Raw genomic sequence first — 72089 nt, 5'->3', positions numbered from 1 at the left:
GGGACATCAGAGTTCCTTTTGGGGGATGGCAACTTCAGAGTCTGAGCCAATTAGCTGACAATAAAAGTCCAGGCACCAGGAAAGGGCTAACATTTATCATGTGCTCACAGGTTCTAGGAGACACTGAATCACTTTCTGTACAAACTTCCTGTGGGGAAGAGATTCCCATTTCACAGCTAAAGAGTGGAGGAAGCCCCAGGTGGCTAAGTGACTTGCCCAGAGTGTCAAAGCCTGTGACAGTCTTTGCATTACAGTCTTGATTTGAGGTGGTTGAGCTTTTTGACTTCACAATTGTGTGAAAGTATACTCATACAACCAATGTGGGGTTTTTGTTGTTGTTTCAGTAAAGGATTTGATAAATTGCAGACGATATTCAATATTTTATCAGGAAACGTGCTTTGTATTGTTGATATTGACTAGCAATACTATAATGTAAATGTTCCATTTTATTAACACATATTAAATGCACAGTACGAATTGATGGGTCTCACTGTGATATTTTCATATGACATGGATGGATGGTGTCCTCCCTGCCTCTACCTCATTCTTCCCTTCCTCTCCTATTTTCTGATAATCTCTCTTCTACTTTGCGGTCATCATTGGATTTGTTGCTTTGTTTTGTTTTTCACAAGAGAGAAAAGATGTGGTCCTTGTATTCCAGTGTCTTATTTCTCATGACAAGATGACCTCTGGTTCTAGCCATTTTCCTGTATATAATTGGGTTTCATTCTTTGTGGTGTATTAACCCTCTATATGTGAAAATGCATGTGGCTCATATTTTCTTTATCCACTTACCTATTGGCTGACATCTGGGGGTTCTGTGTACCTTGTCATGAAGCATGTTGTACTAAGCATGGACATGCAGGTGTTTCTTCTTCTTCTTCTTCTTCTTCTTCTTCTTCTTCTTCTTCTTCTTCTTCTTCTTCTTCTTTAAATTTGTACTGAAATGTGATTTTATTTGTATGTTAATAAATAAAGTTGCTTGGGGGTCAGAGCTAATAGCAAACCATAGCAGAAGCTGGGCTGTGGTGGTGCACTCATTGGAGTTTTAATCTAAGAAATTATTATTTGTGCCAATATCTTCAATTGTGTCTGCCATGTTTTCTTCTAACACTTTTGAAAACCCTTTGGTCCATTGGGTTGATTTTACACAGGTTGAAGAATGGAGTCTAAAGCAAGAAATCCACAGGAGTCTGCTTAAGGAGTATTAGGGAATGTATTAGGACATAAATTGAGGAAGTACACTCACAAATACAGAACTGAGTAAACAGCTAAAGTCATCTTCTGTTATGACCAGGAGTGAATCCACCTGGCAGTCCAATCACACCAGGAAGCAGGAAGCAGGGGCCTTGTGACTTGTCTGCCTTTCCTTTTAAGAGGTCATATATGACAGCAGGAAGCACCACCTCCTTCAGGCCATATTCAAAAGTCATAGACAGAAAAAATGCCACTACATTTCCCTATTTTGTCTAAACAACAATGTTCTAAATCTACTGCAAACTATGCACAATTAGAATGATTATCAAGTATTATCCAGGAGAAGGGTAAGGTAATAACATACAAAAATGGAACTATAACCAACAAGAACAACATCAAATAAGAAACACATGCTGAATGTCCAGAGATGTCTAAATCATAGGTAAATGGCAAATTACTGATATTACTCCAATAGTTGTTCTATCCTGAAAAATCTAACTCTATTACCTAATATGTTCTTAGCTAAGATACGAGAAGATTGTAACTATCTAGTCTTCAACCCCATCAAAGACCTGAGAAGGGAAATGATGTTATCTGAGTAAACAGAAAGAACAAGCAAGCAACTTCTGAAAACTGCAAGAATTGACAGAGACAGCTGGCAGCCTGGACAATCAACTAATGTTTCGCAACACTGTCGGGGTATCCATATTTTGGCTACAGGCCTAGAATACATGACAGACCATTTTCAGAAGCAGGAATTTTGAAGGACTGTCTTACCCTGTTTTGGCAAGTTCCAGTATTCACTTTTCCTTGTGTCCTGCTGGTCCAGAAAGGACAGCATGCATACTGTGAGCAGTTGAGACAAGGGAAGTTCTTTGCCTAGCAGGCCATTTATTGCCAAGAAAAAGACAAACTTCCATATGGAATGTCTTTGAAGCCTAACACTCTCTTGGGAATAGATCGGTGCTGCCAGGAACAATTGTATCTCACATCAACAGAATTCTAAGTTATCAAAACATTTAAATGCCATATTCTTTAGGTCTATGAAGTGTCTGAAGATTACCTATCCATCTGACATATGTTTCTGTAAATCTGGAAAACTTAACTAACATAACTACAGATGTGATAAGCATGGGTGATTATTAATCTGTAAGTCTTAGTTACATAAATAACCTAAGGACAAAGGCTTTACATAAACAAAGTAACCAATCTGTAAACAGGTGCACAGTATAAGGACAATGACCTAAAAAATGTTACAAAATATCTTAAATATACAAAATATCTTAAATGGAGGTAGAAATATATAGTGCAATATGACAACAATATCTTTAATATGTACTAATATACAAAATATCCTAAACAGAGGTAGAATATACAGCTAATAAGACAAATATAATTTTACATTTGTATCAATATACAAATTATCTTAAATGAGAATAGAAAAATAGTTTTCATTTGTATCAATATATAAGAATCCATATCAGTGCAAATTATCTAATGCTGATAGTTTGCTAAATTAGTTTACTAGTAGATAAAATAATCTATCTTAATATCCTATTAAGGATATTAAGATATCCCATTCTTTTTTCTTTTCTGAAAGAAAATTCTGAGTTTAAATATTTTTGTTTCAACCCTCCCAACCCTATTTCAACTTATCCATAACACTGAGAAAACATAACCTTTTGGGAAAGGAGGCATCATTTTCTTAAAATTGCTTCCTGCTGTCTATGGGGTGATGGCACTTCTGTGGGATCCTTAAGAAAGCTAAATGGTTAAGTCTCAAAAGAGCTAGCTATAAATTGCTGTGGGATGTTCAAGTATGTCAAATTTGTTGCTCTGATTGGTTAAAATTAAACACTGATTGGCCAGTAGCCAGGCAGGAAATATAGGTGGGACAAACAGAAAAGAGAAGTCTGGAAAGTAGAAGGCAGAGGCAGAGAGACCTGCCAGCCTCCACCATGACAAGTGAGATGTAAGGCACTTGTAAGCCATGAGTCGTGTGGCAACTTATAGACTAACAGAAATGGGTTAATTTAAGATATAAGAACTAGATAACAAGAAGCCTGCCACAGCCATACAATTTTGTAAGCAATATAAGTTCCTGTGTGTTTACTTGGTTGGGTCTGAGCGACTGTGGCCTGGTGGGTGAGAGAGATTTGTCCTGACTGTGGGCCAGGCAGGAAAACTGTAACTACAATAAAGTTTGTAGCAGTATAATGGGTAAGGTTACCTGAAGTTCTGGCTAGCAGTGGAATATGATGGACCATTTCATCTTGGAACTGTCCTGAAGAGTTTGCAGTCCAAAGTTGATCATTGAGTGGTGATTTTTGGTTCAATGGCATCATTATGGACTGGGTAGAGTCATTTTTGTGGGGCTCCATTTTCCTTCTGGAGACCTCAGGAATGCTATTTGAAAGATTTATTTTTCACTGTGAAAAACTTGAATATTATTAATATCAAAACACAAAGTCAGGGTTGGGGATTTAGCTCAGAGGTAGAGTACTTGCCTAGCAAGTGCAAGGCCCTGAGTTCAGTCCTCAGCTCCAGAAAGGAAAAAAAAATCTCCACAAAGTTTGAAGTTGATAGAGCATGAGACTCTTGATATCAGGATCCTGGATTCATGCCCCTCATTGGGTGCCAGAGAAAGTGAGAAATTCACGGGAGTTTGATTAGGAGTATTAGGGAATTTATTAGGATATAAAATGAGGAAATAGACTCATGAATACAGAATCAAGTAAACAGCTAAAGTTGTCCTCTGTTCTGACTGGGAACGAATCCACCTGGCAGTCTGATCTTGCCAGGAAACAGGAAGCAGGGACCTCATGACCCCTCTTCCTTTCCTTTTAAGAGTTAATGTATGATAGCAAGAAGCACTGCCCTTTTTCAGGGCTGTATAGCCCAAGGTCATGGGTGGATCAAATAGCACTACAGGGGTCTATTTCAGTCAGTCTTCTACATGGATATCCACTTTCCCAAGCCCATTTCCCAAAGATGTAGTCTTTCTTTGAGTGTATGCTTTTGGCATCTTAGCTGACAATGAGTTGGCTGAAGGTGTGTGAATTTATTTATGGGTTTTTCTCTTCTCTTTCATTGGTCAGTGTATCTATATTTCCACCAATACAATGCTGCTGCTGCTGCTACAGTGCTGTGGTGGATTTTGAAATCAGGTTATTATGCTGCTTCTGGCACTGTTCTTTTGCTTAGGGTTGCTTTGACAGTTTAGGGTATTTTGTACCCTTTAAGGTATTGAAGGATTTCATTTCAGTTCTTTGAAGAATGTCATTGATATTATGGTAGAGACTGCACTAAATTATTCCTTTGCATGCTATCACCATTTTAAGAATGTTGATTCTACCAATCCATAAGCTCTAGGGGCCTTTCTACATTTCAGTTTCATCTATTTCTTTTTCTGGTGTTTAGTAATTCTCATTGTAGAGGACATTCTCATTGCAGGGCAGGGGAAGGAGGCTTAGTTCTACATTTTTTTATAGCTTTTATAACTCAAATTTTCTTTGTAATTTTTCTTTAGTTCATTATTGGTATTTAGAAAAGGTGCTATATTTATTTTTAAAAACTATATACTATTTTGTTAACTTTTTTATCAGCTTTAAAAGTCATTTGTTGGAATCCTTAGAGTTTCAAAAATACAAAATCATTTTGTTGCCATTCAGGGATGATTTGACTTCCCCTTGCCAATGCTTATACTTTATGTTTATTTTTCTGGCTGAAGTAGAGTTTCTAAAAACAACTTGTTTCATTTCCAACTTTAGAGGAATTTTCTCAGTTTTTTTTTTTTTAATTTAGTTTGATAGTGTCGATGAGTTTGTTCTCAACTCAATCACCACAAAAACACAGGTCTAGTGTCAACGAGAATAATGAATAATTTATTTCAGAACCAAATATGAGTAACCATAACCCAGGAATACAGTTTTAAGTTACCGCTAATGTGCACTAATATAGTACCAGAGTCATGATTTATAACAGCAATACAACAACAACAAAAGCAATAAATGGAAACACTTTTCAAATATTCAAATATATTGTATTTCAGATATATATATATATATATATATATATATATATATATATATATATATATATTAGATAGATAGATAGATATAGATATAGATATAGATATAGATATAGATATAGATATAGATATGTTAGGCAGGTGGGTTACAGAAAATTCAGGAAATCTCTTCAACAGGCCCTAAAATGCTGCCTGATGATGACAGTCTTAAGTTTTAACTTAATAGAAATAGGATACATTCATAGACTCTAAAAGAGTTTATGCAGTAGTCAACAGGATGTTGTGTCACACACAGAAGTAGGCAATTAATTGCTATTTAAGGGCTAAGATATCTCAAGATAATTAGGTTTTGAATCTACAACATTCTCACTCTCCAAAATCATTGACATCCTATTCAGTCAGTCAGCCTGGTAGAGTTTTTAATGTAGTTGTGGTTTCTGTGGGTGAACTTCATTTAACCATGCCTTTATTATGTGGAATTATGATCTTTCTATACCTATGTTGAATTTTATCAAAGACATTACCAAGAACATCCTTAGGAAAGAATAAACTAAGCTACAATTTTCTGTAGGCCAGCTGAATTAAACTCATTTCAACTTACAATATTTTTACTAGTAAAGTGTGTTTGTGGTCTATTGTTGTCCCCACTAAGTTGCTTTTTAAGTCAGCAAGTTCCTTGGGTGCTTTATATTTTGCAAAATAATAATGTGGGGAGGATGATGGGTCCATAGACAATTTCAAACACGCATGAAAAAATACTCTGTGCCTTGGCATTTTTCATGACACGTCAGTTAACTTAGGAATAAGTTCCAGTTGGCATATGCTGGGCATCTGGCCTAGATAGTGCTAGGAGCCAGGAAAGATTAGCACCAAAATGGAGAGAGGAAACAAGTGCTTCCTGTCTTGGGCACTGTGGGGAAGAAGTCCCACTATGTCAGATACATAATGTAGCCAGCATCCAGCTTTACACCCACCAACCATGATTGGTGGTTTTATGAAAGTTATGTCTTTATCTAGCACTGTTTATCACTCTATATTTCTAAGGCATATTAGTAAACAAGGAGGTATAAATTTAAAATAGCATATGAAAATAACTGCATATGATACAGTTATTACAGGAGGATATTCTGAAAAAAAAATATTGAAGTGAAGATCTGCCAAAGCTGGAATGCTCGGGTTCATGGAGAAAAAGTTAGATGGTGAAATTTACTCCCTAAGATTCTACAGTTGACATCCTGGCACAAACATCCTGTCAGATTAAAAAAAAAAAAATGAAGACAGTAGTTGACTTGCAGAATTCCCATCATTCATGAGTTCTAAGTAAACAAGGTGTCTGCATAGTGCAGATGAGGATTATATCAGGTTCTGCCAACTGCCATGACACTGTCATTTCAAACTGTCCATCATAATTCAGAAGGAATACCTCTAGCATCCAGGCTGCCCTTACACTTTCACTGAAGCCCTTGGAGGGCAACCTGACACTGGCTCTTCAGCCTTTCAGCTTCTTGGCCATTTGTTGCTCCTTGGCTTGTAGACATCTCATTAGTATCAACCTTTGTTTTCACATGGTCTTCTCAGTGTCCAGATTTCCCCTTTACACTGGAACTGCTTATATTGGCTAAGGAGCCCACCATTTAGTGTGGCTTCATTATAAAGCATTACATCAACAATGTCCCTATTTCCAGTTAAAGTGATATATTGAGCCACTCAAGGTCAGAGTATCGTCATGCTTCCTTGGGTAGGGAAGGATAAAGAGTCAACGGGCATCAAGGATTAGGAAGGATGAAATTTTGAAAATCAGAATAAGATGCTCCAGAATGGGACTGTGTTGTCTGAATCTTGACTCTATTGCTTGCTCTGCTTTGTAACCTTGAACAGCTTAACTAACCTCTCTGTGTCTGTTTCTTCATTATATAGTAGAGAGTCATTCATGAGAGTTTAGAAAAAAAATTAAAATTATGTTATGTTTAAAGCAATCTGAAAGATGTTTGGCATAAGAAATATACCTTGCTTTTATCACACGAGTCTATGAAGACCAGGCAGTTTCTAAGTATGCATTACTATTAATTGGTGAAGCTTAATTTTCAGCTTTGCCTTTCTACATGTAAGAAAATTTCACTTACACAACTGATTTATATGTATTAAAGTAAAATGTTGCAAAGGATGATAGTGAACAATAAGGAATAGAGGAAGAAAAATACAGAAGGGAAGAAAAGACAGACAGATGAGGAGAAGATAGTGTCTTAGAAATGAAAAATGAATTGAAGAAAACAGCTAAAAGTCCAGTATCAATGATACGTGAACTATGGCTCCCACATTATTCATTATCAAATTCCAGGCATAAGACATAAACTCTGCTCTTTAGAAGGGCTGTGTTCATCTGTTTTCTTCATTAATGAAACTGTGGTGTTCAGTACAATGTTTTATGCTTTAATCTAGCCATTTTGCCATTAGTAATTTCCTTCAAGGCAATAATTAAACCTTTGCAAAAATTTAGTTAGACTAATTTTTTCTGGAGAATGAATTAAATGGATTATGAAGCACATATGTTAACAGTCATCCCAGTGCATTGTAATGGGAGACTGGCTGTAGACGTGACTGTCTTACAGTAGAAGACACTTCCAGCTGCAGTTGGAAAAACAGTGCTCAACCTGTAACTCTGCAGATGTGGTTACAGTTGAAGTCCTTGAAATGGAGTAATTGTTTTAGAATATCTATGTGGGCACAATTTAATCTCATAAGCCTCTAAAAGAGAAATTTTCCACCAGAAATCAGAGAAGGATTGTTAGTGTAAGAGGCTCACATACTACTTTACTGGCTTTGACAAGGAGGGAAGGGCACTAGTCTAAGAAATGAAAATAACCTTTGAAATTGGAGAAGGCCTGTTAACACATTGACTTAGCTCTGTAAAACCAGACTTCAGCTATTCTGTGTTGTCATTTATTACTGTAATAACAGGGGAGGCAACATTCAAATACTTCTTGTGACACAGGGTAGAACAGAACTGTCACTCTTGGATGCCCCTGGTATTCAGGCAGTTGATCAGGAGACCACCTTGGTCTAAGCTAATCAATAAAGGGCTCCTTTCTTGATACTGAGTCTACCATTTCCTTCCAGTTATTTAGCCTGTTTCATAATGGGTGGGGCCAGGGAGGGGCTGAGCCACCAGTAGTGTGAATAAAAAATATTTTAAAGAAAAATAGCTGTCCTTGAGGTAGAAAAAGAGTACACTGTATTCCTTTTTTATTTTGTAATTTTAATTACATAGGGAAAGATTGAGAAAATTATGATCTGTTAAGAGTAAGCATCTGAAAGATTAGATACTATATTTTTATGTCTTTTAATGTACTTTGCTTCTTTGCATATTATTATTTTCTTTCAATGGCATTCTACTGTTTTGAAAATAAACTGTAAGTTGAGAGAGAAGGGGGAGATGAACTGTCCATAAATGGCAGAGCAGGAAATGGAATCAACTCATGTGACCTCTGAAACACAACTTGAGCTACATTCCAGGCTGTCACCAGTTTTTCCCCTTCTGTCCTGTGCACTGGTGACAATTGCTTTTGATGCAATTCAGCCAGCTGAGCCTTATTCATTCTTCTGTGGGGCCAGTTCATTTGAAAGTGTGCTGATCCTACAGAAAAGGCCCAGCTCTAGGGCTGCCTCCTGGGGACGCCTCCATTCTGCAGCTACAGAAGGGATCTGCACAGAGCTCATAAATCGCCTGCCTCCTTAAATCATCCATGCTGCAAGGCAGTGCACACAACACATATTAGTGGGTCATGGCACCCATCTCAGGGGGCTGAATGTGATAGAACTGCAAACTCAACCTACAAGGAACCCCCTTGGTGGCTGTTCACTCCTAGCTTAGTGCTCCTTCTCCTTCACAGCCTCCCGACAAAGGCTTTTTTTAGGGATTAAGATGTTCAACCTGAAGAGGGAGGTTAGCCTAATGGGAGGGCAATGTGGAGTTTAGAGGCAGATAGCCTGTAGATGGAAACCTTGAACTTGACCTCATCATCTCTTGCATCTGTACAACAGGAGTTTGGTGTTTACCTCAACACTTATTGTCAGCAGTGCCTTTTAGAGGTTATCTATTTTGGAAAATTCCTAGGAAATGTCACCTACTAATACATTTGCCTTTCAAGATGGCTCTTTTCCTTTGGAAAAAAATAATTTCTTTAGTATTTAACTCAGTTCTGTATCGTTCTGTATCAGAATGATATTGAAGTAGGTTATAGAACTACATAGAGAATTTTTTAAATGTTCTTAATGATGACATTGGGATAAAGGAAATATTAGGATGGGAAAACAGCCCCAGATACTGGTTCATTCTCAGAGTGGTTAGATCTACGGAGCTAAGAGGATGACTGCTACTCTTCTGGTTTTGTGTACTCACTACTAATTCAGTTCTGAATACATCAGTGAACAGAGAAAGGGGAGTAGTTAAACAAATCCTAGAGATATCACTGATAACAGTGAATAGGAGGATGACAGGAGTCATGGATTTGTTTTTACTTGTAGTGGGGCCTCATGTGCTAAGAATCTCAACTGGAGCAAAGTATCTCTTAGCAATCCAACAGGAAGCAATATAACCATCATTTTTACTTGTGACATTTTTGGTGATATTAAAAAGATCTATCGAAAAGCAATTTTTAGAAAGTTGTGATACTCGTATCTAGAAAGTCAGCTGTCCATGTGACCAAGTCACTGAACATTTTTTACTTTCTTCCTCCTCATCTTCAAATGGGAGGCTTGGACACTATATGGCACCTCTGTAAGGTATGGAGAATAAATGGAGTTTTCTCAGTAAAGTACAATGTATGCAACAGTTGCTCAAAGATAACAGATAGTGCCTCAACACTTCTTTGCCCTCTCATTAAAAATGAAGCACTATGGTAACTGTATACACAAGACCTGCACAAGATCATGCCAGACAAAATTCCAGCATGGATGGAGGAAGACTCAAGGAATCCCACCCTAGATGAGACAACATTGTCAAATGGTGGCTTTGGGGGAGAGAGAGAGAGTCAGTTTATTACTGGGATGCAATGCCTGAGAGGCTCCTCATGCTCTATTAGGTAATCCTCTAACCATGTCCAAGCAAGAGCACTGAGCAGGTGACAGGTCTTTGGTTAAAATAACATAGTTTGATAATGTTACTTGTTGACAAAATGTTTCCTCCGACTTTTCACAAAGTATTTATTCATATAATAAACATTTGCACAGTTCCTGAAACTTTAAAAATACGTGCATGAAGTTGAGAGTGAAAGGCAGCAGGAGGGAGAGGAAATGGGAATGGATTTGATCAATACACATTATACACACATATGAAATTCTCAAACATGTAAAACAAAACAGCAACAGCAAACCCAAATGACTAAAGTGAGCAAAAAACTCATCCCTGATCTCAGAACTTGAGACAGATAAGGCCTAAACACTGGGCCATGCCTTAAGCTAACAAAGATCTCTGACATGTGCTGACCCAGAGGACCCTGAAACTGGACACTCAAGATGACCTCTGTTGACATATGACCCACAGCCAACCAAGAAACACCACATCAGCTGGAAGCAGAGCTCACCAAAAAGTATACACATAAATACCTCAGTCCTTTGTGTAATAAATGAGATTGTTTACAGCCTCCCGGAGTCTGTGTCATTTGGCTCTGTTCATCCCCTGCCGCCGGGATCAGAGACACTGGGACCCAGCTGCAGAGCAAGAAACAAGAGCTATTTTTTGTCAACTGACACAAGCTAAAGTCATATTAGAAGAGGCACCCTCGATTGAGAAAATTCCCCTACCAGACTGGCTTGTGAGGAAGCATATTGTGTGTTTTCTTGATTGATGATTGATGTGGGAGGGTTCATATCCAGCTCATTGTGGCTGGTGCCACTCCTGGGCTGTTGGTTGTTGGTGTCTTAAGAAATTAGGCTGAGAAATCCATGAGGAGCAAGCCAGTAAGCAACACTCCTTTATTCCCTCTGCTCCTGTTTCTGCCTCCAGGTTCCTGCCCTAGATTCCTCAGCGATGGATGTGTAAGTTATAAGGTGAAGTGAACCCTTTCCTGCCCAAGTTACTTTTGGTTATTCTGTTTTATCACAGCAATATAAACCCTAACTAAGACACACACTAAAGAAATCATGAAAGTCAAAATGCTGCAACTTTGGGAAACAGCAAAAGCAAACCTTGTGGCATTTTAGTCTCACAGTATGAGCTATTCCTCTGAACCCCATTCATGCCCCTGCCCTTCCCCATCTGCCCCTTGCATCCCCCTATCATTCCTCTTCTGCCCCATGCATTCTCTGTCCTTCCCCATCTGTCCCATGCATGCCCCTCCTTCCCCATCTGCATAACAGATATAATAATAGCAACCGTATTCTAGTCTTGTCACAAGAGTGAATCAGATCACTACTCTTCAGTGTTTGGATGCTGCTGCACATAAGGACAGCCTCCTCCACAGGAGAGCACTCAGCTTTAGGGAGTGCAAAATTAGGCATATTTCTGACAAGCAAGCCATGATAGAATTGTGATGGCATCGTACCAGAAGATAACATACAATTGAAAATAACAGGATGTCAAAAATGCATGTCATCAGCAAAATGTATGAAGAAATTATACAGTTTTGAGGCATCATGTTATTGTGCAAATTGCAATGATATTTCTTGATTTTGGTTGGTTTTGTGTGTAGGTGAGAGGGAAATCTTAGCATTTTATATCACAGTATGTTGCAGGGTGCAGGGTGACTTCTTATTTTGACTTGAGAAGCTAAGTAGGTCACTGGAATTTTGTGGAAGAACCATTCCAGCTCAATGATGAGGTCCCTTAGACTGTCTCTATCCTCGACACGGACAGAACACTTCTTACAGTCAGAATTTTTCATGAGTGAAAACTGCTGAACACGCTCTTTGGCATCGTCAGCAAGTCTTTATTGAATACTAGTTATGGACCAGACTCTGACACAAGCCTGAAAGCTGCAGACATAAATAAAGTTACTGTTTGTCTTTTAGGGCCATGGCTTCCAAGCTGTGTGGTTTGAAAGCAGATCCTTTGAGCCCACCCTATCACCATAACTCCCTGGTTTGTTTGGGACTCAACGGTATCCAAGTGGCTACAGGTGGTTCATCCATTTTGGTTTTGCAATGACATCCCAATAGAATGTAAATTGTATGAGAGAAGGTATTTTGTGTACTTCCATTGCCACCCTCCTTAAAAGTATCTCCCCATATCTGTCATGTGAACTGGCGAGCCAGCTACAACATGGAGGCAGACTGTTCTGCACAGGTGAATTTCATCAGAGACACTTGCTGTGGAATGGAAAGCAATGTCTGGCTTTAAGACTTCCCAAGACCTTCTTCGAATTTGGGCCTAGCACTGAACAAAGCCTGTTTCCTGTTTATCCCATTGTCTGCCTCTTCCTTCCAGTCTCTGGCATCCTCATTTCTAAAAGTCCAAGTCTGGAGTTGGGCATGTACCTTGAACTCCTTTGTTCTTGTTCCAAGCCAGCCAGCAGATCCTGCTGATTCTGTGACTGTGTATACCTCTCTCTATATATCTCTGTGTTCTCAGCTCTATGGCACAAACTTCTGTTGCTCTTCATCAGCTTGTACTGGCTGCCTCTGTGCTGCTGTAATCTAAATACCAAGTAAAAACAGGACAGGAGGGTTTATTTTTTCTCAAGGTTTCAGAGGGAGTTTTGTCCACCACAATGGGGAAGACATGGCTACTTCATGGCTGCAGGAGCTTGTGATGGGAGCTCTTTACCATGGTGGAAGAGGAAGCAGAGAAAATAGGATGGAAGGCAAGGCAGGCACAGCCATCAACCCCCACCCCCACTCTCAGTGAGGCCTTCTCCAAGCTAGGCACGACCCCCTGAAAACTTCACTACCTTCAGATAGTGCGACAAGCCGTTGACTTTGGGAGCCTGTAGGAAAGTTTCAACTCAAACTCTAATAATGACCTTAATAGCTTCTGGCTGTTCTCTCTTTCCGGCTATTGTTTAGAATTTATCTTTTTATTGATACATAGGCAGACTGACACAGAAAAAGACATACATACATACATACACACACACATACATATACACACACGAGAGAGAGAGAGAGAGAGAGAGAGAGAGAGAGAGAGAGAGAGAAAGACAGACAGACAGACAGACAGACAGAGACAGAGAGAATATGCATACCTCCTTATGCTCTCATAACTTCTCCTCCCACCAAACCCTTCTTAATTCCAGAGCCCCCTCCTACTTTCATGACTTTCTTTTGTGGTGACCTGTGACCCCTTGTGTGTATGAGTGTGGGTAGATGATTATTTGTTTGAGCTGGAACAGTACATCAGTAGCTACACTGCTGGGGAACATAATTCTCCTCTCAGCCCATTCCACAAGCCTCTATTTTAAAATCATAGGAAACTCTTGCCACCTCTTGCTTGATTCCTCCTGTGGTGCTTTCTAATATAATATACAAAGAGTTTTATGCAGAAATTAAAACTCTCTGTGATACAACCCTGCTGCCTTCCACTCATTCAGGCTTTATTCCTGCCCAGAGGAGTGTTCTAGTTTAGCATCCCCTGGCCCTGCCTCTAGTTCTTAACCAAGTCACAAGGGCTGGCATTGCCAAGATTTTGTTCTACTTGAAATGTATTTCTCCACCTTTCCACCAAGGTGTTTTTGCTCAGTCTTACAGATCCAGGGCCAGTCTCTCTGAGTTCCCTGCTTCCACCCACAATAGACCTATGATCTTGTTCTCCTGTAAGCAGGAAATGGTAAGAGGGATCTACTCCATAAGGTCCTAAAGAAGACTGCTGGAGTTACTACGCACAAAATGGTCACTCTTAGTGATTCCTGCATACTCAGAGTGCAGAACTGCCTCCAAGAATAGCATCATGTGTGAGAAGGTTAATGATAAGAGTCTTCAGGTCCTGCCTAGACCTACTAAATCAGGCACTATGGGCATGGGTCTCCAGGAGCTGGTTAAGACTGCATTTAAGGATTGAAGATTGCTGCACTATGCACACTTCAGCTTTCCTTCATCAATGTTGGCCTCAGTATATCTGTATCACTGTACACATGTCAGTGTCTCATGGTGTAGATATTCACCGGGGTAATACTACTTTCTCCACAACTTAAAACTGAGACCTATCCAGTTATTACAAAGGTGTCTGTAGACAACGACATCCATAGGCAATGTGGAAGACTTCTTGCTCAACCAAATTCCCATCAACACTTGATATGACAGACTTAACTGTGAACTTGATCAATATGACATGCTGCACTTTGTATGTATTTCCTGGATTACAACATCTTTTGAAATGTTAATTTACAATTGCAATCTCCTCATCTGAGAACTTTATTTTCATAGCTGCTATATGTATGTTTTTCTCTGGGGTATTTTTTTTCATACCTATGGACACATCAGATTCATATTCAGAAACTTATGTGCTATGATGTTTAAAGGAGTATCAAATTGTTTAGATACTGAATACCATAGCACATTGATATTCTAGATTTATAAATCAGTCACATTTATTAGGATCCATATCATAGGCTAATATAGTAAATGTTTTATTTGCATCTGTGGATATAGCCACAATTTATCTTTTAATATATTAGTATTACAAACTGTGATAATAACTTAAATAATATCGAATTAGCCTTAAATTTCAGGAATATCTAATTTGGTCATAATATAGTTTTATAAAATTCCATATGCACTTTGTTAATATTTAGTTAGAAATGTGTAAAACCATTGGGTGCTGGTACTTTCTGTGATAAAATTGTTATTTATTTATTTGTTTGTTTTTACAAATAACCATGTTTATAAAGAAAGAAATGAGTGAGGTTTTCATAGGGGTGTGTGTGTGTGTGTGTGTGTGTGTGTGTGTGTGTGTATGCACATACATTTTGAGATATTTGGATATGTCTTCCATATAATGTTTGTGCATATATTCACATGTATATATTAATATATATGCATGTACCTACACACATTGATAAAATATTTGCCTATTTTATCCAAATCTTAAAATTTCATTAGGATATTTTTCCTAATATTCCTTAGCATTTATACATTCTGTTATGATTTTAGTCATTTCTACACTGGTAGATTATTTTGCAATTCTAATTTTTCATTACAAATATTTTAAATTGCTCTGTCTCACTCTGGCTAATCTTATAAGAAACTTATCTTAATCACTGCCAAGGATTCTTCAGAGGACCAGAATTAGTCTTGGTGGGTTTCTAGGTTTTATGTTGTACTGTTCTTATTAAATAGTTTTTGTTTCCTTCAATCAACTTTTTAGTTACATCATCACTTCTAATTTTGAAAGTGTATTTCACTAATTATACATATATGTACATATTAATGGAACTTTCAAGGCTTTCTATTTCTTCCTGAGAGCTGATTTAGAAATATTATGCAAGAATATTTTGTCTATAAAGTCTAGGTATTTTCATTTCATCATCTTTTTTAACATGAATACTGAAGTATATATGTGTGAGACTGTGTATATATGTGTCTGAGTGTGTATGTGTGTATATGTGTGTGAGTGTGTGTATGAATGTGTGTATGAGTGTGTGAATGTGTGTGTATGTGTATATGTGTGTGTTAATGTGTGTGTGAGTGTGTATATGTGTGTAAGTGTGAATATATGAATGTGGTGTGAAAGTATGAATATGTGTGTATGTGAGTGTTTATATGTTTATACGTGTATATGTGTGTATGAGTGTGTGAATTATGTGTGAGTGTATATATGTGTGAGTGTGTGTAAATGTATGTGTATATGTGTGTATGAATGTGTGTGTGTGTGTGTTTGTGTATGAGTGTATATGTCTTGTCAATGACAGTGAGTAGCAATTGCTCTATGGTCAGAAGCAGACTTCCTGCATTTGAATTCTTGTGTTTGCTGTTCCTCTGTCACATTGCCCTGGGCTGACTTCCTCAGTTCCTCAGCTTGGGCATCTGTGTCATTATCCACAGAGCAGAGTTGATTTCAGCCTCACTAAGTGGATATACCACTGTTCTAGCTTGATCTGTTAGTATAATAAACACCATGGCCAAGAATGGGACAAAAGTGTTGAGTTGGGAGATTTTCAAAATGAGAATTGTTGAAAGAAAGGCACTATAATTCATATCACAGGGGTGGGGGAACAGGCCAGGATCCTTACAGTTTTCCAATATCAAATGCAGTAGGTAGTGCTATGTTCTCTCTAAATCCTAGCCCCAGCAACAAGGGTACTCTAAGGTGGTACCTTTGGGTATCTGTTGTGATGATGGTTCTTCTCTTCAGAACAGGATTAGTAGTAAGTACTTCATTAAAAAAAAAAAAAAAGCCTACAGGGTTAGGTATTGTGACATATGCCTTTAATTCAGTACTTAGGCAGCAGAGGCAGACAAATCTCTATGAATTCAAGGCCAGACTAGTCTATACAGAGAGTTCTAAGATAGCATGGATTCTATAATGAGACCTTGTTTTTTAAAAAACAAAACAACAACAATACAAAAGAGAAACAAACAAAAGCCAATAAGTGACCCTGGATGGTCAAATTGCTCCTCCACTGTATGAAGATTCAGGGAGAAGGTATTACCTTTGAACTAGATTTCAAATATGGTCAAATTCCAACAATAGACTTCTGATCCTCAATGCTGTGAAAAATAAATGTGTTTAGGTATAATAACCCAGTACATTGAGTGGATCAAGATAGAAAATCTTTAAAAAGGATACCTGAGAACCCCACTCTTGATACTAATTCTCATATGTTCCCTCCTGCTGCAGGTGAGGGATATAGTAATCTGTATATAATTAATATGATGTAGTAGACACAATTTCAGTGACCAGGTTAAAAACACTGACTTTTGTCTCAGTAGTCTTAGTGTATTTTTTATATTCCTTTCTTATTTTCTTATTATTTATTCATGAAGTGAGTTTTCTTGTTATTGGATGTTCTTTTCAGCAAATGGGGTGGCAAATTTGAGGAAGACATCTGGTCAATGGGTGATATAGGGTTACATAGCAAACACATGAGTGAACTTAGAAGGGGCTCCTTCTACACTTTCACAGTTAGGTGTGACCATACTCTTCTGTACTTTGTGTGTACAGCTTCTTTTTTCTAATTTTGTTTGTTTTATGTAACATCATAAATAAAGTTAAAAAAATAAGTACTTACTGTCAAACACATTAACAAAGACCACACAATAAAAGGAGAAAATATCATAGTTGAGCACAAGCATCTTAGAAACATGGAAAAAAGAAGCACCTCAGTAATTGGTGTTTTTCAGGGCCACATGAGATATGAGTCATCCAAATTTCTTGATACACATATGCTGGGCAATAAGAATTAACTAGATGTATACCCAAACAAAAATAATTGGGAGATTTCTTAAGTTTGGAAAAAAAATCTTCTAAGATGAAATTCAGTTCATTGTACCTTGGAAAAGACAAAAGCAAGCTGTCTTCTGATGTGTCTTCTATCATTGCCCAGCAGCAAGTAAAAAGACAGAGACAGAAAGCCCATGCAGTGGCACATACTTCCTGTCAGAATTCCTTCATTTTTGTCCTGAATTTAGTTCAAAGATCCTTAAGTTCTTGGTCTGCATGCTGCTTGAAATAAGGCCGCACCTTTACTCCAACCTCATAGACAGAAACCTGTCTCACACCAGTAGCACAGACACTGAGAGAAAAAAATCAATAAATGGGACCTGTTGAAACTGAGAAGTTTTTGTAGAGCAAAGGACACAGTCAACAAGACAAAGCGACAGCCTACAGAATGGAAAAGGTCTTCACCAACCCCACATCTGACAGAGGGCTGATAGCCAGAATATATAAAGAACTCAAGAAATTAGACATCAAAATGCCCAACAGTCTAATTAAGAAATGGGCTATAGAACTAAACAGAAAATTCTCATCAGAGGAAGTTCAAATGGCTGAAAGACATTTAAGAAATTGCTCAACATCCCTAATTATTCAGGAAATGCAAATCAAAACGACTCTGAGATACCACCTTACACCTGTCAGAATGGCTAAGATAAAAAACACAGAAGACAACTTATACTGGAGAGGATGTGGAGCAAGGGGAACTCTCCTCCACTGCTGGTGGGAATGCAAGCTTGTACAGCCACTTTGGAAATCAATATGGTGCTTCCTTAAAAAATTGGGAATCCATCTCCCCCAAGACCCAGCTATAGCACTCTTGGGAATATACCCAAGGAATGCTCAATCATACCACAAGGGCATTTGCTCATCTGTGTTCATACCAGCATTGTTTGTAATAACCAGAACCTGGAAACAACCTAGATGCCCTTCAACTGAAGAATGGATAAAGAAAATATGGTACATATACACAATGGAGTACTACTCAGCATAGAAAAACAATGACATTATGAGGTTTGCAGGCAAATGGATGGATCTAGAAAAAATCATCCTGAGTGAGGTAACCCAGACTCAGAAGGACAAACATGGTATTTACACACTCATAGGAGGATACTAGACATAAAATAAAGATGACTAGACTGCTACACAACTCCAGGGAGGCTACCTAGAAAATGGGACCCTAGGAAAGACACAGGGATCGTCCAATGACAGAGAAATGGATGAGATCTACATGAACAATCTGGACAACAGTGGGAGTAATGGAGGGCAAGGTTTGAGGGAAAGAAAGCTTAGGGGAGCAGGAGATCCCAGCTGGATCAAGAACAGAAAGGGAGAACAAGGAATAATAGACCATGATAAATGATGACCACATGAGAACAGGAATAGGCAGAATTCTGGAGAGGTCCCCAGAAATCCACAATGATACATCCTCTGTAGACTACTGGCAATGGTTGAGAGAAAGCCTGATCTGACCTAGTCTCGTGATCAGATGGCCAAAAACCCTAACGGTCGTGCTGGAACTCTCATCCAATAACTGATGGATGTGGATGTAGAGATCCTCAGCCAGGCCCCAGGTGGAGCTCCAGGAGTCCAATTGTCAAGAAAGAGGAGGGACTGTAAGAGCGTGAATTGTTGAGACCAAGATTGGGGAGGCACAGGGACAAATAGCCAAATGAATGGAAGCACATGAATTATGAACCAAAGGCTGTGGAGCCCCCAGCTGGATCAGGCCCTCTAGATAGGTGAGACCATTGTATTGGTGAAATTATTTAGGCCACTCCACATAGTTAAAAGGGAGGTTTATTTTGTAGGGTAACTTACAATGAAGGGGTAGGTTGCAGGGTCTGGCAAAGGTATAGTGCAGTCTGGCGGTGTTCTCTGGAGCACTCTGCTCCGTCTACCTCCAGCATCCAGGATCCCCGGAACCAAGTGCGTGACCTCCTCTCGATCCTCCCTCTTCCTTTCCTTCTCTGCCCTGCCTTGTGGGCGTGACCATTACCGAAGCCTCAATGGGTGTTGGAACTTCCAGGCCAAAGCTGGGATGGCTACCCACTACACCATTGAATAGCTTGAACTGTTTGGGAGGCATCCAGGCTGTGGGACCAGGACCGGGAACTAGACCTGCCTATACTGAATCCACCAGGTTTAAATGAATCCCCAGGGGAGTCTTGGCCCTGGAGGAGATGGGAATGGAGGGGAGGGGATGGGGGGAACGTGAGTGTGGGGGCAGGAGGGGGGAGGACAGGGGAATCCATGTCTGATGTGTAAAATTAAAACACAAATATAATAAAAAAATAAAAATAAAAAGCCATATTGAGTAGGTTATTAATTTTTCTTGAATCCTTTATTTGCAGATTCTTAATAGAGCCTGGAACAGAAGACCTAGCAAAGTCCTCAAAAAATACCTGTTGTGAGCTGATAAACTTGTATTTTTTGACGTCACTGAAGATAGTAATTAGATAAAGAGTGGCAAGGATGTATGAGAATGGAGGTCTTTCTAAGTCCTCCCCACCGTAGTTATTTAACACACTATGAGGAAGCATAGAGCAATGAAATAATAGATTTTTTTATTGCATTGGATCTAAAGAAATTGAATTTCCAAAGTTGACAGCCATAGCACCACTACTGGATAAGCATCTCATACTTGCCAAGGCTGCTGTGTAAGAGCCTTGCATTCCTTTTCTCTGCTCTACTCAGGTAAAGTCCATGGCTATGTAGTACCAGCTCTTGTCCATGTTTTGTCCTGGTTGTATCCCAGGGTACATTATAGCTCATGCTTCTTTGAGTTACTAAACCAGCTTGGCTCCATGTTTTATCTGGTATGCAACATCTTAGTAACACGAATTCACTTTTAACCACATTAATTTGGCACCTGGATTAATAGAAGTTGCCACATCTGTGAAAGCTTATATTATGTCAAGCAAGAGCTACTGTTTAAGATCCTCCCACTAATTCAGGGTAGAATTCAATGCCTTGACTAGCATCCCAAGACTTACCTGCCTAATGCAGTAGAGACAGCATCTTCCCAAGACCTCTAGAGGAGCACAATTTGACCCTCAGTGTCCCATAGTTATGCTTTTAAGTTCCACTCACTATTTTTACAGTCCATGGAGGCATTTATGTGCTGAGAATAGGGATACTTAAACATGTTAAAGACACACTCTCCATTTTCCTCCTGGGCCATTAGCTCATATATCTGTTTTAGCTGCCCTATTTCTTAACCCAATTTATAACCACATGTTAGTGCCAAGTTGCATCGAGTCTTCCTGACAGATCATTTAAAATAAATAGAACAGATGTTAAATAATATATATTACTCATCATCATTATAACTAATAGAGACTATTTACTAAATTTGTATTACTTAGTGTAATACTGCTGAGTTTTTCAAAGCATGTCTCACGATTGTCTCTTTTTTACTAAGGAGGAGACTGAGACCCAGAATGATTTTCAATGACAGTAGGGCATGTGGCTAATTTGATATAAAGCAAAGGCTCCAGTTGGAAGTTTAGTCCTGTGCTCCTGTGTCTTAGAGACAGCAAAAAGGAACAAGTGATACTTTCCTGAATAATTAATAACATTCCACCAACTTACTTTTAATTAAGTTATATTTTGGAGGAATTTTTTCTAGATTTTACTAAAAATATTGTCCTGATAAACAATTTGCTTCTTTTTTTTTTTTAATATCTCCTAAATGGTACCTGTTGGCTACAAAAATATACCATTCAGCTACAGACCTAGTACTTCTTTATGTTCAGGTTGCATGGGCAAGTTCCAAAGATAGTCTTTGGTGAGTCAGATCCTCGCTGAGACAGTGGAAACTTAGAAGAACAAATCTACTATTAAAATAGTTACTACTGTTAATTGAGTCACTCACTCACTGGCTCACTTAAGGCTACAAGGAAGAATGTTGTAAATGTGTTCTATATCGAAAGCAGACATTCTTAAGTGGACATCTGAGAGAAAGGAAAAGCCAAGTTCTTGTTTATTTTCCCCCTTGAATTTGGGCATTTTCATAACACCCTGCATATACCTACATCTTCATCATCTTCCAGGCTCTTGACTTTTCTGGCTTCTGCCCACATCATTTGCACTATTTGAACTTCTCTAAGCTGTCAGTAGTTCCGAGCTTGTGGTCTTTTGCTCAAAGTCACATAAGCCGGTTTGGGGGTCAGATTCTGAGCTATTTATATCATGCCTGGTACCCTAATCATTTGTTATTACCATGGAAGCCAGATGAGAGTCAGGCTAATAGGTCAAGAGGATGGTCAACATTCTAAAAGATCAAAATCATTCTTTGTGTGTTATAAAACATCTCATCTCATCTTGCTACTACAATTTGTTTAGGAAAAGTCAGAGGTTGGAGAGAGCTCAGATATTCTGTCTTCAAGGCCATTGCCTTTTTTCAAAGTAAAGCCTGCCATGTTATGGCTGCACTGAGGAAAAGAAAATAAGAGATAAATGAGAAGACTCAATATTCATATACTATCCCACTGAGACTCTTGAACTCTGTAGCTTAAAACAAAACTCATGCTAGTCATGTGAAATCCCTGAAATATCCCTTAATGTAAGTGAGAGTTGGGACTCCAAGATGTTAGGGGATTCAGTGAAGGTCAAACAGAAAGTATCAAAGTCAAACTTGCACATAAATTTTGGCTTAAAAAATCGATATTTTTATCCTACAATTGCATGCTTTTTCCAAAATGCAGCTTAAAATTGGCCTTTCATTCCTTGTGCAATTGAGTAAAAAAGATCTACCGTAACCAAAAATAAACAGCAAAAATAAACCCTGTGTGAGTTATTTGACTCACATTACAGCATGACTCACCCCACAATAAAAAGACAAAGCAGAAAGAAACTGGCCTGAACCTTTGATTCACTTCTGAACTGAGGGCCCTGGTGGAAGTCCCCTTTGGAGTCCAGCCTTTTGCAAGTTGTCCCATGACATGGAGGACACCTATCTCTGAAGTGTTTCATTCTGGTTTGTTCTTAAGCTCCTGTCCCATGCTTCAGTTATTTCAAGTTTACTGATGGCTTTGGGACCAAAATAGGCTATTCAGAAAGACACAGTGAGAACAGCAGCTAAGTGGGACTAGAGCGGACATTGAGATCTGACGTGCCATGGGATCTGAATGTCACCTTCAGAACTCTTAAGCAGACTTTGAAGCACAGGTGCTTTTCTTTTTCTGAGCCCTGTATAAAGTCCCTTTATTAAGAATAAAACATACAGTAAATTATAACCCGCTAATTTAATGTTGGAGAAATAGTTCTTCTGACATATAGAAAGTACATGATCTGGCACAGGTAATTCAGAATCTCTGTGTCTCAATGCCTCACCTGTGAGTTAGCATGATAAGAAGCCAAAAATTGTTCTGGGCACAAGAAGTCAGTATCCCACACAGTACAACCTTTAGCTTCACATGGTCCCTTGCATCTTATATTATCCTATGGATACATCCTAGTGGTACATTTAAATAATCCTATAAAGCACTCTATACTATTGAGTTTTATAAAAACAAAACAAAACAAAACAAAACAAAAACAAAAACAAAAAAACAAACAAACAAAAAAAAAAACCCACAGAAATGGCCAGTGTCACCCCTCCATTTACCTGTTTGGATGAACTTGTCAGATATTTATCAACTAAAGTCAATGGAAATGAAACATTTACTCTTAATTGGGTCCTGATGTTTGAAGCCAAGGAAAGTCAAAGCTCTGCTCTGTCTTTGCTCTAGATGTGAGGTTTGGTAGATGTAATAACAATAGAGCTAATCACATTCTTGCTAGTGATTATGATAATAGGTAATAAAAACGGTGTAGAAAATAAACACTATTATCAATGACTTTGAGAAATAATCTTGAGGGTTAGGTATTTCGGGTATAAGAGATGGCACCTTTAAGTTCTTCTCATGGTATCTTGGGCAGGAGAAACTAACTCTAGCAAAAATAGCTGTGAATAGGCCCTCTTCAGTTTCTTAGGAAGCCTGCTGTCACCTGCACTCATGAAGTAATAATGACAGTAACCATGACAATAGCAACAACACTGAAACTAGCCATTGTCAGTAGTATGCACAGGGCACTGAGCTTACTGCCTTATATAACTTGTAATATTTCAAATTCACAGATTAGCATCACATGGTGTACTCTATGGTCCTCTGGGAAGAGGCTATGGCTGTAAAATATTCTTAGTATAGATAGCAATGAATTGCATCATCTATAGGATGACCTCCTTGCTGGTGGTGTGCTTTGAACATGAAATGTCTTCCTGAGGCTTATGTGTCTGAAGATATGGGACAAACCTAGTTTGAAAGGTGATAGGAACCCAAGGAAGTGAACTGTCACCAGAGGAAGCTGTTCACTGGAAGCAAGACATGGAGATTTTTAGCCCAGCTTCACTTCCTGTCCACTCTCTGATCATGACTTCAGCTGAGACCCATCTTCTGTTCCTGCAGCTGAACCTTTCCCACCATGATGGACTGTGAACTGCAAACCAAAATATACCATTTTTCCCTCGGCTTGTATCTTATCAAGTCTTTGGTTTCAGCAGCAAGAAAAGTCACTAATAAATTGGGTCAGGGTTCTGTGTTTGAATGGTCCCTATGGTCACCAGTCAAAAGCATGGCTCCTTAAGCCCCAAGTGCACCTTTCTGTTATTGTTCAGGAGCAAGCTCATTTTCTTGTGAAGATCTGGGTCAATTATGGAAACAAATCGGGTTGCCTATTGCCCATGTGAGTGAAGATTCCAAAGTGCATAGGGGACAGTCATAGCTGTAGCTCTAGTGGAATTCTACTTGTGATTCCTGGCTGGGGCAGGAAGGAATATCTGAATGCAGGTCAATGAGAGTCTGGTGAAAAAGAACATTCCTAGTCTCACTTTTGTATTTCCAGAACTGTGAGTTTTACTTGTTTGGGGCAGAGTTACCATTCTTGAGTCTTAATTCCAAGCATCTACCACACTCAGGAAGAATGCACCTCAGTATGTGAGGCATCACCTTCCAGTAGTGTTTATCCTTAGTCTTTATAGATCTCCTCCAGATCATATAGGGTGCCTTGTCTTCACATTTTTAATTACTTAACATGCTGGTAAATGCTCAACAAGAAGGACTTCAGAAAAGAAGCAGGCACTTCACTGTAGTATCTTGCCAGGCTCCATGGTGGAAATCCTGCTGTAACAGTAAATTTCAAGCTATATGTAAAGTCAGGAGCTGACAATGCTCATAGTCATCTCTTGTGGACTGAAATGGGTCAGCTCCAATGTATCCACTGCATTTGACTTGGAATAATTTTTCCAGATTCTACTTCCTATATCGTCCACACCAAATTTATTTAAGTTATCTTTAGGAATCATTCCTGGAGAAAATAATATAATTTTACATGTGAACTCAAAGTTGTAGGAAAGGTAAATTAAACATATCACAGTCGTTTTGATCAAAATATTTAGTGAAATGTGTGAATTCATTTTGAATTGAGTCAACTGAAAATACTTCTGAATGGATACATCATCACAAGAACTGTACTATGATCAAATTTCCATTTTTAAACAGAAAAAAAATGAAATATGTTTGCACTTCAGAAATTCTATTGCCAGCTTGCTGGAAGTTTGTAGACACAGTACTTCAACTGACAACATACACCAGTGTGGTGGGCAAGATACCAGAAGGGAGGACCGCAAATAAGAGATGTTAGACACAGGAAAAGAAGATACGTGCAAGTAGAACCCAGAGCTTAACTCAGACGGCTTCAGAAGGCTCGTCTCACACTCCAGCAAATGTGTAGAGCCATACAGAGATTGTTTAGGGGAACTGAAGTGAGTTTTTTACAACTTTGGAACACATGCTCTCATTCTATCTAAACCCCCTACTGGGGCCTGCACAGTGGCATGATCCTTGTGTTCCATGATGACAGAATTAGACTGATGATGAATTCTGTGTTGTTTGGGAGGGGTAGAGAAGAAGCTTTCTTGGAACCCATAGTTGGAGGAGGGAAGGTTTGGATGAAAATATATGCTGACTAGCTTAAGCCAGCCTTGGTAATTTCATGCCTGTTACTATCTATTGGTTTAGGAATGGTTACTATAACTGGCCAAGTTGACACAAGGAGCATCTATTGAGAAGCATGTGACCTGGTAGATTGTCCATGCCCCAGCGGGAGACCCCCAAGTCCATGTGCATAAAGGCAGTGCTATTGGACTCAGTGAGTCCAAAATGAATTATAGAAATTTTATTTTTTATATTAACTAATTAAAAATTATGTAAGTAGGACAGGGAGTTTGGAGGGAGGTGTGAAAGAAAGTCCCGAGAGAAGTCAAAGGATGCAGTGAAACTAGTTTGTCCTTTCTCTAAGTCACTCTGCTTACACGCACGCGCGCGCGCACACACACACACACACACACAGAGTTCCTACTTTTAAATAATCCTTACAATTGGCATGGCCTGTCATCTAACAAATATTAGAGGGATTCCTGGCACCAGACCACTGTTCTAGGTTTGGAATATGATAGGGATGAGGAGATGGGAGTTACCCTTTCAGAGAACTTATGTTTCACTGGCTAGCAAGACATTTTTAAATTGAATTTATTAATTTTACATTGCAACCACAGTTTCCCTCCCTCCTCTCCCCCATCCCCTCCTCCACCTCCCCTCCTCTATCCCCCCAATCCACTCCTCCTCTGTTTCTGTTCATAAAGGGGCAGGCCTCCCATGGGTATCAACAAAGTGTGGCATATCCAGTAGCAGTAGGGCCAAGCTCCCCACCCCCTTAAATTAAGGCTGGGCAAGGCAACCCAGGATGAGGAACAGGTCCCCCAAAGCCAGCGAAAGTGTTAGAAATAGCCCCTGCTCCCATTGTTAGGAGTCTCACAATTAGAGCAAGCTAAACTTGGTCTGTAACATATATGTAGAGGGCCTAGGTCAGTCCTGTGAAGGCTCACTGGTTGTTAGTTCAGACTCTGGAGGTCTTATGTGCCCAGGTTAGTTGATTCTGTGGTTTTCTTGTGATGTTCTTGACCTCGCTGACTCCTTTTTCCTCTATTTAGCAAGATTCTCCAAACCTGGCCTAATATTTGGCTGTGAGGCTCTGCATATGTTTCCATCAGTTGCTGGATGAAGCTTCTCTGAAGACAGTTGGGCTAGGCATCAATCTATGAGTACAGCAGAATATACTTAGAAATCATTATGTTGACTTTCCCCCCTCCAATTGTATTTGGATCTATTCCAGGTCTCTGGACCATCCATCCTCTGGGTCCTGGCACTCAAGGCAGTGTCAGGCATAGGCTCACTCTCATGACATTGGCCTGAGGCTGGGCCAGTCATTGTTTGGTCACTTGCACAATATCTGTGATCACCTTACACTCTTTGCATCCCATACATAGGACAGACTGTAGATCAAAGGTTATGTGGCTGGGTTGGTGTCCCAATTATGCCACTGGAAGTCTAACCTGGGCACAGGAGATTTGCCAGGTCAAGCTGCATATCCACGATTGCTAGGAGTCCTAGCTGGTGTCATCCTTGTAGATTCCTAGAAGTTTTCCTTGCACCAGGTTTCTACCTGACTTCCAAATGTCCCCATTTCTAGTCAGCCCCTTCAGTACTCTCCCCTTCTAGCCAATGCCTAACCTAATCCCTTATGTTCCCATCTCTACCTGACACCAGGCCACCCACAAAATCTCTTCTATTTGCCCTTCCACAGGAGATCCATGCATTCCACCTTGGGACCTCCTTGTTACCTAGCCTCTATGGGTCTGTGGATTGTAACATGGTTATCCTATACTTTACAGCTAATATCCCCTTATAAGTGAGTAAATACCATGTTTGTCTTTCTGGGTCTGGGTTATCTCACTCAGGGTGATTTTTTTCTAGTTCCATCCATTTGCCTGCAACTTTAATGATGTCATTGTTTTAACAGTTGAGTAATAATACTCCATTGTGTAAATGTATCACCTTTCTTTATCTGTTCTTTGGTAGAGGGTCATCTAAGTTGTTTTCAGGTTCTGGCTATTACAAATAAATCTGCTATGAACATAGTTGAGCAAGTGTCCTTGTGGTATGATTGATCATTCTTTGGATATATGCCCAAGAGTGGTATATCTGGGTCTTGAGGTAGATCAATTCCCAATTTTCTGAGAAACCACCATATTGAATTCCAAAGTGACTGTATAAGTTTGCACTCCTACCAGTGAGGAAGGAGTGTTTGTTCCCCTTGCTCTATATCCTCTTCAGTATGAGCTATCATTTATGTTTTTGATCTTAGCCATTCTAGCAAGAGATTATTTAATACAGTGATACACATATCAGTAAGTGGAGTCCAGAACTCTGATGCAACATGATGCTAGGTTAGAGATAACTTAGTGATGGGGCACTTGATTGATCTGGCTGAAAAAGTTCTTCTCTAGCATTGAGCCATAGTGCAACTTTTCAAAAATGCAACTCAGCTTGTAGGTTACTTGTAGAAGCATTTCATGCAGAAAAGAAAGACAAAAGTATATTTAAAGGGGTTTAAAATGTGAATAAATGATACACGTAAAGAGACAGAAAAGGGCAACCTAGTAGGTATGAATGTATGGAATACCAAAACTGACCAAAAAGAAAGTTCCAGAAGCAGCACTTTGTAGAACTTTGTGGAACAAGCAATTGAGAGAATGAATCCATTTCTTTGAAACAAAGAATCTCTAAGAGTATCCCAGGTAGATTTCCTGGGAGTTTCCAGGACTCAACTGATAGTTCAGGTAAATGGAAAGCTTTAAACATTGACAAGGCAGAATTTTTTAATGAAAGGTGGCAAAGAGTGGCACCGAGTGAATTTAGGCATAAAAAGATCCTAAATAGAATAATCTGACAGGAGATGTCAATGATCTTACAAGGGACGTTATGAAGCATTCTGAAGGAAATTCAAACAAGCTTGGATAATTAGGGAATGGTAGCTTATCTGACTATAACTAGTTGCCCATGTTATTAAAATATTCATAACTATTTATTTTATGCATATGAGTGTTTTGCCTGCATGCATGTGTGCTCACTATGGGTATGCCTAGTCCCCTTGGAGATAAAAAGGGACACAAAATCCTCTGTTACTGGAGTTACAGATGGCTGTGAGCCACATGTGCATGCTGGAAACAAAACCCAGGTCCTTTGCAAAAGCAACAAATGGTCTTAACTGATGAGCCATCTCTCCAGTCCCTTTCTCCACATTATTAAGACGATGCTTCAAATCAATGAATTCTGTGCAACTCCTGCCAGTATAAAGTAAATTTTGTATTTTTCACAAATTGACAAGCTGATAGAAGCTGACAAACTTATGTGGAAGTATAAATAATCTACAAAAACAAAACAACTTTGAAAAGTCACCAAGTTGGAAGACAAATACTAAATATTCATAGCTCATTTGGTTCTTGCTGTAAAGCTAAAATAACAAAAGCTCTATGGAGAGTAGATAGAGACTGGCATGTAGACCATTAGAGCAGAAGTGTGAGCTACACATTCTCATGTGTGTGTTTTACAAGGTTACAAAAGCACATTTTTGAGGAAATGGAAAAAAATGGATATGCATTTAAAAATGTTTTTTAACCAATTCCTCATAACATGCACACAAATAAAAACAAGTTTGGCATGCTCCTAAATGTTATCAGATGGATAACCAGAAAATTCAAAAAGGTAAGCCAAATCTTTTGCAACTTCAGCTTATGTGAAAATTTCATTAAATAGAAAATCTGCTTATGAATGTCAATAATACAAGCTATTAACTGGGATAAAAATATATTTGACACACATCTTCCATCTTACCTATGGAGGAAACCTTAAATTTCAATGATAAGAAAACAACAAAGTAATTTAAAACACAACACAAAGATATGAACAGATAAACTGAAGAAGACATATGGATGACAGCTAAGAGTACATAAACATGTTGGACATCATTTGCTCCTGATACAAATAGATTAAATCACCGTGGGATATGCGAAGCATCTACCAACATGTTCAGTCTGGATGATGATCCCAAGTGTTGACAAATATATGGAGAACCTGGGACTTCAGATGCACCTTGCAGGAATAGAAAGTAGTGTAACCATTTTGAATGTAATTTGTTAATTTCTAAGAACATGTTAAGCTTTTTCTATTATGTGACTTATTAATATCATTCCCAGATATTATCCAAAGGACACAATGTTCACAGAGCCTGGAATGTGCTTAGAAATTTTATTTGTAATAGTTAAAATCTGAAGATTAAACGTTTATCAACAAAATGTGGCATATTTATACATTGGAATAATACTTTGTCATAAAAATCAGTCAATTATTGTAACTGGAGACATGACAGAAGTGGAAAAAAACTGTAATTCTCTTTGTAAAATACTAGGACATACAAACTGATATACAACAGAAGGCAGTGTAGAGGCTGCCTGAAGATCAGGCCATGGGCATGTTAGGGGTGTGTAGCAGAAAGGAATTCCAGAGAAGTAGAAAGGGACTTTGGATGGGGTGAACCTTGTTTATTCTTGCCTTGTTACTGGGGTCCTAGGTGCAATATTTGATGAAACGTGGATTTAACTTTCAGTATGTCTAGCTTAGCAAGCATCAGTATTGCCCCCATAGAGCCTTTAGAAACAGACAAAATTGGGGCCAAAGAAAAGCAGGCGTCGATGTCAGCCATAGGTGCCTTGTAAAAAAAGGTTTTGTTTGCAGTGCTGTAAAGGCAAACAGCTTCAGTACCTCTTAGGGTTAGTCACTGAATGGCAAGAAAAGAAACTGTCGGAAGTCAAAGGTCAGTGACACAAGCTTTGCTTAGCTGATTTCACTGTGACTTTCCACCAAGCTGACACCAGGACTGATAGGAGCCTGGTGGTACTGAAGAGACTCAATTCCTGAGAGTCTTAGGAAATAGTGCCAGGATCTGATTATGGCTGACTTGCTGCAAAGCCCATTCAAGTCCCACAGCACAGAACAGCCTGTCCTGGTGCGAACGTGCTTGCATTCCAGAGGGCGGGATATAATAATCCCCAAATAGCTAAAACCCAAAACATAGCACATTCACCACCATCCAAAGTATGTCAAAGAGTTGTGAGAGCTCAGTGGATCAAAGAAAAGAATTTTCACTAAAGAAGACTAGATGGAAAATAGGACAAGTTGACAGAGCAAGTCATCCTTTTCTGGGCCTTCTGGGATGGGGTGGACACTAGCAGGTTCAAGTGGAAGGAAAGAGTTTGTGCTGGAGGAAACTGGTACAAAACCCCTTAGAAATAGAAAACAACTAGGAGGCTCTTGGAAAATGCTACCGTACAAGTTTTTGGTAAGAGCCATCTAGTTTTGCTAATATCACAAAATATCCAAGACTGGATAAGATATAAAGCAAAAAGTTTTATTGGCTCCTGATTCTGGTGTTGGGAAGTCAAGGGAGCCTGGCATCAGTGTCTGGTAATGACGTCCTAGCTGCATCTTAGTATGACAGCTAAGTGGACACAGTTTGCAGCTGTTCATGAGAGAGCAGAAGCAACCTGAGACAGAACCAAACTGACTCCATCTTAACTTTCAGCTATAGGAACTAACATGGCTCGGTAAGACCTGATGACTCAGCCCTGCTAGGGAGGCGTTAATCCATACTAGAAGGCCTACTATGGTCTGATCACTTTTCACCAGCCGTGCCCCTTAAAGATTCTCCATCCAAAGATCCCCTCTGTACTTTCACCCTGGGACGAAGCGTCTAAGCACATTAACTGCTGGCAGGTCGAGCATGTCTAACACGTCCAAACACAGCAGACATGTCAAAATTGCAAAGAGCAAATTAGACTTTAAATTTTCAGCAGGGGTTATGTGATATTGTGTGTTACAAAGCCCCAAGAAAATGTATGTTACCTAGGTGGTCAGCAAATTTGGAAGGAATAGGCAATAGAGATGATGTTTTCTGAGTTCTGGGACTTGGATAACATCAGTGTCTTTCAAATACCCTACATGTGTAGAGAATTAATGCTGAAAAAATTAAGAAAGTAGCAGAAACTTTTTATATAGGTGATGCAGTGTGTCCATGGTGATTTGCTGTTGAAGACATCCCTACAGTGTAGCCCACAGTTCCTCAATAGGTGCCCCTGTGCTGCCAGCCACTTTCAGCTCAGGATCATGTCTTCACTGCAGTGGCACCACATGATTTTCTAACAGGCATTAAAGATAGGAACACTCAGTGGAGGTGATTTTATCACAGCAAACAACACTTTAAAGGAAGCTGACTCCTGTCTGTATCTCTAGGCTACAGTCAAAAAGCAGCACCCCTGCCTCAGATTACTGCAGCAGAGAAGATCTTAGCATAAGGAGAAAACTTCAGTCTGCAAACTGAAGGCCCTGCAGTCAAAGCTGGATGCCCATTTGTGTCTTAAGACTCATGAAACACACAGGGCTGGGATACTATAAGCATTCACATCACAGATGTCGTTTTCCAAGTCTGTTCAGGCAATGAACATCTGTTAAGCACTAGGTATGTGTCACAAATGATGCTTAGGTAATTGGAATGAACAATTGCCGTTTTGTCTGTTAAGGATGCCTTCTCTGCTTCCTTTTGGTCATACTCACTGTTCTTTCCTATCCCTACTCTGGCCATCCCTACAGCCATTGGGATGAGAGGTTGATTCACCCAGATCTCTCCCTGCCCATATTCACCTCTCCTCCAAACTCAGTAGATGTTTTAGACATGGGCTTAGAACCTGATTCTAGCTATACAGAGGCTTCTGCTGGAGATGAATGTTTTTCTCTTCAGATTAAATTTTTATCATGTGGTTTGATTGTGCATTTGTGTTGAGGTATGTGTAGGTAAGTGTAATTATCCACGGAGTTCAGAAAAGGTTGTGTGGTTCCATGGAACTGGTGAGCCACCCAACAAGGTGCTAGGCACTGAACTTGAATCCTCTGGAAGAGCACTAAGTGTTCTCAACCACTAAGCCATCCAAACCAACCTGAATGTTCTCTCATCTTTAAGTCATTAAGTACCAGGATATAATCTCAAGACATTATACCACCAGGACAACACAAAAGTCCATTTCAATTGTGATTGAATAAAATGAGCTCTTGGTGAGGAGTAAAACAAGACCTGAGATGTCAGGACCTAAAAATGGGAATTTGGATGCAGCCTCGGAGCAGAGCCAGCCCACATTCCCACTCTATTTGAGATGTTCAAAGTAGGTTAGAGCCTCTTGCTCTGAAGGGGAGTGCTCTGATTAATCCAGGACAGATGATATGCAGTGGTACCCAACTATATGCAAGTTATGTGCTGGGGGAAGAAGCTCCAAAAGTATGCATGGTGCTGTTGAGATGCCCCAGCTAGGTGGATGGATGTGTATGCAAATGTATAGGTCAATACTATAAATTAATTGCAGTGGTAGATGAAACACCTGGTCTCCTAGAAGTTAAAAAAAAAAAAAAGCCGGATAATTTTTCCATTATTTGGGCTCACCAGAGCATGTTCCATAAGCATAGTTAAACACTTTTAAACAAAAGTAGGAGCTATTGTCCAGAGAGAAGAGGGTGTATATGTGGTTTTAAGGTAGCTGTGTAGTCTACTTACATGGTTGCTGATGTTGGGAGGGAATAAGTGTGAAAGAAATGGGCTTGCCAATGACAGGTAATTGAACAGATGCCATCCCTCGAGCAGGAAAATGCCAAAGCTGGTCACAGCTTTGTGAGGTTTGCACAGTAAGGATTCAGGGCTCTAGTGTTTCTTAGGAACTGACTAGAAGGCACAAGGAAGTGATACAAGTCCATGAATAACATCAGATGCTGTCCAACCATAAGCCTCAGCTTTGGGGGTGGGCAACAGGAGGGAACACCTCTGTGTTCAAGTCTGCAAAATACACTTTTTGTTGCCAGTGATACCCATTGATCTTGAATAATCTCAAATCATGATCTTCTTGCTCTACTATTCCTGTTATCGAATGACAATTTCCCCAGGTACACATTCCTCCTGTGGAGCCAGGCAGCCATGAAATGTGTCTGAAGTTCATTCCAACAACCACTTCTGATCTGGAAGGAAACCTTTCTACAAGATGCATGGAACCTCTCAGCTTTGCTGCTGGAGATTCAAAAGACTAAAGCTACTGAAGAGCTGGAGTTGTTTCCTATTTCCTCCGAATTCCAGCACTCCAGAGCTCACCACATGTTGATGGTCAGTGTATATTTACCCAACAGACTATTGGGTGTGCTCTGTTCCTATGGTATGTATGCCCAGTGTGAAAATTGCACACCTTCAATTCTCTGAAAGTCTGATGTAGTAGTTTGTCATTAATTATCCAGCAATCAGAACATTTGGGCTTAATATTTTAAGAAGTAGAATTTTAATGAGAAATGAAGTGTAAATATTTATGCCCCCAAACAACATACCAGCAATTAATAGGAGCTTCTGCCTTGAGTGTCAGGGTTTCTGAGCACCCTGTTTCCTAATTATATTCTCCAGCCTGTATCTGAAGGTATGGGATATTTTGACTCATCCTTTTGCATGGCCTCATTTTTGTAAGTACAAGAATAAATGTAGTGCCCAAATCCATCTATAAGAACTAACCCAGAATCTATACAAGAAATCAGATTATATTATCTTGTGGAAAAAAATTGGTTCTTTGTGTCAACCTGCTATAAATTCCTATAATTATCTAAACAGGTATTTGTCTTCTCCAACATCTGCTAACTTTGGCAGGCCCAAAAATAAACTTCCACATTAGCAACTTGCACTTAAAAAAAAACAAAAAAAAACATTTATCCAGAAACATCTGCTGAGCTATTTTCTGTTTTCTCTCTCCCTCCCTCCTTCTCAGGTCTGTGGAAGCAGAAAGAGGTGAGTGTTTCAGCTTGAGAATTCAATCTCAAGAAGCAAGTTTAGGAAGGAAAACAGCTACTTGGGGGAGGGGAAAGAAGAATGAGAGGTTTCAGTAGAAAGACATGAAGTAGATGGTGGGTAACAGCTGTGGGGGTGTGGACATGGCCTGGGATCCCAAGGTGTGATGCTAAATTCAATTCTGTACTCAAATCTTTTTCATTGAAAGATTTAAGAACTTTTTCCCTCTGAGCCAACCTTAGAAACAATTATAATTCCCACCTTAGAAACATCTCATGATCCTTACACAGAAGAACACACATGAATGTGTTCAGCATACAGCAACGCGGAATATGAATGAATTGAATCAACTGTAAACAGACAAGCTAGTGTTGCAGAAGAAACAATCTGGGATATGAATGGCGATGCCCCCATCACTCTGACACCTGATACTTAGATATTCAAATGTTCCCTGGATCATTGGCACATCAGTTACTGTGTTTTGAATCCTCTGCCACTGTGAAAAGTAACAAAAAAAGCTTGAAGGAGAAAATATTTATTTTGGCTCGGGGGATTCAGAGGCCTCAGTCTATGGTCAACTGATTCCATTGTTTATAAGCCTGTGGCAGAGCAGAAACCTAATGGTAGAAAAGCATGGTGGAAAAACAGAGGAAACAGAGAACTGGACCTCATGGGAGAGAGTGGGGTGGAGCAGAAAGAGAAGGAAAAGAGAAGAGGAAAGTGCTCGAGAGTCTAAGGACAAGTCATATCTCCAAAGCATCCTGTCACCCTGTGACCCACTTCCTCTGTTCATGCCCTGTCTTTCATACTTTTTACCTCTTTCTAGTGGTCCATTCAATTAATGTGACCATCAGGGCCCTCATGGTCCAATCACTCTAGTAGTGCCATCAGCTTGGGACCAAGCCTTCTACACAGTGTCTTCAAGACGTGTTCTTTTTCCTTACTTCACATGTGTGTGGCTATGTCATGGCATATGGCATCCCTGTGGAGACTAGAGGACAGACAATCTTCTGAAGTCAGTTTTCTCTTTCTACTATGTAGGTTTTGGGGTAAAGGGTGAACTCAGATCTTCAGGCTTGGCAGCAAGTATACCTATCCTCTCAGCCATCTTGCTGGCCCCATGTTCAAATACTAACTCATAAGAAATGATGGTAAGAGAACTTACATGAACTTAAACTATCACCTCATTCAAGACTAAGTCCATCCTTTCTTTTTTAAAAACTTCAGAGAATTAGTCATGACTGAATTTCAATGGCCTGCATCCCCACTGGCTTTGACACAGTCCTGAGTAACCAGCAAGTAACTGGGAAAACATGTTGGATCAGAGTTGGAAACAAAGAAAGATGATGGTAGCATCATGATTCTGGCCTTGGCCTTTCTGGTTTATGCACACTGATTGGCCTGGGAAACTCTGAGAGTTTGCCTCCCTTAAAAGATTTTGCCGTTTCACACACAGGTTCTTTTGTAAATGCCTGGGGAGACATTCTCTACATGGGTTTAATTGCTTTCTCCTTTTAGGTTGGTGTGTTACCTCCATTGGGATATCTCAGACATAATTTGTCCTCTACTTTTCTACACCTATGTGTATTAATTAAGTTGTTACAATAGATGTATTCTGAAATCCCAATGCTTTTTCATAAGATGTGTTTCTTCCTTACATGATGATGGCATTAGATATGGAGAAGGAGATTGTATTTCACAGAGTCATTCAGGGACCTGGGCCAGTATAGACAGGATGTTGTTGGACTGTGTCTTTCAAGGTCATTTTCATCTCCAGGCAGAGGGAAAAATGGATCATGAGCAAGCATGGTGATGTTTTTGAAAGATGAGTGTAGGAAGTAGAATGTGGCCCTCTGCCCTAAGCAGCAGATTCCAGAGAGGTAAGGATGTATGCTCTCAGAATGGGTCACCATGTCTTCAGCACCAAGGCTACTGAGTCTTTGCTTGCCACTTATATGAGGCAGAATATTGAGGTCTCAGGAGAGTGGCTCCTGGAACCTGGTTGTGTGGCTTGGACCCCACCCCTCCAGAGTTATCCATTTTAATCATTAGTGGTTTGCTTACCTGTGAAACAGTCATGATAATATATATTAAAATAAAACACAAGACTACTTATGTTTGAAAGGCATAACAGCATTGATAATATTACATGATTCAGTGAATTCATGCTATTTGTTATTTGTTCATTAAGTGGCATTGGGGATAAAACCCAAGGCCTTATCCCAGTACTCCACCATTGATCTATAACACCAGGCCTCATGCTAGTTTTATAGTTCCTGGCTGGTAGATGCAGCAGATGAGTGGTGTCTAGTCTGGTAGCAGAATTACCAGCATCTGGACAGAAGCACTGACATCTCAGCTGCTCCTTTTCTAAGTATCATTTCATAATTCCAATTCCTTCCATTTTTACTTTACTTAACCTGAACTGATCATTGTTGCCTGTCAGCAAAACTCCTTCTTTTGTACTCCAGATTACCTTGAATTCATTTGTGAAGTAGGTAGAATCCAAACCATAGTACTGCAAATCTAACAACTCAGCTCTCTGTTACCTATTTAATTTTTCAAAAGCAATTGACATCTTAGATACACATAGAGTATTGTACTTATAACAAATAATTTATACATTCAGGATATTGCAGCCTGACAAGCCAGATGGCTGCTGTTATTTTATTCTTTCCTGTGTTTTATGGTAAAGGCCACTTCATACTCCATGTTTACAAAGGCAGGCTGTGTGCAAATGTTATATTCTTTTTAAAATTTTTGTAATCACATTTTCTATGATTAATATTTTAAATACAGAAATCAGTTTAACAGTAATTGGCACCCATGTAAGATGTTTTTCATTACCACATTTATATTAATGTGTGTGTGTGTGTGTGTGTGTGTGTGTGTGTGTGTGTGTGTTCTCTCATGCCACAGCATGTATGTGGTGGTCAGAGGACAAGTTGTCACAGTTGGGTCATCTCTTGACCACATGGGTCCCAAGGATGGAACTTAACTTCTCAGAATTGGTAGCAAGACTCCTTATCTCCTCAGCAATCTCTCTGGAAGACTGGGTTTTGTGTATACCCTGGAGAGTGCCCAGGTCACTCCAGCATGTTCATTAATTTCTTTCTTTAACTCATTCCAACATACCAATTCTGTTATGAATTTCATTCAAATTATGCAGACCAAATGAGATTGTTTTGACTTCTGGCCTCAGGCACAGGCTCTTCCTATGCACAGTTTAGATGAAGCACATTGCTTTTTTTTTTTTCCAGCATAGGTTTAGAATCTTGGTCCAGTTTTGTTTGTGGAACTTTTTGGTTTTAAGTCTTTTTTTTGCCAGTTGAAATAGATTTCATTTCTTGCTTAAAAATAACACATTTCAGAGAGTTTTAAGTGTCAATATAAACTTACCTGATTATTTAGAGCCACCTGGCGTTCTATGTGATGTTCAAGAGTATTGACTATTCCATTATCAATTGGTATCCATCCCAGTTTCTTGTTTATAAGAAGTAATACAATGAGAATCTGTGCTCTTGATTCTCTATGTCCAGTGGAAGTGTTTCTTGAGGATGGCTATGAAGAGTCATGAGTACTGCCAATGTGCAGTGGGCTCTGCACTAGTCACTCCTGCCCAACTTTGCAGGAGTGGGCACTCTGAACCTCTGTTTGAGTAGGATCAGTCTTTCCATTTTCACCCAACCATAGGGTGACAGAGTCTCCTGTTGATTCAATTTGCATTTCACCATTCCGGAGCATCCTTTCATGCAGGTATTGCTCTCTTGTAGCTCCTTTTCTGCTTATCTCATGCAAAAGTCTCTACTAGGCTATGAGTCTTTATCAATTTCTCATAATATTTCTATATTCCAAATACAACCACTTGGTTGCTACATACACCAAGTTTCTCTTCTTCTGTACTTTGAATTCACTTCTGTTACTTTATCTTCTCTAATTTGCTTAGGAGTCCAGTTATTTGGTCTTCTTGAACTCATTTTGGCTTCAATTATTGTGACATATTTGTTAAGACAACTGTGTCTCTTTCAGAAATGCCCTATAATGGCAGTGGCCTTAGATCCATTTGGTAACGTTTGAATGGCTTGCTGAATCTATGTGGTAACTTCCTGAATTTAAGGGTTTATTTCCTCAAAGTCTGTTCTATGCACTCCTGAATGGTGGTTATGGGGTACACTTGTAGCCACTTCCCCTTTTAAGTTGTGGCTTCCCATCTCAGTTCTATGGGAGAAGAGTCTGAGCAAATCATAATTAAACTACACCCAGACATTATCAGGATATATTTCCTAATGCAGACACAACTCACCATTGCTTCTTTTGCTACATAATAATGTTGATGTACTGATTGAAGGAAGACAAACTAAGAGCATGATGTGACAGAAACTGTCTCCTCTCTCTTCCCCAGAAACCTTTGCTGGTCCTAACACCTGACTCTAGAAGCTTGAATGTAAAGGGATGGAAAGGACATTAAGTGTTCAGGAAAGAACCAGGGATAGGAGGACATCAGGGAGATAGGAAGGGAAACAGAAGTATGCAGGATGAGGTTTCCATAGTTGGAAGAAGAAATAGTCTGTGGGTCAGAGCAAGGGCATTTTATCTAATTTGTCCAATTCCAAAGAGCCTGAGAAACAAGGGAGCACTTAAGTCAGTAGAGAAATGTGCTTTGTTTCCAAAGGATGCTCTGGCTCAAAACTAAGAAGGGATAATGGAAGAACCAGAATTTTGGAAAACACCTGATTAATGACTGAGGATGTGTTCAATGGGAAGCAAGGATAAGATGCAAAGTAGGTGTGTGTGTGTGTGTGTGTGTGTGTGTGTGTGTGTGTGTGTGTGTGTGTGTATGCATAGGTATGTATGTGTTATGTGCGTGTACATGTCTGCTTGTGTGGCATGTGTATGCATGCATGTGTGTGAACCTGTGTGTGCCTCTTGTGTACATGTTCAGTTTTAGGAATTAACCATGCCCTCTCTCACTTATCCTATACTCAGGAAGAACTGTAGCACTGAGCTATGATGTCCTTGTCTCTTGCTGTCTATCCTTCTAGTTTTGTTTGTTTTGTTTTGGGTTTTTGTTTGTTTGTTTGTTTTTAGAAACAGGGTTACTCTGTTCAGCCCTGGCTATATTGGAACTCACTCTGTATACCAGGTTGGCTTGTTTTTGTTTGTTTGTTTGTTTGTTTTTAAGAATCTCACTAAATCACCCAAGCTGAACCTTGAACACATTCTATAGCCCAAGGAGACCTTGTAATTGCAATCCTATTGCCTCAATGTCTCAAATAGCTGGGCATGGAACTATGTTGTCATGCCCAGACTTAAGCAATAACATGATTGCATTACCTTCTTCAGAAAATAAAGACCAAGTACAAGAATGACGTGGCCATGAGTCCCCCATTCCCTTCCCTACCCCACATCCAAGTAATGTATTTCATTTTCATATTTTCCCATCAGTGTATTAACTGGAGAAAAATCAGTAAGTCTTGAGTCATTCTGCCATTAATGACACACAATTTGCTTTCTTTTTTCTACCATAAACTAGAACCTAAGATTTTAGTTTTGAGTACATGTCCAGAGAGAAATAGTATTTTTAAGACTAAAGAAAATAATTATTTATTATTTAAAAATTGTGTTAGGCTGGTTTATGCTATTTGGAAAATAGCAAAAATATTTTCTTTTGTAAAATAAAAAAAATGATCACAGTAGGTTAACATTAGCAAGTTCATGAATGGAAGTAGTTCTGGTTCATTTGGCTCAGGTTAAATAATGATGTTTTCCTCTAGGCAACTTAAAAATTACACTTTTTTCCCCCAGGTAAAATCAATTAAGGCAAAAACCATATCTTACTGTAAATTTTCCCGAATATTCTTTGAACTCTGAACTTTGCTACTTAAGATTTGATCACAGTTAGAGTAAGCTAGTATATTTTCATAAGCACATAAGTACTGGTTGCTCTCCCTCCTCATTTATTACAACCTAGCCTGGTACAACAGCCCTGGATATAGGTTTAAAGTCTGTGCACACTCACATGCACATAGACATGTCTTTTACTTAAGTTTTGACCTCATGAAATTTTCTTCTTCTGTCTAAGCATAATATCACAAACCTGGAGATAATTACAACTTAACTTTCTTAGTCACAGGGTGTTGCAGTGTTACAGTGAGCGTTGTGGATATAACGATTTTGAGATGTAATTATTATTGATGTAACTATTATAATTATGCTTCAGGGCTAGATAAGGCATGCACCAAGATATAAAAACACACTGCACGAAGCATACTTAAAATTTGCTTCACAGGAGCATCCACCAAGATATTTTCTCCACTCATCTGAATGGACTGTTAAGCGAATCCCTTTCAAGCTGTTCTTTAACTCCATAAAGCTGGGCAGGGAAAATGACTGACACCTGTGCAGTGATGTCTGGTGACATTAGAAGGTAAATTAGCCTTTTTATTCCACAAGGCCTGTCACAGCACATCCTGTCCTGAGTCAGAGCTGTCCCTTCCAGCTTCCCTTTAGGTTATTCTTAGCCTGCTCCCTTTCCCCCAGAGGTTATCCATCCTACATACTGCTATCTAAAAGCTTTATTGCAATCCTTCCTTCTTGTAGTAAGCTTCCTACTCTCTCTCACCTCCTGCAATAAAAGACAAGTACTGCTGTGCTCTGGCTTGCAAATTGCTTTTCCAACCAGTCTAAATGGCAGGATACTGAAACAGATCATGCTGCTTCATCCATCAAGGCATCTGCACATGTGACTTCTGTTTGCTTACAGTGTTCTTTCTCCCCATTTTATCCAATTAACTCCTATCTTTTACTGACCCAGATCTTCAGTGACGTTCTGCAGGATGTCTCTTGGGACCTCTTACCCTTGAAAGAAATAACCTTTTCTTCAATTTAGCCAATTGTGTACCTTGTCTCCAGTTGTCATTGAATGCCTCACATCCAGTCCTGCCTCTCCAGGGAGAATGTGAGCTTTAAAGGCTTGGGGTCCATGTGAAATGTGTTTTGAAATGAAGACTAGTGCCTATCAACAGGCTAATTTCTGCTACATGATTTCTATCCGTTTGAATGTCATTGGGAAAGACTTTCACTTTCAACTTAACTATCATTTATTTTGCCTGTGCTGTGTGACATCAGTGAGGAGACCTAGAAGATCAGCTGTGAACAATGTAGAAGGATCTCTGCCTTAGCTGAACTTTCTTCTCAAGATACAGGCAGGCATTTTATACATACAAATTCCATCTTCAACTCAATCAAAAGCTCCATGAGAAGAGGAATAGGTCTCCTATCCAAATTGCTCTCTCTGTATGGACACTGTCTACCTTCAATACATTATTGAATAAATGATTGGGCTGGACATTCACAGCCCATCTACAACAAATTAGTAGATTCATGATTTGCAGTTTTGTCTATTGGCATTTTAAACTCTAGAATCCATGTTGAGCAATGGATCACACCAGAGTGTCTGGCTCTAATTTTAGGCAACAGAATGTTACAGGGCTAACAGCCATCTGTTTCCTTTGAGCAAATCTGTAACTGTGAAGTGTGAATGCAGATTTTTATAGCATTTATTGAATTTTTAAATTATACCAGTTTTGATTTATTGAAAGAAATTTAGAAATTAAAAAAACAAGAAAAATGTTAAAATTATCTAGAGCTAATTTTTGTAAACTGTGACTAAGTCTGTATTTTTCTTTTTACCTTTTGTATGTCTCTGCAAAATATATGTGCCATATATACTTATATACATGGCACATGGGATAATTAATTTTTGAATATAAGCAATGTATGGTAATACATGGTTAATTTATAGTGCACTATAATGTTTAATAAAACAATATAGCTGCATTTCCAAAAGCTATAGTATATGTCCTAATAGACATATGTGTATTTGCAGTATAAAAGAATCTGCAGATTATTTTCCGTTTAATTTCCTTGGCAATATTTCCTTAATCAAGAATTGACAAAATTATATACAATCAGCAACTGTAAAAATGCAAATTAAAGATGAACTCACTCTTGTTTCTATAACTCAGGGAACTCACCCACATAGCTTTCCCCACAGCACTCAGATTTACACATGCCTGAGAAGCCACAGGAAGCTTGGGCTCAAGGAATACAGGCTTTAGGGTGGTATTGGGTGGTTCCCTCATGAGGCAGGCAGATTTACTGTCATGTTCCAATGGACCTCAGATGCTGCATGAATGACATCAGAGAGCCTCCTTGCCAGAACTGAAGCAGAGTGGGAGATCCTGTAGGTATCCCTAATCATTTTGATGTTCCTCCCCTCACCTAGAGCATTAATTCCTACTAACTGTAGTAGTTAATGAACACATTCCCCAGCGTATATTTTAGTGATGATATTTTAAGTGTTATGTACCCAGAATAAATGGGATATGTCTCATTACATTTACTTTAAATTCTAAGAAAAAGCCTAGAATTTAATTAAATTTTACCTACAAGTATTAAATTTTATAAACATTATTGTTTATACACAAATATTTTTGATGGAATTACCAAATGAATAATAATAGCAATTAATAAATATCCTTAGGGTAATGTACATGTATATGTAAATGCATACATGTATTTGAGGTATGACTATCTGACTGTAGGCTATATGTAGCCATACCATGTGGATAAGCACACGTGTTCCTCCATTTATCTAACTTAGAGTATTAAATATTAAATCAAAATGTTTTCCAGAAATTGCACTATACAGCCTATATAATTATCTATTTCTACTTATTGTTTTTTTCAATAAGAAAAACATTTTGAACACTGTATTCTTGTCATAAATATTCTTTAAATACTGCTGAAACTATTCCCTGAGGCTTGTTTCCCTTAGACATTGTACTCATCTGTTAAAATATGAAAATGATAAGCATTTATTGTTTTCTGTGTGTCAAAGAAATGCTAAGAATTTCCAAACATATTCTCATTTCTCATATGTGAAGTTCAAAGTATTAAAGTTAAGTTTCTAACTTCATTTTGTAATGTTGTTAAATATTTTCAGATCCAAGACAATCCTATTATACTAAGCTGACTTAGAGAGTTTTTGAAAATTATAAACAACAAACATTGACTATTCTCTTCTAGGCAATTTAAGAAAGCTAACTTTAGGAATATGTGTTTTGTTTTCTAGCTAGGATTGACAAAGCCTTCTTACATTGACAGGCCCACATTGATAGGCCATATTATCCTCATTGGGGGTGCTCTCAAACATTTCCAAGCTATGATAGTCAGTTATCTACCTCACCTAAACCCTCCTCAGAAACAAGGCTTCCATAGCAATGATGGACACACTACCTTACAACAATAGAAGTTCCTTTGTCTTCTGGTTCTGGAGGTACACAGTTCAAAATGGCTGTCTACAGAGTCAAGCCCATTTTGTTGATTTCCAAGAACAACATCTGACTTCTGTGGCCATTCAGTGTTCTCTGTTTTATACACCATGACTGTACTCTGGGCCTCTATCTTCATACAGCCTTCTCTTCTGTGACCTTTTCTCTGTCGTTTCTTTACTCTCTTGGAAGGATACCCCATTGGATCAGTTCTGCTCTCATCCAGGATACTGTCTGTGCACTCAACATCCATACCACAGTTACACCTGAAAAGCCCTTTCTTCCATAAACCCATTATATACCGTAGGCCTGGATGAGACACTCTTCTGACAGATAGTATCCAACCCATTGCATCATAGGATCCCAATTTCTGCCTTCTGGAAATTTCTATAAATTGCAAGTTCTGGTTTTTGAGTGTATAAGATGGAACAAAGAAATAGATGCCCTGCCATCATTATTATGGTCTCAATTTTGCTGGGTTATTTTCTGTGAAATCATAGTGGCCCTCCATCTCCACTTCTTTGATCAGTGCTTTGAGCATAGAGACCTGTATCACTCCTGGTTCTCTTTGCCTCTACCTGCTATGAGAGTTTAGACAATTGATTTAACCTCTATGGAATCCAGATATGGCTTATATAAAACAGAAAAAAAAATGAACCTGGCTGTGCAAGGTTGCTGTGATGTTTTAAGTAACATCATGGGTGCAAGCTACCAAGTCCCTGGAACATGATGAACCATTAGTATGTGTATGGAGTTTGTACTTTGGCCTTTTTCTTAAATTTCCAATTTGGCTTTCTCTCACAGATGGCAAACCCAAGAATCATAGCTACTGAATGTAGGTTCATCTGTAACTCTGTGAGAGCAGCTACCTCTTGTATTTTAAGTTCATGTGATACAACTCACTCTTATGCTAATATTCTGACAAGGTATGTGAGGCTAAATCTGTCATCTTTGTGCTTTCCACATCTCAAAAGCCATTGTCTTAACCTGTTCAGGATTTATTAAATTCCTCTCCCATGAGTTCTCATTTGAGATATCCAAGACAGCAGGCTGTCTTGGAGTCCTACAGGTCCAAGCACATACCTGAAACAAGATGGACCTAGCAAATACTGCCACAGGCCTCTCATTTTAAATGGCTGGAAGGCACCCCTTCTTCATGTCTGTGTATTCTTTTCCCTCCTCAGCACACATTTCCTTCTTTGCTTCATGAGATAAAGTTTTCAATCTGGGCCAGTCTCATTTCTTCTTCTCAAACATGTGCCATGTGTCTCCACAACAGAACAAACCCCAGTGTCCCAATATGGCTGGGCTCAGGCCAGATTCAGGAACTATCTTTCTGCATTTACTTCGTACAGGGAGAGGATGTTTGGAAAACTCTACTGACGTGTTCTACTTTAACCATGCCCCAGGGCTATAGGTTGTATTTGGGCATTTTGGTAGCAATGGAGATATTAAAATCATGAAGAGTGTGCATTGAAGGTTAACCTTCCCTGAATGCTTTGGGAGTGGGCTGATTGTGTTGGATGAGCCATGCTAACAAAGCCACATCCAGGCAATCTGACTTTAATCTCCTTGTCTCTTTAACTTATGGGCAATGACAGCTCCCTAGATTTGTCAACTCAGACCAACTCAAACATTCTTGCACTTCTTAACCTTGGCCACATTAATGTGATGAATCTCTTTCTTATCTCTCCTCAAATGTTTCAATCTGAGCATACTGTCACTTAACTGCTTACTCTGTAGAAAGCACAGAGAAATCCTTTAACTGTGACACTGGAGTCATGGCATTCACATATTAAGAAACACAGTGGATGGGATGTAAATGCCTGGGTCCTATAGATATTTTGATTTGGCAGCATAAGGTGAACAACAAGTACAAAGTAAAGACAGAAGCACAAAGCTAGAACCACAAAGGTATGTGCACTGGTTTGTTTTTGTCAACTTGACACAAATCTAAATATATTTGGGAAGAGGGAATCATAATTAAGAAAATGGCTCCATTAGATTGGCCTGTGAGCGAGTGTATGAGATAGTTTGTTGATTACTGATTGATGTGGGAGGACTGAGCTCACCAAGGGTAGTAGGAGCCCTAAAATGTGGTGTCCTGGGTTGTATAAGAAAGTAGGCTGAGCAAGCCAGTAAACATCATTTCTCCACGGCCTCTGCATAGGCTCCTTCCTCCAGATTCCTGCCTTGAGTTACTGTCTTGCTTTCTCTCTTGATGGAGCATGACAAGAAACAAAACCTTTTCTCCCCAAGTTGCTTTTGATTAGGGTGTTTTGTCATAGTGATAGAAACCCTAACTAAGATAATACATATCTTTAACTCCCTGCTCCTTCCATTGAATACTTAGTCCTTGGGACATGAGATAAGCTGGGTTTTGTAGTGTTAAACATGTGTACATATGTACATACACACACACACACACACACACACACACACACAGACACATGCATGCACACATACACACACCACATGGCTGCATGCATGCAATTACAGAAGAAATGGAGAGAGAGAAGAAGGGGGTGTGTGCAAAAAGGAATCAGAGGTATAGGCAAATGGGCAGTTACAGGGAACCCTACCTCCACATCTGTCATCTTTCTGCTCTCCACACCTACTGTTCTCAGCTAGTATAAGTTTCTCCCATAGATTCTCCCAATTGAGCTTTGACTCAAATCCTTCCTCAGGTCCCCATATCCCTGTGATAAATAAGGTGTGGAGAGATCAGAATTCAAACTGTTCTTTTCTGTCTGCAACCTTCAGAAAACAGGTCTGGGTGACTCCTTTCCCTCCATATGGACTGACTCATCCCTGATGTTGCGTGTCAAATTTTTTGGACTGGAGATTGAGCTCCATAGCTTTCTTCTCCCTGTAAATATCATTGCTACCTTTGAAGGATCATCACAAGTACTTAAGATCCTTTGATGAAAGGCTCCTAATTGAATCTTTGAATAAATGAGTAATTATTATCCTTTCATCTGGAATACACTGGGCAGGCCCTCATAATGGGAATTGACAAGATCAGAGAGGAGTCTAAAGTTAGGTCTTGCCAGCCATCATTGCTCATAATTAGTATAGATGTGTTCATTAGTTAGCATTGTCCCCTACTTACAAGTAGAGCTCAAGTTGGAGTCCCTAAGGAAACTAAGTTGATGAGTACAGAAAAACTGAGCCATCCAAGAACAATCAGATGCAGGTGTAATTCAGAAGGGCAACTTTTAAGGTTTGATGTCCTCATACATAGCTCAGAACGACCTGTGACTTTGGGTAGACAAAGGTTGTCAAGACTCATTTTCTCCATCTGTGGTGATGTATTGTGCACCCTAATAAAATTTGCCTGAAGATCAGAGAACAGAACAAGCCACTAGATTAAACACAGAGGCCAGACAGTGCTGGCACACACCTTTAATCCTAGCACTCGGGAGGCAGAGATCTGTCTGGATCTCTGGGAGTTCAAAGCCACCCTGGTCTACATGAGATTGACTCAGTCTAGGAGAGAAACAGAGCCAGGCCGTGGTGGCACATGCCTTTAATCCCAGGAAGTGATGGCTGGGTGGAGAAAGGTATATAGCAGGAAGAGATAGGAACCAGGGGCTCTTTCAGTTGGAACCTTTCAGGTGAGGACTCAGAGGATTTCAGTCAGAGGATTCTTGGAGCTGGTGAGGTGAGACATGACAGTGGTTTGTTCCTTTGTCTCTCTGATCTTTCAGCATTTACCTTATATCTGACCCTTCGTTTTTATTAATAAAAGACCTTTAGAAATTTGAACAACATCACATGGGGAATGAGTTGGACTTTGACCAAGCATAAGCTTTTGTGTCCTGAATGCACACTTAGTGTAAATTTTCATAATCATCAACACTGGGGTTGGCACCTGTTTGTCACATGTGCTCATAAGGTTCTAGGTCTTGTTTTATTCTTTTTTTCTTGGTCATTGTGTTTTGACATTGGCTTCTTATCTCCTAGTTCCAACTACATTTTTATTGATATTCAGTGAAAAAGCAATTCCCTGTTATTTTCCTTCCCTTCCCCTCTCTACTTTTTCAAAATTATTTTTTCTTTCCTATCTTACTTCCTCCTCTCTCCTTCCCTCCCTCCCTTCTTTCTTTCCAAGTTTTAAAGTTTACTTACTGGAATGGCCCAAATATTTTTCTCCATTTTACCAATATCAAGCATTACTTTTGCTCATTTTTAAAATGTATGTGTTTTCACATACAAGTGCATAGAAAGGTCACATCATGTATTCTTCCTCAAGACCAGTTCACTTTTTTTTTTTTTGAGACAGGGTGTCTCACTGGGACTTGGCACATACTGATTAGACTGGGCTAGCTGGCCAATGAGATCCGGGTATCCTCCAGTCTCTTCTGTCCCTGCACTTAAATTACAAGCATGCACCATTGTGCACAGCTGAAATATGTGAGCTCTGGGGACCAAACTTTGGCCAGCATGCTCATATGTTACAAATTCAGCTACAGCCCCAAGCTTGAGTTCACTTTTGTTGCAGTAAACCTGCACAACAGATGACTTTTACCTGAATAGTATACCTTATAGTAATAAAATTAACTTCCTGTTTACTTGTATTTGCATTGACTAGAGTTTAGTTAAACCCACATGAACTTATCTCCAAACTAAAGGTTTATTCCACTTGTCTTTTATTTGCTCTGAATAATCAGACATGTGAATTCTATTCTGTGATGAAAGGTGGCTATGTAGAGGGAAATCCTCATGATATGTCAGGTTCTGCCATTTCTCAAATAGTTGTTTAGTACCATTGATTACAGCAAATCATGAGGTTAAACTCACAGTCAGGGGAAGAATGATATCAACAAACATGAGGGAAGATATGGTAACCCCAAAGTCAATAGTGACTATAGGGGATATTTGCTGAAAAATATTCTAACCCATAAGCATGATTTATTCTCTGAAACGTTATATATGTATTCATATATCTTGATTATATCCAAATATTTTCAGAAAAAAAGAAAACTTTGCCAAATTGGCAGAAGAAAACCAGTATATTTCTTCTTTTTATTTCTTGCTTTTACATACTAACAAAAGCTTCCCCTCCCTCCACTCTTCCAAGTCCCCCCCCAACTCTCCTGCACCCCATCTACTTGTCTCTCACTGTTTCTTTTCAGATACATGCAGGCATCCCATGGATCAGCCAACCATGGTCTATCAAGCTGCTGTGAGACCAGGCCCCTTCCTCCACCAAGGTTGGATGAGGCAATCCATCAAGAAGAGTGGGTCCCAAAAGCAGGCAACAAAGTCAGAGACATCCCCTGCTCTCACTGCTAGAAATCCCATATGATGAACAAGCTACACAACTGTAACAGATATGTAGAGGGCCTAGGTCAGTCCTATGCAGGCTCCCAGGTTGTCTTGTTTTCTTGTAGTGTCCTTAACACCACTGGATCTTATAATCCTTCTTCCCCCTCTTCCTTGGGATTCCCTGAGCTGGGCCTGATGTTTGACTGTGGGCCTTTGCATCTGCTTCTGTCAATTTTGGGGTGAAGCTTCTCTGATGGCAGTTGGGGTAGGCACCAATCTATGGGTATAGCAGAATAGCATTAGGACTCATTTCATTGACTTTTTTTGCCATTTGTGTTTGGTTCTATCTTAGACCTCTGGGGTAACCTGCTTATGGATAGAAAATCAGTGAATTTCATTTATATTCCTTTGATAGTTTCTGAGAAATTTTATAATGTGATATCTTAACATTTATTATATTTCTCTGAATTTTACTTTCCAGCTGTTTTGTGGGGTGTCTTTCTTAGTAAGTTGTCAGATAGCTTTATATACTGAGAACATTCATTTTGTGAGTCAGGACATCAGTAGCTTTCTGCTTTTTAATTGTGAGTAATGTTTAGGAAGAATGTAATGCTTGATGGTGTTTGGTTTAAGAGTTCGGCCTCACATCATGGTTAGAAGCTCTTCCTTGGATGAGGCTGTGCATGATTCTTCTTGCCCCATTTGGTTTTCATGCTTTTGCTTCTCATGTTTTAACCAATATTTTCTCTAGTATAGGTTTGAAACAATGTTATTATTTATCTCCAAATAAGTCCTCATATTTTATGCTTAAAATGAAACTTAAGATAGGAATTCATCAGGGAGGCAGGGAGGCTGTTTGGGGGCTGAGAGGGTGGATGATTATGGACAAAGTCACCAAGAACAGACAAGGTACTTAACCAGCAAGGTGTTTGCCAACAAAGCATTTCAGGGAGTTTTCAATTCCCCCTCCACCAGGTGGTTAGGTTCAAGACAGAGGGAAGGAAACACTGGGCTTCTAGGCCTGGAGTTTCACTGAAAGACAGCATGCCATCTCTTCTGCTGACAATCACTTTCACATTTTGACAGTAAGTAACTTCTTGAAGGACTCTTCCAACAGGAAGCATGTGGAATACAGACAGGCTATTCCCCACAGTCAACTTCTCCTTTCCTGTGGAGAGGGCACAAAGGGTTCCACTCTCTAAGAGGTCATTTGGTCTACTACAGTCTCTAACTTAAGGAAGCAGGGTGCCATAGATAGGGGCATCCAGGACTAAGAAGGGAAGTGGTCCATTGGCTGTCCTTAGGAAATGAGGGAGAAAGAATGAGAGAAAAAGAGACTGATTTTAACATGTCTATCTTGACCAAGAAATGAGTATAGACTTCCCTGAGGCCCTCATTCATTCTCATGATGAAATATAAAATAATAATAATAATAATAATAATAATAATAATAATAATAACAACCATGCTAGATTCTATAGTTTGAAGAGGCCAGTATAAAATAAAAATATGAGTTTCCTTATTCAAAACTAAGAAGAAAACAAACAACCTTAAAGTTACTAAAATTAAAGCTCTTTTTCTGTTTGATAGGTTCTTTCTCCCAATGTTTTCTTTTTCTATTCCATGTCAATCTCAATAAGGAAAAGTTAGATTTCTAAATGGGTAACATGACTTTTTCTAGTTATTCTCATGTGTGAATGCCATTGGTGACTGTGGATACATAAACACATTATTAATGTATAAATGTACATGAGCTCTTGATTCTCCTGGCTCTGTCTCTCCAGGCCTGACACTACTGACCTATGCCACCATCCTTGTTTCAAGCATCTCTGTTGCCCAACTTACTGAGAGGTAAGAGTGTGGAGGAAAAGACACAGTGGGGACCCAGTCTTTTTTCTATGTAACCTTTTTTTCTGATGCAAACAATTGGCTAGTGTGGGAAACTAACCAGTGTAGGGGAAACAATGTCAGGGCTTCTTGGCTTCTGTGTTCTTCTTATTTCTTTGTTTGAAGCAAATTCTATTGGAAAGAAAACCATAGCCTCCCTGAGTTGTCAGCCACTGTGTTGCTCAAAGAGGACCTGGTACCTACCTGTGTTGACCAGGTCTCTCTGAACAACCAATCTATCTCCTGGAATTCTATGCCTAGGGAGGTCTGCAATACTCATTGTGTGGCAGAGAAGGTGGACTTACATATTCCATATATCTTCACCATATCTGTGTTTGCTCCATCATCATACTGGACATCAATCCCAAGATATAACTTCAAAGATAAAATTAAATGATTTCATGAGAGTGCACTTATGTGTTATACTAAGTACAAGACTCTAAAGAAGCCAGGCTCTGTGAACTCATTCATAAGGCTGGCTGTGACACCAGATATTGTTCTTTGAAGAAGTGCTTGGACTTGGACTTGAGAGTGCTTTTTAGATATAATAACACTTAATTATCACAGAAACCTGATAATAATCCCTATCCATGGACAAGAGAACTGAAAGTTAGGAGCATGATTGCCTTGAGTATGTTCTCATAGCTGTCCCATGTCAGAACTGAATGTAAAGACTTTGTATGTGACCCCAGAACCCAAACCCTGGACCTCTATACCCACTCTTCACGTCCATGGAACAGGCAGCCCAAACTAAAAACCTTACAGAGCAATCAGGGAGTATGGGAGTTTTGAGTTTGATACTGTGTGTGCTCCTTCCAAAGTCCAAGTCTCAATCAATACAAAAATTTGAATCAGGGGAGCATTTGATTGTTTCTTGGGACACAGTGTAACTTTTCTTCCTAGCATTTCTTCCTTTAGAAACATTTCTTTATTCATAAGATAGAATCCCATACTTTTAACTTCAGAGGAAATACTCTGGCATGCAAAGTCACCAAGAGAAGCTAAAGAAGAAGCCAGGCAAAGGTCTCAGGGCACTCACTATATAAAACAAGCACTGCATATTTATCGACTAATGGTTTAGCACTTTTTTTCCCCTGAACAACCCAGCTGTCCACACCAAGCCAAACAGAGTCCATCTTTAAACTGTATCTGAAACTTTGCATAATTTTCCTCTCTCTGAGTTTATAAGATATGACAATCAAGGAAGCCTTGAACTTCTGAACTGCTAGCAAACAATTTTGTCTTTGTATGAAGATAGTTTAAGAACTAGGGCAAGCACAGAGGTGGGAGTTCTCCAGGGAGGGAGGAAGAGAGATAGGGAGGGAGGGAAGGAAACAGAGGGAATGAATTGAAGTCTTGATTTTTAGCCATACTTAAAAGCTAACCTTAATCCTCTGAAATTTCCAGATAAATTCTTTTCTCTCCCTTACCTTGGTTTGAACTATAATGTTTATGTTTAATGGATATAATAGTTCTTATTAATGCTGGTAGATTATTTTAAAGGTATTCTAGTGTTCATCCATGTGAAATTACAGAGCTGTAAATATTGGCTCATTCATTTATCTGTTATAACAGTGAAAGTGTTTGTACTAGCCGTACCTCCTCTGCATGTTAAGTGCTCTGCGCACACAAGCCTTGGGAGAGCCTAACCTTTAGTGACCTGTTGTGTATGCTTGAGAAAGCCAAGGGTTCCACTGAGCAAGTATAGTGTTGGTTTGGGGCTGCCTCTGGAGCCGCAGGGTCTTGGGCCACTGGAAGGAGGGTGAAGTGCCTGTTTTCTTATTGTGGCTGAGATTTCAGCACTAGCCTTTGCTTTGGCTTTGGGAGAGCAAGAACTTCCTTCTTCCTATTCAATGTCATCTTTGAGAAAAGGGTTTATTCCTAATCTTAAAGAAAATAACTCCCTCAGCTATCCATTCCCACCCCAGTTGTATTTATTTTCTGCATTGAGACTATCACATCCCTTTTCCTTGTGGGATATAAATATTTCCATCTCTTGGACAAGTAAGCAGAATAGTGATAGGTGAAGCTCTGCTCACACAATTCATTTGGCACTTTCTTTTCTAGAAATAAGACACATTCCTTCATTCTATAATAGTGTGCCATTTGATGTACATTGATTTATGCAAACACTTGGAAAACCCAGGTTCAGTTTACACTTTTGAATGATTTCTTCACTCTTTAAAGGAAGTGTCACTGAAAGATGCACGGCTCAGAGACCAATATTCATCTTTCAGATTTCAGTTTCACTCAGCAGAGAGAAAGGTCGCTGCCTCTAAATCAATGTCCCTCCTGAGCTTTGCCTTAGGGTCTTGAAGCTGTATTGGAGCAAATAGGCTGATTTCCCTCTTCCACCCCAATCTAGCTCTCTGCAGTTTCCTGGAAAAGGCAAAACAGGATTACCCTCATTAACAAGTCATTATTATCCAGGAAGTCACTTTTGATAAGTTTTTTTGCACCCCAATAGGCCTCTCTGCCAACGCAGCAATCCAAATCAGACCATTTCAAGACTGAATTAGAAAAGGCCCCGTTTAATGGGTAAAACATTCCCAGAAGACTCTCCAGCCCTCCAGAGTGGAGATGGGGAGGAGAGATTGTAAAACCACGTTTGTTTTCTGGGATGCAGCTTAAATACCCTGTGGGAGTGGTCTTGAGCGGTTTCTGTGGGAGGAGCCATGTTTGGTGGGCTTTGGAACAGCCACTTTGGGGAAAGAGATGGGGGAGGGAAGTTGAGGTGGATCTCCCACCAGAATATCCCAGACTCTTTGGGAATGCCAAGGTGCTAGGGGGCTGAGGTGGAGCTTCCACCAGAACAACTTTAACTCAGACTAGTTCTCCATCTGAGAATCTCCCCATGCTTTGGAATGAGATGCAGATGCCAAATGTGATTAGTGGGCCCTGCTTTGTTGTTGATATTATTTGGTGTTCTTCCCAATGGAGCAAAGTGCCCAAAATTTAAGAACTCACTGTCCTGTTAACATTTGCCCTGAAGATTCTGACTAAAAAGGCAAAATGATCCTGAAAAGAAAAACTAAAGGGGGGTGTTTTTCTTCTTCAGTGTAAAGGCGAAGGTGACATTCAAGAGTCAAACAATGAGTAGCCAACAAAGAACTGAAATGTGACCTTTCAGACTTAGCATCAATAATCGGAGGTAAGAGGGAGGGCCAAAACTATTAACTCACCAGTGATGGAGGGAGGCCAGCACTTGGAGGGAAGCCAACAAGAGAATATCAAAGTCCCAACCTGAGAGCAGTTCATGAGCTGTGGAGTGCAGAACTATTCAGCAACAATAGTCACCATAGTGACATCACTATGACATGGAGATGAAGGCAACATGCTCAGAATCATCTTGCCAGGGACCAGGATGATTTCTCCTTCAAAGACAGAGGATTCTGCAGACTCTCATAAGTAAAAAGAAAATTGAGCCCTTGGTGGAGATTGACTGGGAGATGGAAAAAACTCACAGTGACTTCGGAGTATGGAGCCTGGGAGAACAAGGTCAGCTTCCTAGACAGGTCTCTGGATAACTCCAGACTTTCAGTGTTTTTTTCCCCAAATGGTTTTCTTGGAAGGCTGCTATGTTATGGTCTTGCTCATGCCCATAGGTGACTCAGAGTCCTCCAATAGGTAACACCTCTGTTTTCACATCATCCCCACCTCCTGATGTCTTTCATTGATAGCTTTGACTCTGAATTAATTTTTCTACCTGACTATTTTTCCTTTGCCCTGGTAATATTCTGTACTCTACCTGGCTTCTCCTCCTCCTCCAGCTCTTGTACTAGAGTCAGAATTCTTGAAACCAAATGTCACCTCTGTAGTTTTCATTGTTCACTCAGCTGTCATAGGGCATCAAAGTAATAACTGGTACAGAGTGGTAATTGAGCACTATTCAATGATTTGGTGAGTTAGTGAATGAGTATACATTTGGCTTTCTTATTATTATGTAAAATATATGTATTTATTATTATTATTAGTTTTTATATTCTTGCTCAAATAAAAAAAGATCCATTTTAGTCAAGAGAGGGCAATTGGGAGAGTATATATGGTCAAAATACATTATGTACGTGCATGAAAATATCTTAATAAAACCTGTAAAATAAAATTAGCATATACTAATGAAAACACTGAATTTATCTCTTCTGCTTCTCCTTAACTTGGACCACAGTGATATCCATTTCTCCCATTAGAAATGTCGAACTGCAGTTCTAATTCCCCAAATAAGTCAGACATGAGGATCAAGATAGAAGTGCAGGTTACCAGAATGCTGTAAATCTCTCTAGATCCACTAAAGACCCAACACCAATAGTAGGGAAGATGATGCTGGTGAATGCTCAATGAATCCTGCTCTAGAGAAAGGGGAGAGTGAGTAGACAAGGCCCACACTAACCAGATCAGGGTATCAGTGAGCCACGGTCTGCCAGCGGCAGCACAGAGTCCAGCTGAAAGTCAGTGACTGCTACTTTCACTAGCTTGTGACCATTGCATTTTCTGCCCGACCAGCTCTGGGTGACCATGGACCTTCACTGTCATTCGAAAAACTCAGCTTGTTTTTAAGAGCATCACTGTAAGAGTAAATTAATTGGACAAAGGATTTCTGGATGCTTCTCCAGCTCAAGTGTCTAATTCCAGAACTGTGAGGATGCTCATGGATGCTTGGAAACCTTCTCTCTCTCCTAACCACACCTAACAACCAGAAGAAGGACTGAAAGCTGCATATCAGAGCATATCACTTCTTCCTTGCAAATCCCGGCTGGCTCACCATCAGTTTATCTTCAGTACAAACTCTTGGGAGAGTGTCCTCAGATACCTTCTTCCTACATGAGGATGTCTGTTGACATGCCTGTCTTTAGTGACATTCTAGTCATCTGACTTTCCTCTTTGCTTTTTGAAAATGTCACACTTGCGTGTCTCCAGAGACATTGCACCTGCTGTTTTCCTCATCAAGGATGATTCTGCATCAATTCGCAGCGTGAATAGGCCATCATTCTACAGGTCACAGCTAGAGTGTCACCTCTCTATGGAGACCTTCTGACAACCTATCAATGGGATCACCTCCCATCCATCGCTGTGTCACATCCCAGCATGTTGTTTTTATTGTCTCATTGCGGCTATCACTCAGACAGTGCTTACAAGATAATTTGCTGTCACTGGAAAATGTAAGCACCAAAACCCTGGGACTCTTCATACTTGCCCTTTTCCTGGCTCCATCATTTAAAAGAAGGCTTAGCATGGAGTGAATGGCCAATAAAAATACATTCATCAGACTGACGGAAGATGAACGACTCTGTCATGGATGGCAGTAATCACACCCTGAAGCAAAAGTCCCTAGAAACATCAGGAGGCTGAAAGCAAGTAGTATAGACATTCAAAACTGGGTCTTGAAATTCAAACCCCATTTACCTTTTTCTTGCCTGAGAACTAACCCTGTACGATTGACCAGTTTAGAGGCTTTTTGTATCACCAGAGGAAGCCCAAACTCTGCCTGGCCTTGTTTCTTGTAGCTCTAGCCTGCTGAAATCCCAACGGCTCTAGGAAGCACCCATCTCTTCTCCTTCAGAATCTTTGCTCATGCCGGCCATATCTAGTTTGGACTATCATTCCTCTGCTTGATGTCTTTCAACACCTTCTCTGTCATCTCCTTCAAGAAGCCTCCAGCACCCTAGCCATCCTATGCCTTTCTCTTAGCTGTGTTAATATACTGTATGTTCTTCTAATCTTTCCTTAAAATATCCTGAATTTCAAGATCTTGTAAGTATGTTGTTTTGCTGTTATGAAGTGAGTTTGCGGCTGTTACAGACTTGGTGTAACTTAACAGCCTGGGTGAAGAGTGAGTGGTTCAATACATTCTTCCTGCAGCCCTGGGCTCAAATGTTGACTTTGTTGTCCACTAGGTCTGTGACTTAAAGCAAGATTTTTCATGTTTCAGCAAATTAATGTACTAATTTAGAATTGGGAATGTAAATACCATCGCTCCTTTGATACTTCAGTTTATACAAGCTGCTGGAATGATGTGTTTGCATAGTTGTACTCCATCAATGCCAGTACCTATTATCTTACCATTCCTATATATTTTCACAATGCCTGGCATATAAGCACTTTATATGTTTCTGAACATATAAAGGAGAAAGGGCAAACCCAGAGCAAAAATAAACCACTAGGAGGCTTCCTAGGGCTGCCACAACACTGTACTACAAACTGAGTACCTTGCAACTAGTGAAATGTGCTTGTACAATTATGGAGACTAAAGATCCAAAATGTAGAATCCTTTAATGCCAAGGAGAATTTCTGCCTGTGTCTCCAAGGATTCTGGAAGGGGGTGGACCATCCTTTGTGCTCCTAGCTTAGAGGGGCAGTAGCCAAGACTCAGTTCCTATCTTCATATAGAGATTCCCCCCAGGTTTGTGGTTTCCCATCTATTCCCAAGTATTTTGAGGCCTTCAGTTATATTAAATTAAGGAGCCATGTGCTCCACCTTATTGTCTTCATTATACCTACAGTGAATCCACTTCAAGGACCTTATAAAGTTGTTTTCAAATCAACTGGTTAAACCGATACCCCCATCTAGAGTATACCCTATAAGTCACATATCACTGGCTAACACCTTTGTCTATTCTTCCATCTGTCACTAAATCACCCAAACTCATCAGTTCACAAATATGGGAAGACTATAGACTGAATATGATATTTTCTAGCTATCCAACAACCAAATAACACAGAAGAAAAAAATTCTTAGCATACCTTTTGAAGGGTCTGTCTGTATTCAAATATCCAACTCCCATCAGTACATGAAGAAACAGATGCAGGACACTTTTGCTTCATGGCCTCTTCCTGGGGACTCAAAGTATTAGGTCTACGCCCATCTCTTGGTCTTTATGAATGATATAAGGTGCTAGCAGTTCAGAGGAGACACAGTCCCAGAGTAAATAACAGGGATGGTTTGGTAGATACAGCTAGAAAAGAGTTCTACAAGGAATTAGTTGGGATTTTCCTCTCTTATCTGTAGTTCATTTAATTCTTTCTTCCTATGTCATCCTTTTCCTTTTTTCCTTCTCTCTTATTTGTTGAAAAAAAATTTTTTTTTCTAGAGAGTCTATTCCTACTCATCAAAGACAGAGAGGGCTAAAGGAATAGTTCCTTCAGAGTCTATCTTGATAAACCAATGAGTTTTTAGGGGTTATTTACAGTAGCATGGATGAGAGATTACTTGAATGAATATGAAGGACATGGCAGCTACCTCAGCAAAATGTTCACCCAAGGGGGTGGCTTATGAAAGCTGGGTTGCTGGAGTCCATGTGATAATGGCAGACACATATAGTCCCAAAAAATCTCCTCCTTTCAGAGAGTTGCTTTCTTCTTATACAATCTTGGGGAGGGCTCTCATGAGTTCAGTGAGTTTCCTGATCCTTGTGAAGCTGCCTCTTCTTCTGGGAGTAAATTTTCCAAACAAGAGGTATGAGATACCAAACACTTTTTTCTGCATGCTGATAGGTGTGTGTGTGTGTGTGTGTGTGTGTGTGTGTGTGTGTGTGTGTGTGTTTCTTCATACACACATTAGAATGCATTTGCACATCTGCTGTGTCTCTATTCAGTACAGGTTTAAGAACCTACCATCCTAAGTCTTCTTCTAGTCCATTCCATCCATTCAGCCCTCATCTAATTCAAGCTCTACCCTGTAAGTGGTGGTGCCCCTGTTTTTCAGCCACAAATAAAGTAGATTAATGATCTGTGAGATACTGAACAAACCTGACACTTTCCTCCCCCTCTGCTTCACTAACTTGAAAGACATGATAAAGATCCCCAACATTGCACAGCAAGCCACACAGTTCAGCATCATGATTGGGATTACTTCCCTCTAGGAAGCACAAAAACCTTATAGGGAGAATATAGTTGTCTTATTCTCTTCACCTCTGCGTACCTGTTTCCAAGATAAACTTCCATTAGTTAAATGTGAGCTTGGTGCAAGTATTGGTATCTGATGCTCAGAGAGGACTGTATCCAAGTAGACCACTGAGTGAAAAAAATTAATGGGAGTCTCGTGATGCAAAGGGGAAGCCACCTGCCTGCAGAGTTTTCCTGGAACAAAAAAAGGTAGATGGCCCTCAGTCCCTCATCTTTACCCTTTTTTGTTTTGCTCTGAGCAAAACCACTTAGAATTCTATGGGTCAGACCACATGCAATGCATGGAAGTTAGGCTTCCCATAACTAAAGATGCATCTTCTGCTATTAGCAGACTGCAGTAGAAAGCATCCCTCTTTTGTTAGAAAGTTATTGAATTAAATCCATTATAGTTAGCAGAGCCTAATCAGCTTTACCTTATTTTAGAGCACAATATCTTTTTTTCCCTTTTTGAAGTGTTTAAAATGACTCTTCAATATTTAAAGTGATGTCTAATCATCTGTGAAATCAACCATGGACTCTCAGGACCTCATAAGCAAAAGAAAATGCTGGAACTATTCATCATTTGGGGTACATGTATTCCATAATTACTTCCAGGAAGTGACATTATTTCTCTATTATTCTTTTTTTTTGCTATTAAAATGTAGGTTGGCTTTAACCATAATCCTGCCATAAATGCAAAACTTTAATATGAAGGCTTATTTTATTTTTAGTTTGATTTAATATCAAATTATCCTATTACAGCTAGTATTTTCTTAGTTGCTGTTGCTGTCTGAGATTGTGGTGTGGTCTTTTGTTTTGCATAGGAATATATTCTTCTGCAAAATAGTGACAAAGATAAAACCCTTACAACTGATTCTCTGGATTTGTCCAAGTGAGAAATAAGAAAAAATAGAAAAAACCCACTGAATTTTTTGCATTTCAGGAATTTTAGACCTAGAAGAAACTTCAGAGTTCCTCTGTTTGAAACTTCTGTTTTGTTGTTGAACTGAAAGGCAAAGTTAGAACAGTTCAGTAAGATTCTTTGTGTTATGTGGCTTCCCAGTAGCCATATGGTCATACAAGACATAGGTCCCTTTACAGAAAGTAGACAGTACATAGACCTGTCCTTCTAGAATGTCACATGCCACTAGAACTGGGTTCACTTTCCTGATTTTGCTGGTCAGGTTTCCCCCAGAAAGTTACCCCTAAAGTGTAAGATCTCCCTTAAGGTATCCTGATACTCATATTCTGTCAGCCACACATGCGGTAACTTTTATCCTCTGAACAAGGATGGAGAAGGTCACACTCAGGTATCAATGGAAACCACTGTCATGTTTAAGGAAAGAGTACATATCTCACATTTTCAAGGGAATTGTTTTACCCCACTGTTGGGATTATTTTTCCATAGACGTTATCTACAACCCTTCTGGCTTCTGTGCCCAGCCTATAGTCTACCTGGCATAAGTTCTCTGATATTCCAAATGGTGTGACTAGAATCTTTGTCACACTAACCTTGCATTCCTGTTGAATGTACTTAACTTGAAACCCACATGTTCCAGTCTTTTCTCAGTGACCCCAGGTACTTGGAAAAAAAATGATCCCACATCTCTGTCATTTGAAAACTGTTTTCATAGAGCCTCTATTGCAGTGAGGTAGGGGAGGGTGACTTTGGAATTCAATACTGTGAAGCCTGGTGTTCCAAAAACACATTTTCAATCAACTTTGTTTGTGTTTACACTCATCGTGGCACCAGAGAACTTTATTCTTCCTTTCTATGAAATGCAAAGAATAATATCCTGAGTCACCTGGTCAGCTCATCAGTTTAGAGATACAACAGCTAGAGTTTTAAGCCCAGAAGCACAGACAGCATACTAGAGTGGGCCTCTTGACAGTCACCGCTGTTAGCATGCAATTGGAGTATGGCTTTGCAAACTATTGTTAATAAAGAACTTTGTATAAACTCCTTTGATCTTTATAATCAACTAAAGAGACCCCACACATTGAAGTACGTCACTGAATATTAAATCTAGTAGTCTGCAATTTTACTAGTTTTCTGTGGTCAGACATTTTCATGACAAGAGAAAGGGAAGCTGGGGAAAGTGTGGTCAATGGCAAGTGACCCTCCAGGAAGAGTCACAAGCAACCAGTAAAAGAAGAAATGGCTAGAAAAACATTCAAAGCAGGAAACAAGACAATATTTCCTGAGTCTCAGAGGCAGCTTCCTTCAGTAGAATATGAGGAGTGAAGATGTGGGTTTCAGGACTCAGTCTCTTTGGACCTGCTGATGTCGAACTTTAATTGTCAACTTGGCAAAATCTAGAATCACCTGGGAGGGGAGACTTAGTAAAGGATTGTCTCCATTGAGTTGGCCTGTGGACATTTCAGCGAGGGATTGTTTCAATTAAATTTAATTGATGTGAGAAGACACAGCTCAAAGTGGGTCTTCCCAAGGCAGAGGAATCCAGAACTATATGAGTGGATACATTGGGTAAGCAAAAGTAAGCATTCAATCATTTCCCTTTGCTCTTGACTGAGAATGTGATGTGACTGGCTTAATCCTTGTCTTGATGTGTCTGCTATGATGGATGATAGCCTGGAATTGTAGGATGAATAACCCCTTCCTCCCATAAGTTGCTTTTTATCAGGATATTTTTATCATAGCAACAGAAATGATCATGAACGAATCTGAACATCTCACCACACTGTAAACAAGGAAGCATGGAAAACTTGTTTAACTTCTTGGTTCCCAGGAGTCCTACACAGCAGGCAAATAAGATTGCCATGCCAATGAAATAATCTAAGTAAAGTGTGCAGATTAATAATGGCTGCACAATGTGTGTAAACTACCAACAATGTGAGCTGACTGCAAACCAAGAAGTGTTTCTGCTTCCTGTAATTCCTCCTTCTCTCACAGAAAACCTCTCTTCTCTCTTTATTTCTTTTTCCAATTCCCGAAGATATATTGTGCATCCATTGCTCTACGGAAGGCATTGTAAGTTACAAATGCAAACTTTGGCAAAGAATATATGTTCAGTTTAGAAATGTTAAAGAAGCTGTCAAAGGGCTAATGAGATGTTTTGGAGGTTAAAGGCAGTTGCTGCCCAATGTGATCACCTGAATTTAATATCACATGGTGGAAGAGACCAACTCCAGAAAGTTTTCCTCTGATCTATGTTGTGGTAAACACACACACACACACACACACACACACACACACACACACACACACAGAGAGAGAGAGAGAGAGAGAGAGAGAGAGAGAGAGAGAGAGAGGGGGGGGGGTTGTTTAAGCTTTCAGGGAGGTAAACACGTGTAATGGGTTTGGAAGAACACTAGGAGTTTTACATATGAGCGGAGCCTTTACAGAAAATGTAAGGTTTTGTGCAAAGTCCTGCCATCTTCTAGCAACATGACATTGGAAGGTGATTAGATGAAGCTGGAGCACAGAGTGTAAGCGGAGAGCAGCTCTGTGACATGAAGCAAGGTTCTGCATGCCGATCATTTTCCTGCTTTGCCATATAGTCTAGGTAGGCATTCCCAGACACTGCTGCACTATGGAAAGGAATTTTTCCTAGTAGAACTATGCGTGTGCGTGTACACGCACACACACACACACACACACACACACGTATACATGTGTATACAGACACAGATATATGTACATATGCACACACATATATAAAACACACATATACACATAAACACATATGCAAATATACACACATACACGAACACATGTATACACATACAGATAAACACACATGTATACACATACAGATATATACACATACACATATACAGATACACACACAGATTTCCTCATTTATGTGTATATAATTTTTGCTGTAACAAGTCATGTTTTTAAGCCAATGGCATAAACCATAGTTGTGAAAATCAAAGTTTTATTTCTAAGTAATTTTTGTTCATTTGGGTTTTCATTAACACTGAGGAGACTCAGAACATAAAATACACACTACAGCTAATTATGTGTGAAAAGAACTTGTGGAAAATAAGTTTGTATTTATCACTTTGAATTTGAACTCTTATAGGCAACGCGGTGGGGAAGAGGAGAGGAATTGAAGAGATAAGTGAAGAGGCAAACTCTTGGTCATATGCAGAATCATTAAATGAGACAGAGGCCTGAGTTCCTCTCTCTGCCTTTGGCATATAGAATATAGAAATGCACAGATACGATGTGATGAGGATCTTTCCTACCATGCCACGTGCTGCCTCATTGATCAACAGGGTTGCTTCAGATAACCTGGTTGGCTAAGCAGGAGTTCCCTGCTTCTCTTACCACTCTATATGTGTCTGCTCTGAAGCTAACTGCTCTGGGGAAGAGGCCCAATTTCAGTCAATGAAATACTAGCAGCTGTGTTCCCTGCTAGAACCTCCAAACAAACTCTCAAGGATAAAGGAACACGTTTGAGGCTCTCATGTCAGAGGTCATAGAAATTGTCATCATGGCTACCCCATAGGTGGTGGGTTGCTGCCAAGCCAGCAAATCTCCTTGTAGAGCCTGGCAGGGGTGTAGTTGATGATGTGGAGTGGCATGCAGAGAAAATCAACATCCGAACTAAGCTCCTAATCTTCTCTAGCTGCAGAGTGTATCAGAAGGGGAGCATTAAAGCATGCCTCATATCCTTGAAAAGGGGCAGGCATTAGTTGAGAAAAAAAAAATTGGCTGCATGCCTTAAGGACTGGGAAGGGGGGATTGAGAAAGCCACTATGAAGTACTAAATAAGATGAAAGGGACATGGACAAAATCAGTAGAAGCTAGAGTATCTAGAGGTCAATGACCAAGGACTATCATCCTTGTGATTGCATGATTTGCACAAGTCAATGCCCCTAAGTTTGAAGTTAAAACAAATCCAGAAACAGAATTAAGGATAGGCAGAAAACCTTGACAGAAAATTCTGAGGATGTTGCGATAATTCTTAATTAGGAAGATTGAAGTTATTCACACTAAGAGAGAAAGAAATAGGACCACAAAACAGAAATTAGAAGTACTGAAAACAAAGTATATTTTTGGCCACTATTCTCCATGCATTAGGGAATATGCAGGGGCGTTGTAAGAGGAGCATCTATAATGATTATTAAAAAAGACAACCTGGAGAAAGAGAGGATTTAAAGGAAGGAAGGAAGGAAAGAAAGAGGGAGGGAGGAAGGAAGGAAGGAAGGAAGGAAGAAAGGAAGAAAGAAAGAAAGGAAGGCAAGCAGAAGGAAAATGAGGGAAGGAAGAATGATGAAGAAATGAAGGAAGAAAGATAAAAAGGGATGGGAGGGAGTTAGGGAAGGAGGAGGGGAAAGGAAAGAAAGTGAGATGAGTGGTGGGAGGTAATGGGTGGATGAAAAATCAATGAAGAAGTGTTGCACTATAGTTGGATGAAATGATTTTCTCTGCAGTTTCCTGAGTCCTTACACAACATACCTGGTATGTTGGAAATTCCTTGTCTGAAACTATTTGTTATTTGCATACAACTAAAACTTCTCATCCCTCTTTGTAGGGCCAGTACTTCTGAGGCAGACATGCATTCTTGTCTTCCTCCTTGGACCTTTCCCTTTGCATTTTGTCTTTCTGCATATGCCTCTGCTTTGGGTTAATAGGCTCCTTGGCCATTTCAGAACATAGAGTGTGCAGCATCTTTATAACCCATCATATGTAACTAGGCACATCCCATCTTGAAGACATTAAACAGTCTAGAATATGGTCATATCAAGGGCAATTATCCCTCTGACTTCATTCTATAGCTTCAAAACCTTTAGATTAGCAAGAACAGCAACCTCCACACAGAGCACAAGAACAGGGAGCAGGGAGACAGGTAAGCTCATGCCAGTATCTGGACTGTGAATGAGTGAAAAGCAGAGCTGTGCTATATTGCCAGATGGTACACTGTGAAGCAGGTTTCGTCAGGAAGAGGGTTCAGACATGGAGCAGGGCAGAAACAGCTCCGCACTGTGTCAGCCATAGAGAAACTCTCTCCTATGGATGCCTTTTGAGCTGCAGCCCCATTCGTGAAATATGTCTCTTGCCAGAAGAATGTTTTCCTGGACTCATCCTCTTGCTCCTCATTCACTTTATTCCCATCTACTTGCTGTCATTGATATCTTGTCTTTCATCTACTGAAGGTCCTGCCATTGGTGCAATTCTCCTGTGACCCATCTCAGGCTCTCTTCTGGACCACTATGTGCTGCCCCCAAAGCATTTCCGATTAAAAAAAAAAAAAGATATAAACATGAAATAAGATAGATCTGCTTGTTAAACTTGGTGGGTGTTCCCTAGGATAGGATAAACAAAGTCCTAAGACTAGGTTATCTTAAAAGTTCAATAAATACACAAAGGTGCAAAGACAAGCCACCTTTCTGGCTCACTGGGAGCTGCTCTTTTCCTATGCAAAAAGCAGGGAGCTTGCCTACAGCTCTTGGAAGGGCCCATGTGCCATCTATTGCAATAATACCATTATCCAAGTAGCTAAAATGTAGGAACACTCTTAAAAGAAGGAGTTGTCAAATGTTGAAAAGGAAACATATCCTGTGGTTATCTAATATTTTAAAAACTCTTAGAATAAAGTGCTATCACTGACAGAACAGGTTTTAGTTGCCTTTAAATCCAAATTGTTTTTATAAAATACAATAAAAATGGAAGGATCCTGTGGTTCTATGGGTGACCATCATGGCATAACCTACATTTCTTTGTGTTTTATTGATCTTTCCTCACTTATTATTGATTAGACTCACAGGGACTGGCACACATACAGGGAAACCCTCTGCTGGCACCTGCTTCTGGATCCACATTCTCCATTGCTGAGGAAAGCAGAAGGTCACCTTACTCCTGACATTCATGGTGAACACAAGGAAAGCTTTCTCTGGCCATGAAGGGTGAGCTGACAGTGGTTCTTCCCATTTGACAGATGAGGATATCAATGCCAGCATGACTGAATCTTATAGAAGTTAACATTAGCTAAGGGTCCCCATCTAGCCTTGACTCACCGAGCTGCTTAGATTTTATGGGTTATGTTGAGTGATTCCACATGAACTAGTGATATTAAGAGGATAATCTGCCTAATGCTGCTTGCTTCCTTCCCTCCCTGACCATCAGAGCATTTAAGAAAGTGACACAGACAAGGATGTGAGAAGCTCTTCAGAGAAGACACATTTGAGTGATGCTCACCAAATACTTAATAAGGAAAGAGCTAACACTGCAAGACTTGGGGGAAAAGATAGGCTTTCTTGACTAGCTTATCAAAGATGATGGAGACTTTAATATATGGTTACTCGCTAACTAGGTCTACAGGCTGCATTATAAACCAAATAGAACACAGCACAGGTCATGGGGCCTTTTTGAGACACCACATTTATTAACTAAAATGCTTGATAACTAGATATTATCCAGAAGAGCTTCCTTCCCACGCTAACCAACCAATCATAGGAATCTCAAGACTTCTCATGATTATGAATCCAACAATCATTCAATGGCCACTGGTTTGAGATCTTGTGGTTTCCTGGTGAACCTATGTACTTCAGCTTTCTGTGTAATACTATCTCCAGGATTTGTGTTGTGTATATGTATGTGTGCATGTGTGTGTATACATGTGAGTGTGCATGTATGTAAGGGTATGTATATACACACACATGTTCAAGTAAGCTATGATTGAATTGATACATGCAAGGACTATACATGGTCTCCAGAATCTTTTGTAAAGCTACAAATGAGCCTTTTGCCTGTTGCCTGTACCCCTGCCTGGATGTCATATTCTGAAAACTAAGGGTAAGGAAGAGAAAGAAAATGACATTGTCAAAGGGGTGCTTCAGGTTCAATCCACAAGTACATTGGTCTCCTGCAAATGAAGTAGCCACAGTAGTCTATGGTCCTACTCTCTCTCCAAGAGATAGAAATTCAAGAGAGAGATTGCTGAGAGCATTCCTTTGGGTTCTACCCATGATTCAGGCCATGGCTTTGCTTCCTTGATTTGATTCATGAGTAAGCATGACCAGGTACTGGAATCAAACCGTTTTTATGCAACATGGGATGCTCACTAGGCAATCTTCATTCTAGAGTTTTCATCAGCTTGGGCATGTGTGGTGTTGTGTTCCCAAAAATATTGTGTGGGCTAATAAACTTATCTGGGGTCAGAGAACAGGACGGCCACAATATTAAACATGAGGATAGGCAGTGGTAGCACATGCCTTTAATCCTAGCATTCCAGAGACAGAAATACCTCTGGATCTCTGAGTTCAAGGCCACATTAGAAACAACCAGGCATGGTGACACACGCCTTTAATCCCAGAAATCCAGCCTTTAATCCCAGGAAGTGACTGCAGAAAGTAGAAAGATATATAAGGCATGAAGACCAGAAACTAGAAGCATTTGGCTGGTTTAGCATTTGGCTGGTTAAGCTTTTAGGCTTTGGAGCAGCACAGTTCAGCTGAGATTCATGTGGATGAGGACTCAGAGGCATCCAGTCTGAGGAAACAAGACCAGCTGAGGAACTGGCAAAGTGGGGAAGCTGTGGCTTGTTCTGTCTCTCTGATCTTCCAGCGGTCACCCCAATAACTGGCCTCAGGTTTGATTTTATTAATAAGAACTTCTAACAATTCTGCTACAGGCATGGGAGTTCTATTGCTGTGCAGTAGTCTCCCCAACCAAGACTATTGGTCCTTGAGGAGGTGATCAAAGATTAAGGACCCAATTACTCCTTATTTAGCTGCAAAGTGGCTCTAGCTCTGGGTAGTATGTGTCTAGAGGGAGCCCCTGGCCATCTCTCAGACCTACTTGATAAAGGAGAATCTCACAGCATTGCAGGTAACAATAATGCTCAGGGACTGGAATCATTGCCTCAGCTTCATTGTTAACACAGAGGTATAGTGACAGTCAGATGATGAGTAGGCTTAGAGCTGCAGTCCAACTCAAGGTGGCCTCTGAAAATATCTGATGGCAATTTCCCTAGTCCCTCAAGTGTTCAATTAGGCTGTACAAATTAGGGTGTGTTTTGTAGAGAATCTTGTTTTGGAACTTAAGCTTTGGGGTCAGGGTTGTCATGGTGTGAACACCAAGTGAGTCCTTGTGAAGATGCTTCATTTCCCTACATACTGGGTATTAAGAAAAACTGCAAGCATTTTGTGAGCCAGAAATAGAAAATGTCCCTACAGTAGTTCTATTCTGTGTTCTAGGCAACTCATGCATCAGACCTGACAATGATGATGGTGGTGGTAGAAGATTCATTATGAAGACCCTGGCAAGCCATAGTGGGAAATCAAGATGCTGGCTTAAGGCTCTTTGGATAGTAACATTCTACCCCCAACAAATAATTATAATTCAGTCACTTCCTAGGCTTGGGCCACTTTCCTGATGCAGAGCATGGAAGCCTGAGAGGAAAGACAAGGTAGTTCTATGGGAAACATGCACAATTACAATAAGCACAGAGCCCTAGTCATGAGTCACCAAGTATTCATATTACCAGACAGCCTTATAAGTGGATATGATGGGCCTGCTGGGGACATATGATAGATATCTCCACAACATGGCATCTGACATCTAATGTAAGATGAAAATCAGACACCCAGAATGAAAACAGAGTCATGAGTTGTCAGCAGGGCTATGTGACCCAGACTCCTTGTATTATGAAAGAAAGAGAGAGACAGAGAGAGAGAGAGAGAGAGAGAGAGAGAGAGAGAGAGAGAGAGAGTAAAACATTATGTACTGAACTCCTGCAGCCACAACCCATACTGCACCAGGTGTCTTATTGTTTTGTGTATTTACTTGTCTGTTCTTAGCAACAGACTGAGGAGTTAAAAGTGGCTTAACTAAATCTGCATTTGGGAATTATTTCTGACATCCTGCTACACAAAGAACCATTCTGTCATCTTTGATGCTGATGTGCGGTACAACGCCCTCTCAACCACCACCTCCGGCAAAAAAGTAGGGTAAATAACATTTCTTCATTTTATTTAAGGAACTGTGTGAATTTTAAGGGTGTCAGCATTGATCCAGGAAAAAATCATAAGCAGGAGAGACAACTGGGAGCTATGCTTCTACAGAGTTCATGGGCGAGTCTTTCATAGAAAGAGACCTTGCAGTGTCCATGTGACAGTCACTACCTAGAAAAGAAATGGACCAAGAGTGACATAGCAGAGGAAATCTTACAGGGTTCTCACCCCACTAAATGTTGCACCCTGTGTCTCTGCAGGGAGGGTTCTGAGATACAGAGCTCCTATGGGGCAGCAGTGGTGGTCTATAGTCCTCTACACAGCAGATGTGCAGCAGTTTTACAGAATATGAAAAGTTAAGAGTCTTGGTGTTTGAAGTACATTCCCCTAGAGGATGCTTGAAGTTGGATGTAAAATAATTTTTTGGCTGGGCAGTGGTGGTGCATGCCTTTAATCCCAGCACTCAGGAGGCAGAGGCAGGTGGATCTCTGTGAGTTCGAGGCCATCCTGGTCTCCAAAGTGAGTTCTAGGAAAAGCGCAAAGCCACACAGAGAAAAACCGTGTCTTGGAAAAACAAACAAACAAACAATTTTTTGATTTGATTTCCACAGGTTGTTGGCTACTGGTTCTGGCTTACTGAGAAGATGAGGCCAGGTTGGGGTTAGTGCATCAGGACCATAACTGGCCCTTTATATAACAGATTTAGTGTCTTGCCCTGGATTGCACACCTTGGGAAAGGTGAAACTGAAGCTGAACTGAGAATAAGGTTCCCCATTCCATCAGATAAGTGTTATCTATGCCATCCTTTTCAAGAGAAGCTTTTCCTGGTCACAAACATTGGATATCAAAGACTAAGAGGAATTTATTTCTAGTATTGTTAACAAGGTTAGTGAGGCTGATTTTCAAAAAATTGATTCTTTCCTTTCTCTCTGGAATCTTACTGTCAGAACTAGTTGAGGAGGGTGGATGGAAGTGAGAAGGAAAGAAAGAAAGAAGAGGGAGAAAGGGGAGGGGAGGGATGAAGGAAAATGGACAGAAAAGGATGCAGTGTCTACCAGTCAGAAAATGACATTTCATTTAAAATCTGTTTTGAAATGGCAGTTTTCAAATGACTTTCTTGGAGCTTTGAACTCTCACCACACAAAACAAACTCATTTTGTCTCTCCACATTCACTTCCGTCTTCTTTCACGATCTCCCTGGCCTTGGCCTTTATTTGAATGGGGGAAAGACTGAAAACAAACAAAGCCTGTTTTGCTTCCACTGTTGAAAAATAGAGAGCATGAAATGTATCTCATGAGTGACTTCCAAAGGAAGAGGGCAAGCACCTGATAGAGCTGAGTGGAAAAGAACTGTTAAATGCAGCTGTTCCTGAGCTCTTGAAGTTGACCTCAGAAGCAGCTGTGTCTACCACATACATCCTATTCTCTTCTTTTGAATATTTGACACTTTTTTCCTGTTCTATGTCTCTCTACCTTGCAGGACCCCACAGGCATCTACTTGGATGCAAGATACTCACCTGTTGAGCACATGACACTTCAGAGACAAAAATACACCACCTGTGAATCTTTGCATGCTTGAGGGCACACTATGGTTAAAGGAAATCTTAGACAATCTAATTGCAATCTAAGTCAATAGGAAGGGTGTGTCTGTACTTCTCTTCTGCTGGGAACTTCAGTAGATGTTATTGCATTCCTGGGCTTTAGTCTTTCACTGTAAACAATGGAAGGGGAAAATGAGTTGTATTAATGGTGGGGGGTGGGGTGGGGTGGAGCTCAGATAGAAAAGGGTTGTCCCCAGTGTTAGAAAAAAAAATGGTCAAGAAAATAGAATCTTGACCTGTGTGTAGGGGGCCTGGCATTCCAATTGGGCTGGGTTGTTCATTTGAGCAAGTGCCCACCACTAGGAAGATGACTCACCTTAAACCGTGCTAAAGAGTGGGTGGAATAATTAGTCCTTTCATGAGATACTAGACATTTCCTGCCCAGAATCCCAGCCCCTAGTACAGTAGGTTGTAAGTGTGTCTCCACTTCTCTGCAAAGTCTAACTTTTCTTTTTTCTCTCTCTTTTCTAAGCATGTTTTCTTTCACACTGTTCCCCTGCTAGCATTTTGGGTTTCCATTTTCTTTCCCTAAAGCTTCTTGGTCTCCAGCATGTAGCTACTTGTCTACCATGTGTTTGATCTCCATGGCAGCTTAAAATGACCTGGCTTCCTTTACTACTCTCCTCCATTCTCCATCTCCAGGGAGCTGCTGACGTTTTACAGCTGGACTACCCTGAGTTTTGGTCTTTTTTTTGTTCTCTTGAATTCTAATAAAGTTGTCTTTGAGCTTCTGTTTGAGTATATTCATAAATTCTTTTATTAGTGAGACTAAGAACCCCTCCAAAAGGAACCTCGATATTTGATGTATAGCCAACCATGCAACAGCAAGAAAGGAAGTGAAGTATGAACTACACTTTGCCTTTTCCTGACCTCAAAGTTCACAGCCTTACCATTCTACATACTGACTGCCCTGCTTCAAGTTCAACAAGGGAGGTAGCTCTGTGCACATCTCAAACCTCAAAAAAGTCTAGATTTCTCCCCTTCAATACCCACATCAGGTTTCCCATCCCTGCACTTTGTTTCACCACTCCTTAACCTAACTTAAGAAGATGTTTTCTGCCACTTCTCTTCCTCCCATTTATCCCCTCACTTTCTCCACTAACCTGTTAATTGATTATTGATATTATAATTTCCCAGTACTGTTTAGAATTCATCCAACCCCAGTCAACATGGCTATCATCTAGATAACAGAAACCAAGAAGTTCTGGTGAAGAATATAAGTTGGTGAGGGTGGTTGTTCCTCAAAGTATGTATTATGGATATGTCAGTGTTTATTAAAGGAAAAAATGGTCTCAAGTGGGTTGTGAGATTTCTCTAATCATAAAGATTACAAAAACCACTTCCTCAGTTCACAGCACCATTCTTCCTTAAATCTTTGTCTTAAACATCTCACTGTTACTTGTTCCTTGTCACTTTTTGTTGGTTCGCCTCATTGTTAGATTTGGTCTTCCTTTTTAAACCTAAACTTTAAATTTAACTTAAAGTTCCCTTCTGGCAGGCAGTGATCAGCCAGCGCAACAGATATATCCATAGCTTAAAGTAATATTTATCTTTAGAAGTAATACTTACATTTACTGTTGACTGCTTTGCTTTCTTGCCCATCAGGTATGGGAGAATGCTTCTATTTTTAAAATGCCAAAAGTAAATTATATTTTCTAATTTATGAATGGATGGTTGGTGAATTGAATAAAATACTTTTTTCTTATTCTTTAAGATACCAGGATCACTGTTTTAATGATAGATCAACCTTGTATTTCTGCAATGAGCTCACATTATAAACTTTTCTATGTTTCACATGT

Source organism: Onychomys torridus, chromosome 10, assembly GCF_903995425.1.
Source record: "Onychomys torridus chromosome 10, mOncTor1.1, whole genome shotgun sequence".
Taxonomy (NCBI): Eukaryota; Metazoa; Chordata; class Mammalia; order Rodentia; family Cricetidae; genus Onychomys; species Onychomys torridus.
This window is presented reverse-complemented; position numbering follows the sequence as displayed.